The sequence below is a fragment of the Micrasema longulum genome, unplaced genomic scaffold (assembly GCF_059751315.1).
Source record: "Micrasema longulum isolate JH-2025_06_02 unplaced genomic scaffold, ASM5975131v1 h1tg000878l, whole genome shotgun sequence".
Taxonomy (NCBI): Eukaryota; Metazoa; Arthropoda; class Insecta; order Trichoptera; family Brachycentridae; genus Micrasema; species Micrasema longulum.
The window spans coordinates 186,892-258,980 of NW_028278070.1; the positions used below are offsets into that span (position 1 = coordinate 186,892).

The 72,089-nt window shown below is 31.9% G+C and overlaps 3 protein-coding genes across 3 annotated transcripts; 2 read left to right on the forward strand and 1 right to left on the reverse strand.

Moving 5' to 3' along the window:
- Positions 1 to 18,401: 18,401 nt before the first annotated feature.
- On the forward strand, positions 18,402 to 23,668 carry LOC148278463 (cytochrome P450 18a1-like). The gene is made up of 6 exons (XM_088231373.1): positions 18,402 to 18,885; positions 19,990 to 20,110; positions 20,220 to 20,444; positions 20,546 to 20,749; positions 20,856 to 21,120; positions 21,831 to 23,668. The coding sequence occupies exons 5-6, from the start codon at positions 20,900 to 20,902 to the stop codon at positions 22,243 to 22,245; spliced, it is 636 nt and encodes a 211-aa protein (XP_088087499.1). The 5' UTR covers positions 18,402 to 18,885; positions 19,990 to 20,110; positions 20,220 to 20,444; positions 20,546 to 20,749; positions 20,856 to 20,899; the 3' UTR covers positions 22,246 to 23,668.
- Positions 20,015 to 20,820, forward strand: LOC148278464 (cytochrome P450 18a1-like). The gene is made up of 4 exons (XM_088231371.1): positions 20,015 to 20,110; positions 20,220 to 20,406; positions 20,546 to 20,749; positions 20,801 to 20,820. The coding sequence occupies exons 1-4, from the start codon at positions 20,015 to 20,017 to the stop codon at positions 20,818 to 20,820; spliced, it is 507 nt and encodes a 168-aa protein (XP_088087497.1).
- On the reverse strand, positions 23,659 to 57,446 carry phtm (cytochrome P450 enzyme phantom). Its single transcript, XM_088231372.1, has 8 exons — positions 57,186 to 57,446; positions 51,453 to 51,787; positions 35,162 to 35,307; positions 29,787 to 29,992; positions 28,233 to 28,677; positions 26,925 to 27,077; positions 25,591 to 25,765; positions 23,659 to 25,124 (listed from the first exon to the last, which is right to left on the reverse strand). The coding sequence occupies exons 2-8, from the start codon at positions 51,778 to 51,780 to the stop codon at positions 24,925 to 24,927; spliced, it is 1,653 nt and encodes a 550-aa protein (XP_088087498.1). The 5' UTR covers positions 51,781 to 51,787; positions 57,186 to 57,446; the 3' UTR covers positions 23,659 to 24,924.
- Positions 57,447 to 72,089: the final 14,643 nt, after the last annotated feature.

Sequence of the window (72,089 nt, forward strand, 5' to 3'; positions counted from 1 at the left end):
ACAAATTACTAGAATATAAACACATAGTTTTTTCTACAAAACACGCTGTTTACCCTGAAGATGGTTCATGCAATGGTAGCTAAAACGTCGGAACAAATCAAACACACACAGTATCACCCAAAAAAGAAACATATTGATATAATTCTTTTTGTTTAAATATAATACATAAAATTGCACACTTTAATTTTTAAAGAACTGGGTATTCACTCAATTGACAACATAGTCTTTAAAAAATCATTTATTGTACAAACTTTCAATAATAAAAAAAAACACTTATTTACAAAAGTCAAGTCTGCTATTTACGAAGCCACTTCGGGATTCCAGAACATTCCGAATGGATAAGGTGTCGGGTATTTACCATTATGTCTCCTGGAGGCATCTGGTGATGTTCATGTCTTCATGTGCTCCATAAGAACGAATTTATATTAAATTATTATTCTGCAGTATGGAATCTTAGGTTGGGGAGGAGCGTTTATTTGTGAAGATCAAGTGCCGAAATTTAACTATTTATTATAAAACCATTTCTGTATGATACAGTGCTACCTATATATGTTCATTTAAAAATACAAATGATACCTTTTTTCCCGTATCACGTAAAATTACTCGAATATCAAAAGTAATACACAAGTTTATCTGACATCTTAATCAAAGTAAAATAATAATAATCAGAAATTTTAGGCGGGAAACCTGCGTTTAGTAATAACAAACAAAATTAAAAATAAGCGGATATATTCCTTGGTACCTACACTCTACACTACGCACACAGATGCGTTTCTACTATCATCTCCCAGGGAACAGCCAAATGTGAACCAAGTGTTTTTACAGTTATTTACTAGGAAAAAGACAATAGATCCTGTTTACTGCACACCAAAATAAAACAGGAGCGAGTTTGAGAATATCGTCTATTGTCTTGTTAACCTTAATAATAAGTTAAGGAATAGTATCTTTGTTTAGTTTTTTATATTTTACTTTTTGTGCTGTTACATGTTCACTTAATTGCCATACTTACTAGTTCTTTGCTCAATGTATTATTATTGCGTTTCTTAAAATTATTTTTATTGTTAATTTTTTAAAATCATTCTTATGTTGTTGAAATTCCATTTGTCGATGCGTTTTGAAGCTGCAAGACTTTTTGTGATGTTAGCTATCATATTATTTGTATCATATTATGTAAATGTTATCAACTATCAAATATCTAAATTTAGTAAATGGGGTCTAGAATTTCAATCGTCCATGCGCTCGGTAGCTGCAAGATTGTTGATATCTAAATTCTAATTTTATAAATTTGCTTTTTATTTCGTTTTTAAAATATCACTTAAACTCTAAACTTCATTGTCAAATAAAAAAAATGAAAATAAAAATAAAAATGTAAATAGGGGCTAGATTTCTTATTGTCCATGCGCTCTGTAGCTGCAAGACGTTCTGTTATCTAGCTCATATATATCATAATTGTAATATATCATAATAGGAGACGAGGAACTAGAATCCCAACCGTCCATGCGCTCTGTAGCAGCAAGACGTGTTGGGATATTTATTTATTATACAACGCCCTTGAGGTGATTTTCACAAAAATGGCGCTATATCAATTATCCAAACATTATTATTATTATTATTATTACAAGACAAATTTACGTACACTTTTGATTGCCCCAAAAAACCATCGCTAAAATAATATTAAAAAAGCCTCCAGCTTACCCTATAAAATATTTTTTTAATGAACTAGATATGCACTCAATTGATAACATCTTAAAAAAAGCATATATTTTACAAACTTTTCACGAAAAAAAACATTAATGAAACCCTAGATTTCTACATAATTTATTTTTATATGGATGCAATACAATTGCAGCTTTAAATCATTATTCATATGTGGGGAAAAAACTTTGATAATCTTCTAGAAATTTTAAAATTAATTGCAAAATTAAAAACATTAAAATCTATACAAAAAAAACACATCATACTCACTCTATCCTGAACTGTAGTAGAAAATTGTGTATCTTTTAGAATATATATTTTTTTTTTAGGAATCTGTTTTAGACTAGCGAACCCAAAAGACGTTGTCCTGCCCAAATATTTGCTTGCCTGTCATTAGTTGGTTCAGCAAACGTTTTTTGATTTTAGAATTTTTGATAAACTGGTTTTGCGTGAGCTTAACATTTAATTCGAAGCCTAAAGAAATGAAATTACAAATTACTGTTTGTGTCATGAAAGCGTGCAAAAACTGTTTGGGTTTGAATTAAAGAAAAAGGCCCTTTCATTGATAATTGGGTATCTAGGTACTTGTTTATGATTAATTTCTAAAACTAAAAAATACTTTTATTCAAATATTGAATTTAAGTAGGTACCTAAGTACTTGTTTATGGTTAAATTCCAAAACATATATTACATACAAACAATAATTCATTTTCAATTATCGAATTCTTATTGCAAACGTCAAACTATGCTTTTTTACCATAAAAAGGTGTACTTTGGGTGGGAATATCATTTTCAAAAATGTATTAAATATTTTAATACATCTTTTTAAAGAAATAAATGGGTAAATCATAAGGAGTGTAAGAAAAGATTCTGATTGGGATCCATAAAAAGCGAATGCTGTTTGTAAATATTCAAAAACAAACTTATTTTAAACACAAAAAAACAACATCCTTCATTTTTTTGTGCATGCATTCTCGTTAAATGCAATCCTGGTAGGTGATGGATTTTTTTTATGCTCCTTACTTTTTTTTTACATGTTAAATTGAAAATTTTAATATCTTTGAACACGCGCAGCGCAAAGATCTATATTTCGCTGAATATAGCACGTAAATCAGTTAAGCCGTTTAGGATTTCAGTGACATCACGCGTTCCGAAAAATTATGTACGTATAAAAATTATAAAAATAAAGAGTATATAAAATATAATGCAAATAAAATTGAATGTAAAACAAACTCACTCTCTAAACACGAGTTTTCACTCTATTAAAGAGGTATTAGATAGAAACGCTGTTTTTAATTATGTTTGGACAAAAAAATTGAAAGTTTATACTTATTTTGCTTACAATTTCTTCGATAAATATGTTTAAAACACAATTTTAAACATAATATTTGGATTATTCGCATTTTTATACGAAATCAATTTGCTTGATTCTAATTTAATTATCAATAATCTTCGAATTTGAAATCAAGTATTATAAAAAAAGCATTTCCTACAATATCTAGATATAAATTTTTCATTTACCACAATTTTAAAATCAGTAATGAGTTCGTTGCTCCTATTGCGTATTACATATTGTATAATGATTGTAAATCAATACAATTATTGTTGGCTTACAATTTGTACTATATCTTGAATAAGCTAGGAAATCGTTTCTCAATCTTTTTAGAGTATTCTTTATTTCCTTTTTTTTTTATTTATTGAAAAAATTGTGAACAAAATAAATATAAAATTATAAATGTTTGTTCCATACATAATTCATAATAACGTTTCTACCTCTCTAATAGAGTAAAATTTCGTGTTTAGAGATGGAGTTTGTTTACATTATTTTTTTATTTTTTTATTCGTTATTTATTTATTCATTTATTATATATTATACGGCTTAAGCCAATTACAACAGTTACACAAAGAAACATACGAGTATATGCAGAAACTGAACAAAAAGAGCATAAAACTATGTAGCAAAGACAAAAAAGGGCAATAAAATAATGGTATACAATATATTCATAAACACGATAAACATACGAGTATAAAACTTCAAGCTAAATCAATAAATATTGAGTGGATGTCTAGTTCTGTAAAAATCAAATTTGAAGGGTAAGTTCCGGGCTTTTTAAATTTTATTTTAGCTATGGTTTTTGGGCAAATCAAAAGTAGACGTAAATTTGTCTTGTAAGCTCCTCCCAAGTCTAAAATTCCATGCTGCAGAATAATAATTTAATAAACATTCGTTCTTATAGAGTACATGGAGTACATGGAGACATGAACATCACCAGATGCCTCCTGGAGGCGTAATCGTAAACACCCGACACGTCATCCGTTTGAAATGTTTCGGAATCCCGAAGTGGCTTCGTGAATTGCAGGCTTGTCAGTTGGAAATATCACCTGGGGTGGATTGATCGTAATGTAAAAAAATGGTTTGTTTCTTTTATTACTGCGTAATAATCGAAAAAAAATCATTTTTTTGCAAGACATTTATGTCGTAGCCGACATACTACCGTGAAAACTAGAATGTTTATGATGAGTGACATTGGCAGATGAAGGGATTTTTTGTGACGTTGCGAAATTGAAAATTAGTAAATAATTAAGCATCCCGTCATTATGAATATGAATAAACATGCCTTCAGGAGAGCATCTAACCTTCTCTCACGTCAATCCTGCGTCCTTTAGTTCTGTAGGATTTCGGTTGTTGAGGATCGATGGAGCTCCTACCCCAGTTAGAGATTGCCAGAAGACACGAGGCTGCTGTTTAATGCGTATTTATTACATGGTGAATAAGATACAGCACTAGGTTGAGTAGCGCAAGCGTAGCGGCGATCATTCGTTGAAGTAACTGCACTTAAACTAAATGCTGGAACTGAGTGATTGACTGACTGAACTTTACTGGATTGGACTGGGCGTCGACTGCGCTCTGTGGTCTCCTATAGGCCACGTTTCTTTGTTCTTCATATCTCCAAGGTAGTTATGATGTTAGTGTAGTGTTAGTGTTTTGTAGAATTTAATAAATTGAATTCAATAGAAAACGCTGACTTGCTTCTCGGAGTCATGACAATATTTCAGATAAAATTATTTAGCACTTGTGTGTCATCAATCATGGACTATGAACCTTACAGTTCTGCCGCACAAAGCTGAAATATTGTCATCGACGGCCTTCATGACGGCTGGAGCCCGCAAATGTCAAGACGAAGCAACTGGGTTAAGTGTGCATTTTATTCTCTGCGTGACAATTTTTAGTATTTTTGACAAATAGCGACCCCTCCTTTTCGCTTGATCGCGACCCCTATTTTGAGAAGGAATGGGCTAGGACATTCAACAAATTAATAAGATACAAATTGTGATTAAATCTAGGGTGTGGTACCGCGGTCATTGATAATGTTTCTGCGTTTGTTTATAATTAAACCAAAATAGCAGTAGCGCTTAGTGGAACTACATTAATGCGCAAAAACGAAGAAGTACAATAAAATAATTATCAAATCAATATGACCATATTTTCTGACTTTACATTGCGCAAAGTGCCAGAAGTCGAGCCATTATGTTGACCTAGGGCAAAATACATCTTTTTGCAAATATGTGGTGAACTTTTTTTTTTTAATCGGAATAACTAATTTCTGTTGATAATTTATTTTCCTCTGTTTAGGTTCCAAATCTGACCGCACCTCGGGTGCCCTTTTCGAAGAACGCCGCTGGATATTGCAATACTTTATTACGTCATAATATTTTATAATGTTCATTGAACTCGTAGTACAAACAAATTATTGTTATCAGAGAAACAATAATTTTCAGATGCTTTATTAATAAATTGCTTTCCTTCATTAACTCTTAATAAATTATATTTGGAGCTTTGAGACGTACGAGATTTTTTTAGCTAGGATTTCATGCTAGGAATTTGTTTAAATTATTTAGAAAACAGGCGGGTTTTGAGTTTATACCGTAACATCACTTCACTATCACAGTTTTGGACTTCTGCTGGGAGAGCATTCCTCGCGCCATGAAAAGCGTAAATGCGCGTTTTGGGAATTTAGAGCGCTAGTTTCATACATGTAAAATAACTTTTCCTTTCACAATAAATGTAACTGGTCGAAGCGTAAGACTTGTGTCAGCTAGTTCACCATGAATGCATAATTTTTTTGAATATTTCGAAAGAGTTTTATAGTGACTCATTCATAAGACAACAGAGTTTGTATTCCATTCTCTGTGATAAACGAAGCCAGTGTAATACCCGAAGTAGCGGAGTGATATGTCTGAACTTAGAGATTCCTCGCTTTTAATACAGACTGTAAGCGAGTCATTTAACTTATTGGTATACCAGCGTAAATACTATTACAGTGATCGACTCTAGACACTGCAGAAGCATTTATCTATTGATCATCATCAACGACCGGCATCAACCTGGGATGAATTAAGCTACAATTGATGACACTTATAATATATCCTGTAAATTATCATCCGAAAATACAGTGACTATCATATGTCATTATCACTAGCATTCAATGATTTTGAGAGGACTTTTGACCATGTGAAGATTTGGGTAGTGACGGAGCTGGGCTGGTCATATAGCCAAAAAAGAGACTCTTTCTTTCTTTTCTGTCGTTCATTATGTCTGAGTGTCGTAATTGTTTGTACTTTTTTTAGCCATTCCATCAACAATGCGTCTTCACCCTTCATGACTCACAGCTTCTACACGCTTCCTCACAGCTCTATGTAGGATCACCCGTGACATTGTTTTCACCTGGTCGATCCGTCGAGCTGTAGATCTGCTTCTGCTTCTTCGTCCTGGCACACTGTACGTGATTATTTTTTTATCCAGATTTTCTGGGTCACGTCTAGCTATATGTCCGAAGAACTGCAAAATACGTTGGCAGCATACGGCCGATTGGGGAACTTTCACGTTGAGTTCCTCCAGTATAGAGACATTTGTTCTTCTGAATGTTCATAGGATTCTCAGCATTTGACGCTAACACCACATCTTGAAGGAATCTTTTCTCTCCTGCTCACGTGCTTTAACTGTTTACGTTTTTGCATCATATGAGAATATTGGAAACAAACGTACGCATTTTGTACATTTTAGTTTCTTTCAAGATGCTCCGATCTTGCCTAAATTTGCTCAGACGAGTCATGGCGTTTTATGCAATAAGGATGTTTAATTTAATTTTTACAGACTCTAGATGGACAAAAAAGTCTCGGAACTGTGGACCCAGGACAAGCAGAAGAATGACAAGGCTTCAGGCAAGGTAGTCTGATGACATAAAACGGGTTGCAAAAAGTGGTTGGGTGCGGTTCACTCAGGATAGGGAGATGTAGAGATGTAAGGGGAAGGTTTGTGTTTACAATTGAATACAAGAGGTGATGATGATAATAGAAAACGATCGGAAGAATAGGGCTCTAGCAGTGACTTTTGTTACTACAATAAGTCATCTTTCGCTTTATCTTCCTATTATTATTTATCTAATTTGTTATCTCGTGTATTTCTGCATCAATGCGTTCGTTTGGCCTGTAAGGTCACATACTATTTCCCCAAGACGCATTTATATCACTTATCGTGATTATAATTATTACAATAAAATGACCTACATTATTTTTATTAATGATGGATTTATGAAGGTGAACGGACACAAAAAAAGCGTAGTTTAATATATTTTTACTTACATTTTGTTTGGTAAATTTTTTTGCAGCAAGGAAGTGCTTGAGGAGAATATTAGGTAAGATAGTTGGATCTCATTACCAACACTGAATTCCTAGAACGGATGAAGCAGCTTCCGATAGAGAGCGTTTCGAGGGTACGGCCGTATATCTGGCTAAGACACGAACTGCGGATGTCTAAGGAGTGCCTTAATCCAAGTTGCCTCTGCTTTATACCTGGGGGCTCTCGCCATCCAAGAAGACCAACTTCTTCGTCGGAGGAAGCAAGAGTGCTGGCTGGCGACAGGCTCTCCTGGGCCGTGATTATAAAGGCTATCTTTATCGGTACATTTTTTAAAATGTTTTTTCACCTAAGCATTCTTCTAAACAATTTTTTTAATTCCCGCCAAACTGCAAAAGCAGTTTTTTTGCAGGGATTTCTCTCTTTAAACATTTTGGTAACACAATAAAATAATGTTTACAAAAAATATTTTTTAAAAATTTTAAAAATATCCAGAAAATAAAAGTTTAAAAAAATTAAATACAAGTAAATCAAGTATTTTTTGATAACGAAATACATACCGAGACGGTATACTAAACTTCTGTACTATTTCTATATACCTCAGTTTTATAGACATGTCTTCTCGACGTCATATAATCAAATCCAACCAATGAATGACGCCAAAAATTTTGTCCGCATTCCTTACATAATAAGAATTTAAAATAGTTTTCATTTATATTTTGAATAGGCTTCTGTGATAAAAATTGATCACTTCAAAGCGATTATAAACTCATATAAATCGCAGTTCAAACAAAAAAAGCTGGCGTGAAAACGATTTTCTTATGAATTTTTCAATTACGATAACGTTATTTTACCTACCAAAGCTGGGTCCGATTAGACCCAGTAGTATTGTAAATGATTGATTATGTGAAAAGCAATCTTATACTTCATTTCCCTCACCTAAATCATGGAAAATTGAACACAAATCTTTACCACACGTCTTTTCATAACTCAGAGCATATTGTTATGAAAAAAAAAGATAAAACCCACAAATGTGCCAAAAAGAAAACGTTTGAAACTGTGTTTAATTTAATTTAACTCAGCACCGCCACGCACGCACTTTTAAGCTAGCGGGCTGTAAGAGTTAATAAGTTCCATGTAATAATATATGTAATAAATTTAGGAATATCGTTGATATTTTTAACGTAGTCACAATTAAATTACAAATCGTATAATGCCTTTAAGTTTAACAATGTTTTGCGTATGTCCAAATGCTTGCAGATTGCAGACAGAGAAACAGAGAGGAAAACCATTTTTGAGAAGCGAATAATATTTTTGTTGAATTATCTTCCTGGTAAAAGAAGAAGTGTAAAACATTGGAAAATTGTTTTCAGGCGTTGCCTAGTAGGTGCATTGGTTCAGCCGGATGAATCTCACCCACATGATAAAGTTTCAGCTCTTTCACAAAAGTCATTAGATGGAAGAGTTAGATAACATAGGCAGAACGGTGAATGATACACAGTGTGTAAAGTAGCCACTTAAACTAGCCAATGACAGGTCATACAGCCTGTAAATTCCTAGGCTCCCATATTCTCCTCTCAAAAATGTTTTCCCTGTCTGTAGCAACAAAATCTTTGGATTTACCATAATTATATTTAGACGTTTACCCCCATTTTTTCTCTTCATTTACGAGTATAATAATGTGTAATCATAAAAAAATTAAATACTACTTATGCAAGCACTATGTACTAACTCTGCGCTATTTATATTATAATTTAAATAGACACACATTGTTTTTGAACTCTTATGAATTATTTTATTCATAAAATAAATAGTAAGTGGTTAGAGACGTGTTGTTTTTTATATCATTTTCCATCTTCATTTTTATTTCTGCAAATGTATTTGATTTATAGAGTGTACAATATAAATATAATTAGTTAATTTACATCTTCTTCTTCTTCGATGGCGCTACAGCCCAAATTGAGCGTTGGCCTTCTTCATCTTTTGCCTCCAACTCCGTCTGTTCCAGCAGCCATTTTCCAGTTTGCAACTTGTAAAAACTGTGCTGAATCTTTTCTTGAGTAATCATCCCACCTCAGAATGGGTCTTTCAATCATTCTTTTATCCCCTGGATGTCGTCATGACTCTCTAAGTTATTCGCGCATCAGGCATTCTGTGTACGTGTCCAGCCCATCTCAACCTGAGCAGTTTTATGAGGGTTGAGATACTAATGGCTTAAATGGTGTACAATTCGGCATTTTGCCTAGTGCGTCACTCTTTTTCATCTTTCACGGAACCACAGATTCGGTGCAGAACTCTTCTTTCAAGTATGTCCAGCATCTCAGCGGACTTTGCTGTCAGTGTCAGTACCTCGCATCCATACGCCAATTCAGTCCTGATAATGGTCTTGTACAGGGTAATCTTCGTTTTTGCATGGACATCTCTTGACTTAAAACACTGGCAGCAATTTGAACAAAAGATTACCGTAATGGAATATACGCAAATCTCCCAAAATATCAAACTAATAAACTTCAATCTGTTTTCAATGCAGCAGCAAGGCTTATTACGGGAGTAAAAAAATGTTCTCACATCTCACAACCTCTTCGAGATTTGCACTGGTTAAAAAGCCCAGAGAGAATAAAATACAAACTTTGCTGGACAGTATTCAAATTCCTTCATGAAATGGCTCCAAAATACCTATCGGACCTTTGTATTAGGGAAAATATGTGTCAAAAAAAATCTATATCCCAACTAAAATCCCACTTCTTTAGACCATCATACCCTCAATTTTAAATCTGAAAATATAAAATGTCACTTTAGTTAGAATGTAAATTTAGGTATACAATTGTAAAGCGCTGTTGAGGTGATTTTTAACAAAAATGGCACTTTATAAATCAGCCAAAAATTATTATTATTATTATTATTACTAAGAGAAATATATTTTGTTGCCCGCCGATATTCGTTTCTTCATTTCTGTAGTTTCCTCCATTACATTCAGTAAGAAGAAGTTTATTTACATCACTTATTGTAATGCATATATTAAAACTGCATTTATACCAATGCGTGTAAGTACAGGTAAACGTCGTTTTGCGCCGGTTTGATTTACACCGATTTACAATTACGCCGGTTGGTACCGGCGTGGGATTCCCCGCGTCGGCCTTCACCAGACGACAGTAGGCGCCGCGATTCTAATAGCAGACACACTTTTACACGTTGTTTTATTATATTACCGTGTTCGCGAGTAACCTATTGTGTGCGTGAAATTATTTCTGAGTTAGTTTTCGTTTTGTTTTTAAGAAAATTAAACAATATAATTATAATTTTTATTTTATAATTATTTAAACTAAAATAATAATTAAATATTTGTAGTTTATGCTATGATTCTGCAAGAAAGGAAGCAACAACCTAAGCAAATGAAATTGGATTTTTTTTTTAAGTGTGAGAATTTAATTTAGTACCGACGAACTGGTGAGTTCGTATTTATTATAAAAAATCATTTTTTAGATCAAGATATTATTATTTATTTTTAACGAATTTAAACTTATTGGTTAAATGCATTAATAATTTATTTTGAATTTATAAAGGATATGTATTAAATAAACATGTTAGATTGTTCTTAGAATTTTGACACGAAACCTAACCTAAGGTATATCTTCCATTATATTTATGTTCATTTTACGTCGATGTCTCTCGGAACGGAACCCTGACGTAAAACGACGTTTACATGTATATTTAATTTTGTGTTACTTTGTATTGCATGTATAATAATAAAACCTTTTTTTCCTTCTGGACCCGGGACAAACATACAGTTTAGTATTGCTTATATGCAAGGGTTTTTTAAATTGGTTTAAAACATAAATAATAAAACCTAAAGTACGTTCTCAGGTAAGTACAGTATACCGTACATAGTTACAGACAATCCAAAACGGTACAGTTTTTTTAAAATCTGGTCTTAATTCGTCAGTGATCCTATTATTATTTGTGGGTATCAACCGAATCCGTTAGACACATCAGTCGAGCACTATCCAAATTGAGCATTTAATCCAAAATCCGTCAAAGATTGATTTTTGACGTTTTGGTTCAAACTTTTTACGAACTCAAGTATCTACTTTTAACACTTTCAGACACCGATGGTGACAATCGATTATTTATTAGTATTATTTTACAATTTTATTTGTGTTCGTATTTACAGAAGTTTTGTCCATTTTTCCAAATTAAGAGAACAAGAGGATATTATAATATTCCCGTTCATGCTGGCTGCTTGACAGCCCCTACCCTACAGGGAAGGAGACATTGTGTTGTACTCCGATGGCTCCAAGAAAGATGGACAAGCAGGTGCTGGGAGCGAAAATGGTCACCATTGGCCTAGAGCACTTTATCACTGTCTTCCAAACGGAATTCTTTGTCATCCATATTAATTTTACAATACGCCTAAAGCATTAAAAAAAATATTACACGTAATGTTAATGAAATTCGCAATATTTCTTAAATAGAATAAATAGTTTTTTAATTATTCAAAAATATATCAGTTACAGTCGTAACTGTTTTATGAACATGATAACTTTTGTAAATGTTTTGTGAAACTTTAAAATGGTTTTAAAAGGAAAAGATGAATTATGGTAATATTTATTAAAGCAATTTTTAGAGAATAAAACAGAACGGTGTTTATTTTATTATTTATATTAACAAAAAATAATTTAAAAAGTAAACGAAACACGTGACGTCAACATTGACAAGATAATATTATTTAGAAGACGGACAAGATGCGTTTTGGTATAGGATGATGTTTGTCAAACGTTATGCTGACTATAAAAATCTAGTTTTAGAATTTTTTGTTAAAGATTAATGTGCTTCCTTCAATAGCGTAGTCAGTTCATTTTTGATAAAAACTGGAAGACTCAATTATGGAATGGGGGATACAATTACACCTCCCAATTATTGAATTCGAATAAATTTATTTTAAAGTTCAAACGAAACGAAATACATATTAGATTTTGTAATTTTTAATCCCCACGAAAACGGTCTATTACATTGGCCACGCCCTAATACGTCACGATTCGTGTAAATTTTGAACTTTGTTTGTGACCGTTTAAATTGAAATAAAACATCGTCACGAATCTTAACGTCACAATAATCAAGACCAAACATGTCGCGTTTTTACAGGGACATACTTTTTAATGATTTCTTTTTAAAAGTTACGTATGAAAATTTTTCTCCACAATATACAAATTGATTTTAAAAATACATAATAATTTCATATATTTTATGCTTTTTTCACTATTAAAAATAATTGTCGGCCCAGGTCGGCCTCATGGTGTAGTGGTCAGTGCGTTTGCCTGCCACACAAGAGGTCTGGGGTTCGATTCCCGACATGGTGGATTTAAAAACGGTGTTTTTACACTAGAATAATTCATAGTCCCTGGACTGGAACCTGAAGCGTAAGACTGATCATATTACCTTCATGTAACGAAAATGATGAAGATACACTGCAGTTGGTGTACCAATGCAGTTCCCTATGCACCATTACGTGCAGAAAGGAACTATGAATAAACAATAAAAAATTTCAACGCTTATCAGTTCATGGTTTACCTCTTCGTTCTAATACTCAAGGCACTCTCTAAATACCCATCCACAATTCCTTTTTCTTCTCTAACTCATATAGTGTCCATGCGGCTCGACTGTGGAATCATCTCCCATCCACCATCAAAGATGTTACTACATTATCTCTCTTTAAATCACGTCTGAAGAAACATCTCCTTTCTCTTCCTTAATCTCTCCTCCTTTCCCCTTTCCCCTTTCCCCTTTTTTTTCCTTTTTTCCATTGAGTAAAAGTCTCGATTTAAGGTAATTTATAAACAAATACGTTCATTTATATTTTTATTTATCTTAAGCTTTTAATTTTTATTTTCTATTGAATATATTCTGTAACTTGAATTATAAAAATTAAACTTTTATTTTATTGGTTGGTTGGAAGAAATTGGCAATAAACCCGCCAATGTTGGACATACTTAGTGGACGCCTCGATAGTCCGGCTCTTTTGTCGGAGTTATCATTAAATGTCCCCGGCCACCGCACCCGTCACACGTCGAGCTCTCTATTTCATCTGCCAGCAGTTCGTACGAACTATGCCCAGAACTCTCCACTTATACGTTTTGTTAGTGAATATAAATTGAACTTTCCCCTTATTAATCCATTTGATTGTAAAAAAATAACATTTGAAATGCGCGTCTTAAAACATACTTTTTTGTCTTATACTTAGTTTCAATAATAAAGTCTTATTTTATCTTATTTTAATTTATTTTATTATATTTTATCTCTAATTCTTAATATTTTAAATACATTTATGTTTTCGACACTTGACACTTGTGCAATATTTACACACATGTCCACCCTCATTCCAATATAACACCCACCCTCTCACTCACTTACACTCACACAAACACACTAGTATGTATTGTACGTGTATTTAATGTATTTCTGTGGATATCTGTCATTGGTTTTATTCTCTGTATATTTTATTTGTTGTATTTTTGTTACATGTATTACTGTTGATATCCCCAATAAATTAAATAAAAAGATGTACAAATAAAATTATGTACAAAAAGCTAAATAAATAAATAAAAATAAATATTTTAATTTATTTCAACAGAGAGGGAAAACATTTTTGAGAAGGGAATATGGAAGTCTAGGCATTCCAGCTAGTCTGAGCCAGTCTGCAAGCATTTGGACATAACCAAACATTGTTGAAATAAAAATAAATAATTTATTTGACGTAAATCCCGTTACTTAAAAAAAACGCACATTTTTTGGTGTTCGGTATTGAAAGGGTTAATCTTAAAGTTAACCGATATTCCAATTGGGCCAACGTATTCTGATTTTAAATTCAAGGTAAAAAGAAAAGCGGGGTCAGTGATCGAATGACATCTATACTGGTTTGTTTGTATTTCACTGTTAAATATGTGCCCCTTCGTGGCTCCAGCGCGTGCAATAGAAAGTAGCTGCCACTTCCGAGACCCAGAGTCGGCAAGGAGAGATCACCATCGACCAAACCCATCGGAAGTAATAACTTTTTCGTCGAGGTGTGCCGTGCTGAATCAGCGTGAAAGCTTGAATGAAATGCTGGAGTCATTGAACTGTTAAGTTGAGGACGTATTGGATTTTAACTTATAATCAAAATATTCTTTAACTAAAGTTTTGTTCAAAAACATTAGTGGTCAGGCTACACATTAGTAGTAATTGAAATATTTTTCATAAAAAGTAATTTTTAAATAATTTAATTGATAGTGAAACCATTAAAAAAAAATCTTAACGATTAATTTTTTATCATTTGAGAAATTTAGTTACGTTTAATATTTACATTCTTTACGGAATTTATGAAAACATAATTTTTTAAAATGCATTTATTTATTTATAAATTTGTATAACCACTTTCACTTTTGAGTTATTCGTCGAGGTTACTTCCTCATCATCAGGACTTGAACTAACTCAGAATTAACAAATTATAACAAGGATGGAGAATACCTTAAATAAGGGAGTATGGAAGTCATTTACAGGGCTTATGACATTCACCATTTAGCCTATGTTTGAACATCCATATTTCTTCGATTCTTCCATTTGTTGATTTTAGTGAAGTTAAAGAGCTGAAACCTTTATTGTTTTAGAGAGTATCATCTGACTGAATTCTTTCACATACTAGGCAACGCCTGAAAACAATTTGGACAAACTCAAATATTGTAATTAGAGAGAATTACTCAAGTGTTTACTATTAATGGTTTATTCAAGTTTATACATTTTATTAAAAAGAATGAAATGTCTTCATATTTAAAAAAAAGTTAGTTGTTTTAATGTTAAATATAAATGACTGATTGTTTTTCTAAACTAATTTTTAGATGCATATAAAATTAAATATTGATATCCAAGTATTGCTAAAATTATTTAGTAAAAATACGATGATGTGGAAAAAAAATATTAATGGTAAATATTGTATAAGACTATGTTAATCATAGAAATAAATAAAACAAATAATAAAAATAATAATTAATATGGTTTTATAAAAACATTTACGGGCGGCCTCCATGGTGTAGGTTTAGACGTTTGACTCGCACACGGAAGCTTCTGGGTTCGATTCCCGGCGAGAACACAAAAATCAAATGTGATTTTTCTTAAGCCTGGGTGTACTGTACTGTAATTCACCACTGTAATTGGGCGTCCGTGCCTGTTATGGTGGCAATTCAAATCGGGTTGTAGTTTCATGAATTAAAGGAGAAAGGTTCGAATCCTAGTCTACCACAAATCGATTCCCATTTTTTCCAGCACAAGTTATTTACGACTTTTAAAAAACGGTATAAAATAAAAAAATATTTGGGTAAAATTTAAGAATTCAAATATTATTTTTTTTACTTACTTTAAAAATATTTATAAAAATGCGTGAGTTTTGAAAAATATTAATAATTTACATTTAGGGCATTGACGGTAGTTTCATTAGTTGGTTGTAAAATTTTCCACTCGAATAATATAGATAAATTTTTAATTAAATTTTCAAGAAACTGAGGTATATAGATCATTACAGCATATGTTTTTCTTTTCTTAAACGTCTGTCATATTGATGGAAGAAAGGTAAATTAATATTTTTTAAAATAAATCTTGTATGTTATAGTGAGGTTTTGTGAATTTTACATACGATTTTTTTATGGGAAATCATTATAGAACAGAAAATTAACGATACCTTATCAAATGTTCAAGTCACAAAGTTAAGCATAATTTAAACTGTATGTTTAATAACTAAAGCCCTTACAGGGTACTGCATATTTGCTAGAATGAACCTTTCCGAAACTTCCAGATGTAGGTTCTGCGGTGCAGATACGGAAACACCTATCCACATTCCATGTGAATGTGATGCTTTACATCATTAAAGAAGCCTAATCCTCGGATGACCACTGGTTAAACCTGAGGATGTTCAAGAGCTCGCCCCCTACCTAATAGCCTGACTTTACGGATCTAGGCTTTGACGGGGAGATTGGGCAAAATGAGAACTTTCGTCTTCCATACATCAGCCAGGCTCTTTATAGACCTGTTGATCAATCACAAATAACTATCGACGTGCTAATAAGCGACGTGATAACAATTTCTCACCATAGTTGTTTATTGTATTCGCGATCACAAAGGAACATCCGTGAACACCTAATATTAGATGTCAAAATAATTACGTTTCGCGACGTATAATCCTGTTGCGCAATCACATATTTTAATTTCACCGGTATAAATATGGAAAATATTCCAAAAGTGCGATTTTAATTTATTTATTCATTATTTATCATGATATTCATTGCATTTAGCCGGCGGTTGGTAAGCCAAATGTTAAGAAAAGCAGTTGCCATAGTAATTGTAATTTAATAATATTTTTTTGTATTAGACACCTATTCCTTACTATTTTGCAAATGCAAAATATTGTTTCATAGTAAACGCCGATTGTATTTATTTACGAGGAAAACAAAAACCAAACTGACCAGAGCGTTGACTTAGAGATTACGCACGCGTTGACTTATGACTGCAATAACTTAAGCATGTTCATTGTTGTTCATTATGATTGCTCAAATGCTTAGCATGTTTTTAAGCCCGTCGATAGTTTTTTGTGATTGAGGTACTGGGTTTGGAGCGCGAGAACTATTCACGGGGACCTGTCACAATAGATCTTTACACGTTGCAGTGACGTCAGGAGCTTCAATAGCACTGACCCCTTCCCTTAAGAATTAGAATAAGTGTGTTTAATTTAAGTTTAAGAAATTTAAATGATCAGTGTGACATAATTGAATTTTTTGAGTAAAACCGTTTTTATTTTTATATGTAAAGCTCCAACTTATCAAAATTGGTATTGTACAATTACGCACTCGATCGAGGTCCATAAAGACCAGGTACCCCACCATAGAGAGGCTCCAGGGCCTGAAATACACAAATATAATATCAGAAAACAACACTGTCACATTAAAAAGTGTAGATAAACGCAGGCCAGTCAAAAATATTACGCAATGGACTTAAAAACTTACAACAAATGTACACATATTACAAAAAAATATCCCAAACTCTATGAGGCGAAGGGTTCTGTGTTAAGTTGGGATAAAACAAAATGGAAAGTGGAAGCAAGTACATTATTAAATAATAGCAAAAATAAAATTAAAATATTATTTCATGAACACACATACGAGTACATTTCAATAAACATCTGGACAACACGCTTAATAGTATATAAATCTATGCGATATCTCGCAGCAGTCTCCTGCAATGGTCTTGTTCCTTAGAAAAAATCCAGACTTGTACACTCTTCCTGAATAATTTTATTCCAATGGATACAAATTTAAATTTAACCTAAAAAAGCACACGATGACTACAGTAACCAGACGAGACATAACATAATTAGTCCTCATAATATTTCTTATATAATCCTAACGGGGTTTGAAAAATTTAAATTACTAAAAATAACTTAAATCGTGTTTTAAATTGAGACAAAAAAGCATTTTTTTATATTTTTGATTAATATCCCTAATAAAAGTTTTTAAGTGCTTATTTGAAAAAATAAAATGAAGAAAAAACTTTTCGTCGGAATCAATTTAATTTCTCTCCCAATGAGGAAGTTCAGTGGTTTTACAAAAAAAAATATTTGTTAAAAGACAGACTATCACTGAGCAAAAAAAAAACTAAATGTTTTTATGTATCGTATTATCATGATTTTTTAAATTTTGCTATTTTGAAATTACTCCGCCTGTAACGTCTCAAGTTTTCTCAAGTGACGTCGTTCAAAGCAATTTATTTTTGATTAAAATCATTTTCGTTATTTTTTTCATACATTTTCGACAAACTTCGCGTCCAATCGAATTCTCTAATTTCCCGTTGCGCTGAACTTCCTCATTGTTCTTAATCTGAATCACACAATACATTTGTGAAAACAAGTGAAAAGCTCTTCTTGGCGGGAAACCGCGTCCGGGGGCGACCGTGAAAGCTCAGGGGAGAGGTGGGGGAGGCGGGGCGCTCCCAGGGCACGCCCCCCCCTCCGATGCCCGCCGGCTATATAAACCGCAAGGCCACAACCACCGCCACAGTCTTACTCGACCATTACAAGAGAGCGTAGCGCGGCTGTCAGATACATAAACTGCATAAGAAATATAAGAGACATTGAATAAAAAATTGTGATTATTTTATGCGTTAAGGATTTTTTTGTGTAAAATGATTTTGTGGTCGCTGATTACTTGGGCGTGCAGAGCTGGATGTGGCACATGGCTTGTGTTTGGTTTTGCCTGTGCGCGGCCCGCTGGGCATTGAAGCTCTGGAGAGACCTGAAGTCACTTCCTCCGGGGCCCTGGGGCCTCCCCATAGCGGGATACCTGGCCTTTATGGGCCTCGGGCCGAAGCACAGCGAGTACTTGAGCTTGGCTTCGAAGACGGGCCCGTGTTCTCGGCCCGGCTGGGGAACCAGCTCATGGTAGTGCTGAGCGACTATAGAATCATCAGGGACGCTTTCAGAAGAGAAGAGTTTACCAGCAGACCAGACACCCCATTGATGCAAACTCTACAGGGATTTGGTGAGTAATTTTTTAAAAGTTATATTTCTACGTAAAAATGTAAAAAAAAGTTTTTGTTATTTTTAAATACTTTTTTAAAAATATTTAAAACAGTAAATTTAAAAAAATTGCGTTCGAAAATTAAATACATGATCTTAAAAATAAATTACGTACCTACATTATTATTTCCATATATTTTTACGCGTTTTTGAGATAACACAAATTATTTTTTTTAAAAGCCATGTATTTGTTATTTTATTTTGCAATTGAATATTTTTTTTGTAGAAAATAGGCAGCCATTTTTTAACCTTTAAATAAAAACACAGTTTTTGAATTATAAATTGTTAACGAATTAAAAATATGTTTGACGAACTTAATAACTGCCTATTTAGAAATATAAATTTACGTAACGATTAAATTGACAAAAAAAGGGGTTAAAAAACGTATCACGAAAAATTTAACTTGCTGATTTATTTTAATTAAATATTTATATTTAAAACTACACTTATACAATTTAAAAAAAATGTTAAAAATAAAACAAATGGCATTTTATTTCGGTGTTAAAATTAAATAATAAATTTTTACAACAGTTAATTAAAATTATAGATTATTCAATTACAGTGAGTTATGGTATTTATTAATTAATTTAATTCAATTTATATCACTGGAAAAGAATTAAATAATGTTACCAATGGCATATTTGTATAGTATGACCTTATAGTTTCTTGCATTGCTAATCATTGTTAAGCCGGTACATGATCTGCTCGATCAACCGTCAAACCAATTAATTATTACAATGTTGGAAACGCCATAATCAACTCATTCAGCCTTCGCGCTGTAAATAATATGTGACGTTTTGAGATCATAACGTTTATTGTGGCACCTGTCAAAACGCCGAATCACGTGCGCGGGGCGGGCTTATTGAAGCCCCACCCATTTCCCCTCCACGCTGCAAATTCTGCGTGAAAGCAGCGCAGCGGCGCGTTACTGAAATAAAAGCTCGGGGCATCGAGACGCCGCTGAAGCAGCGGGCGTCGCGACGAAGTTTTTGACCAAAAAATACGATTTTAAATTCTGTTTTTGTTTTTTATCGTTAATTAATAAACGCTTTATTCTTGTTCACAGGCATAGTAAATAGCAAAGGTCCGCTATGGAAAGAACAGCGCAAATTCTTGCACGAGAAATTCCGTCATTTTGGAATGACTTTAATGGGTTCTGGGAGGCAAAAATGCAGAAGAGAATAATGGTGAGTATTTAAAATAAATTGTGGTACTTAAATAAAACATGTCATTTCTTAATTGTTTAATTGCGGCAAAAGTATATTTGATTTTCTAATGATTATTTTTTCGTTTCAGTTGGAAGTCAACGAACTGTTGACAAGTCTGCATGCAACAAAAGGAGAGCCCGTGAACATAAGTTCTCTGTTAGCGGTGTCAGTCAGCAATGTCATTTGCAACCTGATGATGTCAGTTCGTTTTTCCAATGACGACGTCCGTTTCAAAAGATTTACTGGACTTATTGAAGAGGGAATGAAACTCTTCGGTCAGCTGATCACTGCAGAGTACATCCCAACATATCAGGTGATTACCAGAAATATCAAATAAATATTTCGCAAAGTTACTACAGCTATAACGAAATGACATAATCGCAATCGTGGTTCTATTTTTTTTTTTCTTTCCAGTATTTGCCAGGAAAGTCATCCACCAAAAACAAGATCATAAAAAATCGAGAGGATATGTTCCAGTTCTATCAGGAATTATTGATGAACATAGGAGCACATTTGATCCTAATAACATCCGTGACCTCATCGACACTTATCTGTTTGAAATTCAGAAGGCGAAAGAGGAAGGACGAGATGCTCAACTCTTCGAAGGAAAAGATCACGGTAAATAATAATTTAATACTTTGTTTGCATTGAACAAATTATGAATTCCAGAGCCAGCTCATTGTGATTGATGATCATTATTTTTCATTATGACTTTCTCTTCCAGATCAGCAAATTAAACAGATTATTGGTGATCTCTTCTCCGCTGCCATGGAGACCGTCCGCAACATGCTGTTGTGGATTTTGGTGTTCATGCTGAGGAATCCAGAAGCCATGAAGAAGGTTCAAGACGAACTAGACCAAGTCGTCGGAAGAAGTCGACTTCCATCTATTGACGATCTTCAATATCTGCCAATTACGGAGACTACAATTTTGGAGTCGCTAAGGAGATCCAGTATTGTTCCTTTGGCTACGACCCACACACCCACAAAGTAAGTAACGTAGTCATGAAATATTACAGTTTTCTTTTACAATCGTCATAATCACACTGCTTGAGCACACAATACTCGAATTGATCAGCTGTTATTTTCATTTAAATTGAATCTTCACCTTTTCTTTTTCCAGTAACAATATATTATATACTATATATAATACTTTAATTTTAAAATGATCGGTTGATGATAAAATAGGTAAAGGTATTAAATCATGGGACAGTTCAAGCACCTCTGATTTTCGTAATGAGTATGAGACTCCGATGAGGTCACGCTGTACGCAATACCCCGGTAGAGCAGTAAACTGTACAATGTGAAAGGTCCAGCCATCCAGTCGGTCTTAGAACCCGTTAACGAAAGTAAGAGTAGTGTGGGCGCGGCTAACGGCCATTGTAACACCGGCTGGTCTGACGTCACAGTCGGCCGCAAGTGTCAACGGGTCATTGCCTCCTGGTCGGAAGCGGCAGTGTTCCACGTCACGTTCTGGTCGGCGCGGGTCGCGGGGAGAGATTTAGTACAGGAGTAAATCCACGGCTGTCAGTTGTCAGTTGTCAGTCGCCTATCTTTACAAATTATTCATTGAGACAAACATTCATAACCTCTAACAGCCGAGCTCGTGAATTTAAATAGATATTGTCAATTAAAGTATCACTCATTCAAAAATATGAAATACAAGCGTGTTTCTAATGACGATTTTTACTTGTTCACAGGGATGTAACGCTGTGCGGATATCGCATCCCAGCTGGATGTCAGGTCATCCCTCTCATCAACGGGGTCCACATGGATCCGACTCTCTGGGACAGACCGGAACTATTCCAACCGGAGCGGTTCATCGACGCCAGTGGCAAGATCCACAAACCGGAATACTTCATGCCCTTCGGCGTCGGGCGACGCATGTGCCTAGGAGACGTCATGGCAAGAATGGAAATGTATCTCTTCTTCTCTTCGATTCTGCACTCTTTCCATATTTCACTTCCCGAAGGAGCCCCTGTCCCGTCGTTAGAAGGAAATCCGGGCGTAACGCTGACCCCGGAGTCTTTCAAAATCAAGCTGACCCCGAGACCGATAGATTACGTTCTTCCACCTCCCTATTGCTCTCTTCTCAGAAACGTTGGAGCCCATTGATCCAGCTCCGAGGTCCGATCCCCGCGGAAGGGAAGAATACAGTTGTGTAAGCCACCAGAGTGTTCACTGCTGAGACAGGATGCCTCTCAAATCATCAGCCCGAAGACGCTCCGGTAGACTGCAGAAGAGCTTTAACTCTTTAGAGTGGTTGCAAAGCTTTTAGAAGGGTGTCTCGGAATTAAGATGATGGTGCGGGTCTGTGCCACCAAGAGCACGGTATACCCCTAATACCGTTCCTATTATTTGTAAGTTAGTATTGAGGTTTATTTATTGTTCAATCGCACACAGTTATTTGGTGCGAGACAATTTCACCGAGACGAATGGAGCGGTTCGAGAAATCGCAACTCACGTTCGGAATTGCCATAAAACCCGTGAAAATTAGTTCACTCACTGAAACGGAATGAAGTTCATTAATCTCAGGTTTTATTTATTTTTAGTAGATTTAGCGAAAATGACGTACAACTTTTTCATAAGTTAGCGTAAGATGTAAAATGTTCCCAATTTTATCGTTATTTATTGTTTTTATTCTGTGCCGTGCTAAATTATCATGTCAAAATGATACCTTATTGATGATTACCAATAAATTATTAATACATCGCTCCCAAGATGTACTCTATGCTTTTCAGCCAATCCATGACATCAAAAGTATATTTAAAAATTCACGTACAAAATAATTTATTGATTGACAGACCATGAGTTGTAATTTATATTGAGACATGGAATTTGAAGCTCTTTACCCTCGCGGCTGTGCAGGAAAGTGTTCATTATGTATAGGAGAATTTATCTTTAAGAAGTAGATTAAATTGTGGCGTAAAGAGCCATGTTAGTCAGGCAACCTAGCCACTGGTTTAAATTCTCTATCAGCTATGTATAAATTATTCAGTACTTTATTCAATGATACCCTTTATGCATTTAATTTGAACGTTTTTGCATTGACAGATTTTTTTAAAATGTGTATGAAAAAATATTTTTAAAAAAAATGTACAAATAAAATTTTTAAATTCTACCTTGAATTAATTTGGGTAAAATCAATAATTTAGAAATTATGAATAGTAAAAAAATAAAAAAATATTCAAAATACAAAACACTGAACCTCTTATGCACATATATTGAAAATGTAACATTCTTATCAGTACTTAACCTAGAATTGTTATATATCAATTTAATTGGCGCCTTTTTGTATACATGAAAATAGAAAAACCTGTTAAAAAAATTGTATCCATATAAATATTAATTGTTACTAATGTCACATATAATTATTCGCACTTATTAATTATGAATTTGCATTGTTATCAAATAAATTTAAATGCAAACGAAGATATTGATGCGTTTGTTAGTATACTGGCTGTTGTGGAGATATTAAACCAATATTTTTGTAAGCTGTTTTAAGGTATTTCTTAAATAAAAAACGAATTAAAATAAACACAATCCTTTTATTTATAACACTTCCTTTTACTTCAAAGAGTGTATTTTAATTATCAATAAAATTACAGAATAACATACAGAATAACATTACAGAAAGACATACATATAAAAATTATAAATCGAATACACTATTTATGCTTCCACAATATAAGTACATTTGAGACAACAATTATATCATAGGAATTGCTACTCAATAATTAAAATGTTTTATCAAAATTAAATAACTTGAACTATTTAAAAAACAAAAAACAAGTCATTTTATTTTAATATATAGAATAATAATGTTTTACGAATAACTTACGTGTTTCAAACATTTAAAATATTGAAGTGTAACGTTAATGTTAATAAACGACTTTGCTACGTTTGATTGAGTCGGGGAATGTCAAAAACACAGAGAACTTGGACCAGTACCTCATTGATAAAACGAAGTTAGCTATGCAATCGGATGTAATGACTTTAGAAATTACCTTCTAAAGGAACTTAAAGGTGCTCATGCCTGATAGGGAACAATGGCAGCTGGATAGTCCCCTGCCTTACAGGGAAGGAGACATTGTGTGATCGCCGATGGCTCCAAGAAATAAGATGTGGGTGAAGGGATACATGGATTTAGACCATTCAAAAGGTTTTCTATTAGCCTAGGGTCCTACCAGAAAGTCTTTCGAACGGAACTCTACGCCATCTCTGTCTGTGCGCATGAAAATTTGCGCAGACAATTTCCTCTAAGAGAGTCACGCAGTTCTAAAAACCTCGAGCTTGGTAGATATTAATTCTGAATCAACCTTAATCAAATCTACAAGTGCTTAGTTGCGTCGGTCAGTGTTACAGCAAATCATTGATTTATGCACGAAATTGCAATGACATGAATTAAAACACATGATGGTAACATGGAAAATGAGCGAGCGAATGAATTAGCAAAAAAAGCTTCCAAAATGAGAACTCTCCCTACCTATGACCATATTCCCATATCATACATAAAAACAATAGTGCAAAAAAATCATATAAAACTTGGAACAAGAGATATTTATCAAGTGATACGCGCAAAATAACAAAAAAGGATGCCAAGATATTGGATACTTTTGGGCGAACTAACGTGCTAACACAAATGCTTTCTCTCTTTCTTCTACCTAATAGACAGATATTTTTTCACTTAAGACATTTATATAAACCATCAAAGATTCAACATGGATCATGAGGTAGGTTTTATTTAATTTTTAAATGGTAAAATTTAAATGCAGACAATTTGCTGAACTAGATTTAATCATTTTTAATTAATACATCTCTTTTGATTGGAATTATTTTAAGGCGGTAAGGGGGGGGTGATAATGTCAACCCCATTATACCATCCAGGGAGGGTGCGGCTCCTTCTAACTCCAGGGTATACTTAGAGACAATGCGGGAACCAAACATGAACAGCAAGTTACGGGCAAATTCGTCACCAGGGCACATGCGTTTTCCTTAAATAACAAAAATAAACATTTGAAGATACATAATACATGAGGTTCAATTTAACTTATAATTATTTCATTTATTTATTTGAATATCAAACCGATCATAAATAAGAATATATTTTCTCGATTTACGTTATTTATTCACAATTTGGATGGAATCCCATTGCAATTACAAAACTTATATTTGCAAATAAGTTATAAATTTAAAATACTCGGTACACCTCCACTTATTTATTAGACCAGTCTGAAGATGTCCATTACAGGGTCATAAGCTCTGTTAATGTCTAGACTTCCATATCCTCTTCTCGAAAATATTTTTCCTCTCCGTTGCAACAAATTTAGATGTACATAACTTTTTTGAATTGAACCCTGGAACCTTTTGTGAGTAAGGCGAGCGTCTGAGCCATCACACCACGAGGACCACCACACATGTATTTTTTACTAAGTTAAGAATGAAAACTGTATGAATTACCCATTTGAAAAGGAATGAAGTACGGCGAGTTGATTACATCTCCATCAGGACCCAGGAACCTGGAGGGGTTGAATACATCAGGATCTTCCCAAGCTTCTCCGTCACTGTGTAGACTCCATTGTAGTGGTACCACCATCGTGCCTTTTTTGATCAAGTACTCCCCAAGAATTGCATCCTAAATATTTTTAAATAATTAAAAAAGACCAGTCAAAGACATTCATAATCACATTACTTGGATAACAAAGCATCAAAGGACCAGGAGAGCAGTGCGATTCTGAACGATCTCCACCCCCGAGGAAGTGTTCAAAGTGGCACTGCAGTACTGACAGCGATCCTTCATGACAACGGTTCATACAGTAGACACTCTTTATAAAATAAATTCTTTATACAAATTTATAAAGAAGAAAAAATAAAAGAATTTGAGATGAATAAGTCACTCAGATACCAACATAATATTCACAACACAAGACATGATCAAAATATATTTCTCTTCAAAGCTTCAAAGGTGTAAAAATTATAATAATCTTCCCAATGAACTAAAAACTATTAAAAATAATATATCAATAAAAAAATTTTAAGTATATCTAAAGATTTTTTTTGAACACGTGTTAAAACTACATTAAATTTTAATTTGTATGAATGTATTATTGTTTTATGATTTCTCTTTATATATTTTATGTTTTTTTTTTCTCATGTACTCGTATTTAAAATTATATAACCTCTTATAAATAAACAACTACAACAGTGTAAGTCACTCTCCAAGCACAAGAGTTAGTCTCTTTTTTTGGAGAGTTACAGTGATAACATTTACTAGATGTGTAAAAGTAGATATGTATAGATTTTTTTTTAAATGTATCTTTTATAAAATTTATTAATAAAAAAATCGAAAATTTAAAAAAATATTTCGGTAATTAAATTAATTGTGTCGTTTATCAATCAGAATTTTATCGGTGGAATCGTATATTTTATGGGGATTATGAATTGCTTGGACTTTATTGCAAGAGAATACGAGGATCCGTTAGTCTATAATGACGTAACATAATTATTATATTCACAAATCCAAAAGCCTGCTACAAAACCAAAACAAAGCAAACTAAACTAACCATAGATAAAACAAGCCAGTCATAGAAATTTAAAGAATTAATTTCATTTTGATTCTTTTTGATGTCCCATCTTACCGCCATACTCAAAACCGACAATTTCGGACTTGGGCTCAGGTGTGAAGTGATTAGATGTCAATAGCCTGCCGAGTTAAAAATCTTTTGTTGCATTTTGCGTTTTCAAATAATAAGAGATAACTTTTATTTTCGATATTAAAGAATTCAGTTAATTACCTGCAAACATCCATGAGGTATTCCAACAGGAACCACTGGTCTAAGTCGTTGTGTTTCGCAAATAGTGGCTCGCATATAAGGAAGCTGAGGAAGATCGTCCAAGGATGGACAACGATCCCCACAAACTGACAAAATCTCTTCCCGTGCTTGCTCCTTTTAAAAATAATTACTCAAGTTGTTAAATCATAAATAATAAAAGTAAAAATTCAACTAAAACATTTTTATACAGCCAAAAATTCAAAACTAAATTAATATTCTTTTTAAAATATTGTCTAAATTTTTTTTTAGTACCCAAAGCAAAAAAAGAGAATTATGATAATATTTTTGTGTTGTAAATTTAAAAAAATATCCCATCAGTTAATGATAAGGGTATTTTTTACAAATAATATCAATAAGTATGCCACTTGTTTCTCTTGGTATCACTTCGACTGCGTTTAAGACAAAAAACTACTATTTCGGCGAAAGTTGTTTTTTTATTTTTTATGTGTTTAACTAACTACGAGGGTCTTATACACATTCTGGTAAAATAGCGCACCTATAGGTGTTTGCGGTTTAAATTATTTTGCTAGAATAATATGTAAAAGACACACGGAATTGTTCAAAAACACGCTAAAATAATGAAACCGTTTTTTTGTTTGTTTTATAATTGTGGTTTTTTAAAATAAAAGCGTTAATATTAAAATGAGAAAGTTCAATGGTTTTTCTTTTTTTTTTTATTTGTTGATAGGCTAAACTAAGCGAAACAATTTATTTTTTTTATGTATCATATTATCATGGCTATGATTTTTAAAAGTTTTATATTTCTGAAATTACTCCGCGTGTGACGTCTCAAGTTCTCTTCCGCTTCTCGGTCAGTTCTCCCGAATGGTCCGTTAAAGGTAAGTAATTCGGAAATCTTCCACAACTCTCTTATTATTGGTTAATTCATATGAACCAGTGACGTCGTTCAAAGTAGCTAGTTTTTATTCAAATATTATTTTCGTACATTTTCAAGAAACTTTTGAGTATAATTGAATGCTCTAATTTTTGACACGCGTAAGAAAACATTGTTTGTGTTCGATTTCTCGTAGGGCTGAAGTTCCTCATTTCAATGTTGGTTATTGAATTTATAAAGTCTTCTATATTTTACGGTTTTTCATTGGTTTTAACATTGCAGATTATCTAAATGATACATTCAATCATTAAAAAAATCATTTAACACGTACAAAAAGTCATAGGTAACGTGCATTTATTTATTTTTAACACTATTGGTAGATGTCTCGAGGTACATATAATTAAAATAAAAAAATAAGTCATGGAAGTGCTTACTTGGAATTTCGTGAAGATAGCCATATAGAGACAAAACCAGAGCATTGTACAGTGCGTTGTATCAAGACCAGCTCCAAACAGATCTGCCAAAAAGAAAATTAATTGCTTGTCTGACAATCTCAGACTCGATTCATCTCTCGGATTATTATGTTGCCTTTTTTCTTGTTCATCTAAATAGTAATCCAAAATGCAGTCATCCTTCGAAATAATTAGATCCTTTGGACTAAAGTAATGGAACTTTGTAGAGTTGTCATTGATAATTCCATAGTGCACGCATTTAATTTTTTCTCCGGGGTTTTCAGCGTCCTGATCCATTTTGTTTTCTTCCAAAGCTACTTTCCTTATTCTTCGGCGGGTTTCTATTATACTTCTGTATATGGAATGCGTTTGTGCTTGTCCAGAAACAATGCATTTGATCGTTTTGCGAATTGATTTCATGAAGAACCTAAAAATAATCAACAGTAAAAATAGTATAACACTACAGAAATTTATTTTCTTTCGATATAATTAGCATTTTATTTACTTATTTAAAAATTCATAAAAAATAGTTACGAAAGGCGTGTTAAATAAAAAATGTCTTCTTATTTTTGCAAAAATAACATTTTGTTCCTGAGCGATAATAATGGCTCAAATCTAAAATTGACATTTTTGAGTTACGTATGCAGAAATGTTCCTGAATATATAAGTTAATATCCGCATGATTGACGCGATGAATATTTAAAAACAAAAATGTCAATCTAATACCGTGGTATTTTATTCAAATTTAAGAAATGAAAGTAGCACTATAATCAATCTTCTTCTTCACGTGTCACGTCGGGTTCCCCGACTTTGACGATCACTTGGGAGAAAGCTTCCCTATCCCGAGCAGTGCAAAACAGCTCCTATACAGTTCTAATCCTGGTCCATGCTCGAATATTTCGAACTATAATCACTAAGCCATTATTATTTCTGAAAACATAAAAACTAGATGGTACAAGTAAGTAAACTTAAAGTGGTCCTTTTGTTTTGCGAATCTGATTTTGGTGTGTATGAAACTGCTCTCCTGTAAAAATGTTTTTTTTATAAAAACGCCACTATTATTTCTGGGGTGGGATTAATTAGTTAAAATCTAAACTAATAGCAATTTTATTTTTCAATTAGTTAAATTTTTTAAAGTTAGTTTTATTACACAAAATACTACAAAATGTAATGTGCTGTTGTTAGCTATGAAATACAAGATAAAAATTTATGAAAAGCATAAAAAAAAAACAGTTGTAAAACTGAAATATTTTAAAGAATTCTTAAAAATAACAGACAGCGAAGTTAAAGAAATATGACAGTTAAAACTGATATATTTATTTAATGTTAAGCGTATTTTCAGCAACAGTTTTATAGGTTTTTTTTTGGTGTTCCTTAATTGTTATACGTTTCGACCATATTTATATATTATTTAATCTTTATAATTTTATGATTGGATGTAATTATATAATTTTATGCGTTCTAATAATAAAAAAACAAGTGTTTGAAGTCTGAATTTTTAAATTCTTCTTTTTCTTGGGGGCTTTTTTCCCTTACCGTAGATAAGGCATGAAATTAACGATGGCTGCAACTCCCATGGCTCGAGTTCCTTCTTCCTGGATGTGCATCAGCCACTTCCACGTCTCATCATTCTCACGGAAAGAAACACCAAATACGACCTCATTCACCAAATTCCCCACAAAATCTGCGAAAACTGTATCGCTGTCCATTGCCACGTTGGGATCTGGACGAGCTGAAAGTTTCTGAAATTAAAAATAAATAAAATTTATTGATGGTATTTTTTTCCAATCCCCAATAATGTTTTTTCCCAGTGTCAAGTTTCAATTGTTCTGTTTTTTTTAACTAACTTGCCTTGATACTTTCCAAATAAATATAAATAAATGTTCGTTTACATTCTACATTTCGGAGATAAATATAGCTGTTTTTGGGTTTTGAGTAGAAACAGGGGTTGACATTTATTTGGGTATGTATATATGTATATTTACATAAGTATGTATTTTTTATTCATATTTATGTTCAATGGCTATGTCTATAGAAATTTATGCCGTTTATTTTAAAAATAAATAGATCTGACGCGAATCACAAAAAACCATCTTCTGAAAAATTGAGTTTAAAATTCGAATGTTGAGTTAAAAAAAAAACGGTACTCTATTGCTAAATGTTGCTTAGTGACTTTTACTAACCAGCGTCGATATATAAATTATATTAAATGTAAATATGTGCTATATTCTGTTTCTCTTTGGGCTTTTCTCATAAACTCGGCGTAAAGCTACGCCTGTAGGATTTTGGCAGTTAAGGATTGGTTGGAGCTCCTACCCCAGTTAGAGATTGACAGAGAAGACACGAGGTTGCTGTTTAATGCGTATTTATTACATGGCGAATAAGAAACAGCACTGTGTAGCACGAGCGTAGCGGCGATGATGGGTTGAAGAGATTGCACTTGAACTACATGCTGGAACTGAGTGAGCTGGTTTGACTGACTGAACTGAACTTGTCGGGCTGACAGACTGGCGTTGCGTCCTGTGGTTTCTTTATAGACCACGTTCCTTTATAGTTCATTTCTTCATGGTACGGACGATGTGAATGTCCTGCAGAACGATGCTCCCGATTTATGTGCAATACTGTTAGAGTTGCATTATAATGTTGTATTGAATTCTATAGAAAACTATGACATTGCTTTCTTCGGTCATCACGCTATTCCAAGCGAAACGTTTTATCACGTGTGTCATCAAAAATGGAATATGAACCCTACACGCCCAAATATAGTGGTATAATTCGGATGGGAATACCACACTTATTCTTCCACTATAATAAGGATGGTATTCCCATCCGAATTATAATGGTAAAATAAGGATTGTATTTTCATCCAAATTATACCACTATACCTTAATGTAACTTTATGCCAAGTTTATGACTAAGGCCCAATATTAACTTACACCAAATTATTTAATTTTTATTTAAATAATGCAATTATACATTTTTACAATTTAAAAAAAAATTCAGATGTTATATTTTTACTAAAACTAAAATCCCACCAAGTCACTTTCTGTAGCTTGTTGGTGGAGGTTATATTTATACTAACTTATGTAATATTATTTACATTTATAAAAATAATGAATAACAGATATAAATTAACGGCCGAAAAGATCAAAATATAAATGTATATACAAATCAACAATATTTTGAGTTTGTCCAAATTTTTGTAGACAAGGACTGGATTCAACTCCCTGGGGAGCTGTTTATATTAACATTTTACAACAGAGATGAAGAACATTTAATAGAAGGTAATATAGAAGTCTAGGCATAAATTACCTGGTCCATGAAGAAGTGTAGAAATTGAAAAAATAATATTTTCAGGCGTTGCCTAGTATGTAGGTGAAATAATTCAATTAGATGAATCTCACCCGCATAATAAAAGTTTCGGCTCTTTAACTTCACAAACATCAACAGATGAAAGAATTGAAGGAATATAGATGTTCAAATATAGGCAGAATGATGAATTTTACACAGTGTGTAAAGTGGCCATTTAAACCAGCCATTGACAGATCATAAGCCCTGTAGATGCCTAGACTTCTATATTACCTTCTCTTAAATGTTCTTCATCTCTGTTGTAAAATGTTAGTATATCCAAATAAAAATTTATAAAATTATTTTTTAAATACAAGAAAATATATGAAAAATTTAAATATTTACACATAAGCTACCATTCATATTTAAACTTTTGATCGGGTAGCCACTCTCTTATTTTGCTCTTGTTACAATGTGAGTTAAATTTAAGTTCTTTCGGCAATAAATTAAAAATGCTAGGTACTAAATATTTGAAAGTTCTATTACCACACTTATTACATTCTTTTGGTTCTACCAAACCATCATTAGACGTGAAGCTTGTGTTATGGTTATGTTTGAGAGGAAACTTGAATGTATTACTATTAAATTATTCTAAAATGATGCAAAGCCACAGAAATCCTCGAACAGGCAGAGTTTTGATTGTTTCGTAAAAAAAATTTAGAGTGATTTTAAGCAAAATAAAAGATAACTTATAAAAAGTAGTACAAGAGTCCGCAATCGATTACAAAGTTTAAATATATGACGATCCCATTTAAAATTAAAATCTATAAAAATACCCAAATACTTGTACGCCTCCACAAATTTTATGAGTTCACAATTACATGATCTAGAAAACCATTTTAATTCATTATAATTCTAACTGCAGACATGAAATAAAATGGCCGATTTGTTACTTCAGTCATTCATACATTAAAATTCAGTCAATGACATTATAGCAAATCAATTTTGTGAGGAGGTTATCGTCATTTTCGGCATCGTATTTTTTTTATGGAGGTTATATTATATGTTAATATTTAGTTAGTTCCATCGATAACATACAATCTAAGAGTCAACGTACGTTAAAGGTTAAAAGAATGAATGTCATATGACATTGTATAACATGTTGTGTCATTTGTGTGACATTTATCACAGTTAAGTTAAGATTATTGCATTTAAAATGTACGCATTCATATTCCTACTTTTAGTGCAATTGATAGCACAAACATACTCGTATAACACAATCATTCATCATCAATTAAGGATATCGTAACCACTCGAGGAAAACTGACCAGATTACAATTTTTGTTTGTTGGCGAATCAAGATTGAAGTTTTTGCTTTATCACAAACTAATAGTTTTGCTACTTAGTACACTTTTGATTTGAAGTTTCTTTTGCTTTACACCGACGAAGCATTTATTTATTTGTTTCACAGTTTAATAATACACAGAGGTTCTTTATTTCAGGTCCCGACTAGCTATATAAATATATAAATTTTTGTGTTTAGGCAAGAGACCTTCTTTGTGACATGTATCTTTTTCTGTAACATGAAGGTACGGTGATTATTCTTACGCTTCAGGGCCGCGATAACAAACGCTAAGATTTATTGATTCACATCGAGACGGTATAAAGTAAAATCGATATTTCTGTACGAAAATGTGTATATTTGTATTAAAATTTAAAATATCTTCGCCAGACACCTGCAATTGAACATGTTTAGAAAAAAAATGCATGCATATTCTGTTTTTCATAGCGAAAACGTAGTTTTACTTTGTAGATAAAATAAAATATTAATATTAATTTCCTATTAATATATGGACCCAGGGGCCAGTCTAGGAACGATGAAGCCGTGTAAAACCTTCTTTTAAAAGTCCACATTCATGTCTGAATTCTCAGGAATCGATCACAGGGTCTTGATGCTTTCAACAATAGTTGGCGAATGTACCAACCACTACACAACGAGACGGACTTATCTTCACTCGATTTCTTTATTTAGAAATTTTACCTGATAGGAAAACACCCGTCTAGGGTTCTGGTTCTATTTCACATACATAACTGTTTTATTCATCAGCCTGGACGTAGAGAAATTAATTATTAAAATCAAATAATATTTTTGAATATTTGATTTAAATAATCATGAACTCCCAAGTTTTAACTGCTTTTTTGTTTCTCAAATTAATGTATTTTTTTATCCCTTTTTTCTTTCCTTGGTTCTTCTTTCTCTTTTCTTCCAAACCCATTATCTGATCCCACATTCCTCATCATTTAATATTTATAACATAATGTGCTTTTTATTTTAATTAATTTTATTTTATTTTTTATTTTATAAATCACATAACACAGCGTATTTTACGGGTATAATACATTGAATTACATTTCCAGGAATTGCAACAACTCAATTCGGGACATAAATAATATTAACGTTTAAAAAAAAACCAAGCAAGTTTAGCACCTTTGTAACTAAATATAGCACAATATATACGCCAAAAACCATTTCTTACACAAGCAGAATAAATATATCAAAAAACGCTTTTAAAAATGAAGAAAGAGGTGAATTTTCTAAGGGAAATAAGGTCGTTAACATCACATGCCACGTCGACGATGCAGCCATAGTGATGATGAGAACATATTTGAATCGGGTTGTGATCCCGTGGCTAGTGTTGCAGACTCACGGGCCAGAGGTCCCCAACTTGATTTCCATTTTCCAATAGTGAGTTATTTACAACTCGTTGAAAATGGCCACCAAAGCTAAAGTATTTGGGTAAATTATAAGAACGCCAGTATTTATATATTTAAAAAAAATAAAAATAATAAAAAATTTCCATCTCAGTTAGTAAACATCTGGATGCCTAAGAAATGTCGTATGGTACGATGAACAAATAATTACTGGAAACATGATTCGGATTTACAAAACGTGTATCACACCAATCATGGTGTATACAATAGAGGTGAGGATAGACAGAGAAAAAAGAAAAATACGAAAAACCAAGTAGAAAAAATAAATACAAAAACTAAGTAACTGCTCAGAACGTCAGAGATGAAACTACTAAGGGCAATCGAAGGGAAAACCCAAAGAGGCAGAATCCGGAGTCAAGAAGTTAAATGCGATACCCAAGGCATAGTAAATAGATTATGGAGATATTACCTCAATAATTATATTAATGTTAATATGTGCAAGTCTTATCTCCCTATTAAAAAAAAACTGTTATTTTTAATTAATTAGGTTTTTTTATTTTAACATATCGTCTGACTAACTTGCAAGACTCTAATCTCCAAAAAAAAAATACATGAGGGTGAAAAAACCGTATAATTTGTTGAACTTTTGAAAAAAAATTGTTTTGATGTATTATATTTATGTTTTTGTAGTACAAAATTTTGACCAGTTTCTTCTTTTGACTAGTCTGTTTTTTGGTTGGCTGGAAGATATTGCTTCTAATAGAAGTCCGCCGAAGTACATATTCTTTGTATTTGAAGTTTTAAATAAATATTTTTGGTTCATTTTCGATTTATAAGTACGAGTACTCAGAGAAATAATTTAAAAAAAAACATTTTCTGGGATATGAAATATATGATTATTTTAAACGTACCTTATCAAGAGCATCTAAAGATTTAGAAATTCGCCGCTCAAAATGTTGTCTTCTTGGAGAAACTTTTGTTGCCCCAAGTGAACGTAGCCATGAAGATAAAAGATGACGATGATCTTTCCACATATCTCCTTCAGCACAAATCAATCCTAAAAAAATGAATCCTTAGAAAATACATGTTGTAAAAAAGTCGAAAATGTACGATGTTATCTAATCTTGCGTGTTAACAAAATACAGCAGGGGTGGATAATACCTTTAAAAGGGGAATATGGAAATCTAGGCATTTACAGGGCTTATGACCTGTAATATAAAAGTTTTGGTACTGTTATTATTATTTTCGATTTTAAACTATTACTAATGCTTAAATAAAAAAATATAAATGTGGCTTTCTACCCTTTTTCTTATTGTCAGATCGAAGATTTCGATTGCTTTAAACCTTTCCGAGACAAGGCTGATTATTTTGCAAGCGGCGCGTCAATCGGTCCAGTAGTAAATTAATGATACTTAAAAACACATATTTTAAAATTTAAAATGAAATAAAAACATTCACTAGGTGCGCAATTAATTTTCCGGGCATTTTATAAATAAAAAATTCTAATTTTCAAAGAAATACAAAAAAATGTTTATTCAATGTATCGCCCCTTACTAGCTATACGTTTGTGCCATTTCTCTGGCAATACATGAAATACCTTGACGATAAAATGATGCGTCTTTGGACCGAACCCATTTATCCAACCAATTTGACACTTCTTCGAAATTAAAAGTATCCTAGCTAAGCTATGAGCCATCGACCGGAACAAGTGATAATCAGAAAGGGCCAGATTTGGCGAATACGGTCGGTGCAGTAGCAGATCCCGTTTCAGTGTGTTGATGGTGTTCTGGACGATGGAAGTGCGATGGCACGGAGAGTTGTCGTGGTGCAATATCACTAGTTCGTGTCTCGTGTCCCATTCTGACAGTTTTTTGAGCAATGCATGTTTCAAATTGATTAGTTGTTGTCGGTATTGACCGCTTTGACAGTTTCATCCATTTTCAGCAGCTCATAATTCACGATTCGTTTCTGGTTCCACCAAACGCAGAGCATTGTCTTCTTCCCAAAGTGATTTGGCCGTGCCGTCAATGGTGATGGTTTTCCAGGTGAAAACCATGATTTTTTTACATTTAGGATTCTCGAAATATATATATTTTTCATCACAAGTAATAATTCTCGTAGGAAACTCTTTCTTACATGCCGCAAAAGCAAAATTTCAGAGGTGGCTCTTCGATTTTTCATGTATCTCTTAGTCAACTCATGCAGTTTGTTTGAATTTTTACACATAGATTTTGATGGTGCATGTTTGCCGCAAGCTTCTTCAAGCAAACGACGTACGTCAGCTGAACTTTTTTTTAAGTTTTCGACATCTTCGCCATAAAAATAAATATTTTTGCGTTGCTATGTGTGTTGGTATTACGACTGATTATTGTTGACAGCTATTTAGCCTATAAAACAAATACAATTTCTGACATGTATGTTCACTACACTTGCCGCTAGTGCCATCTATGTGTGAAACCCGTATACTTAGTTGCTCATCTAGTAAAATGAGAAAATGTGGTATAGTGCCATCTCCACTGTCCTCTCCTCTCCATCGCTGTTTCCATGTGCATATATATTTTTATAACTTACATTTCATACCTAACAATTCATTAAATACAAGTAATTGGTATGTGTTAAAGTAAAGTAGAAGATAAATTAGAAATATCTTTAGCAGACCTGATAAAACTATAATATTTACAGTGTAATATGTCGATTATCACTATTATTTTATTACCGTAATTGGAATGATAAATTTGCATCGAAAAAATTAACATTGGTTATTCCTTGAGTACGTAGATAAGAAATGTTTTATTTTAAGATGCACAATTAATTTTTTATCGAAGTTGCGTAGGTAGATAAAAATGCGTAACAAATAATACGCAAAATATCTGAAATATTGCAAGGTTTTTTAGATAAATCATTAAATACATGAAATCAAATTGGAAAGCAATCAGAACGAGCAAATGCATATCTTGAGGGGAAATTTCAGTTCTCGTAAAATGCAACCCTGATTTTTCTTTATGTATCAGTCCTTACTAGAGACAAGGAAAAATCAAACCCAAATTTATAAAAAGACAATGCCTAAAATTTTATACAAAACGGTAAAAAAAAGTCATTGGAAAAATATATTCCTACCCAAAAATAAAACAGAGAGTTAAATCATTATCATCACTACTACTACTACTACTACTACCATCACGCCATTTCCCCGTAGGGGTAGGCAGAGAGAATGGACCGCCACACACGTCTATCCTGGCATACACTCCTAGCCTCTTCCACATTCATACATCTTGTCATACATGCCCTTCGGTTCTGTCGGCTTTTGACATGACCAGACTTAAGATTTTGGTTTATCTGATCATGCCACGTCTTCCTTGGTCGTCCTCGTCTAACGTTGCCGTACATTTTTGCCATATATACTTGTTTTACCATTCTCTCGTCGTCCATTCGTTCTACGTGATCAAACCATCTCAGAGACCCTTTCTTAATCTTATCATCACCATGTCTCTAAACTCACCAGGTGGTATCTAGGGCAATAAATTCGAACACCAAATGTTGCTTACATGACATGGATCGTCTGTTACATGACGGTGAGGTGACCATTTTACGCTTCAAGTAGTGAGGGAAAAATGGAATATTGCGTTGTAAATTAACCTTTTGTATCAATATTTTATGTCGATTTTCCCGGGAATCGAACCCGGGACCTCAAGTAAAGTAGTAATCAGAAAGGTGACTGAAATTCTCAGCTTCATTCTTTTTAAGCGGGCAAGGGTTGCGAAGAATGTTATTAAGAAGTAAGAGAGATTTAAAGTTTGTACGAGAATGAAATAAATGTCTCTCATATAATAAATTTTTAAGTTATTAAGTAAAAAAAAAGGATATGAAAAATTAAATTAGATGATTTGTTATAACTTAATCAGAGTAAGCAGCGGTATAATTTTGAATATATAATAAATAAATCTTAACGTATTCAAGATTATGATGTTATTACTTTAAAAGTACGTCTTCCTGATATAAAGGTGCATATTAATGTCAAGTTCAATGCGTGAGGAGGCCGATTTAAGATAAAAATAATTACGCAGTTGAAAAAAGTCACATAATATTTACAGCATCAACATGATTTATTTATCATCAAAACCTCTACTGATCATATACGCATGGAATTAATTACTGGACTGAACTGGGACTCACTGGCTGACTGACTGGCGGACTGACGTCGACTGAACTGGCTGAACTTTACTGGACTGGGTGTTGACTGCGCCCCCCTGTGGTATCTTTACCATGTTCCTTTGTTCTTCATACTTCCATGGTAAGAACGATGTTAATGACTGTGGAATCATCTCCCATCCACCATCAAAGATGTTACTACATTATCTCTGTTTAAATCACGTGTGAAGAAACATCTCCTTTCTCTTTCTTAATTTCTCCTCTTTTCCTTTTTCCTCTTTTTTCCTTTTTCCCATTGAGTAATAGTTTCGATTTAAGGTAATTTATAAACAAATACGTATATTTCTATTTTTATATATCTTTAGCTTTTTAATATTTTTTTTCGATTGAATATGTTCTGTAACTTGAATAATAAAAATGAAACCTTTATTTTATTTTATTGGTTGGTTAGAAAAAAATTGCCATTTGGCAATAAGCCCGCCAATGTACAGCTTGCTCACCACATACCGCACACCGCATCTGAGGACATAAGTCTCCTTGGCGGTGCCCACATACACGGAAAATTTGCTCGTTGTCAAACGAGAAGAGCTGCCCGAAAGAGCTCTCTGAAATCTGGTAGCCTTAGCATCTTTGTGCTGAAAGAAAGTAATCCAGAAATACATAATATGCACTTCATTGGATTGAGAAGAAAAGCCCGCCAATGTACAAATAAAATTATGAACAAAAAGTTAAATAAGAAAAAATATATAAAATATCCATACAGCTCTCATTTTTTGGTTGGTTCATATAAACCAATGACGTCGTTCAAAGAATTGCGTTTTTATTAAAATATTTTTTTTAATGTTTTCTTATATTTTCAAGGAACTTTGCAGTAAAATTTAATGTTTTAGTTTTTACAGCGCGCAAAAAACATTTTTTGTATCCAATTACCGTAGCTCTGAAGTTCCTCATAGTTTACTATTTATTGTACATATTTTTTTCTTGAATATAACATGACATCGACGATGACGTCAAAAACTTTTTTACAAGAATATGAATTGTTTTTTAAATGTTTGTCGAACTTTTTTGAAGTCATTGCTTTCCTTTTTGTCATTTAAAGTTCATTGATTATAATGTTTAGTAAAAATTGCATATTTTGATTTGTATTCGCACACGAATCATTATATAAACATGAGCAAAACGTTATCTGCTTTGATAAAACTTGTTTTTCGAAATGAAGAATATTTTATACATTTCGTTTTATTAGCTCATTTCTTTGAATATTAAAGTTCATGGCTAAATAAACTGAAAAAAACAATTAGAATAAAATGCATTTGTGATAAGAATCTAATGTTTATCGCAATCATACCCATATCCGATGGTCGTCGGTCACTAAACAGGGTGTTTTTTAAACCCTGACACATCCGAAACCACAATGATCAGTATAGACAAGAAGACATATTTAAACAAATATTTAGAACAAAGAAAATTTAAAAAATAAAATTTAAAAAAAAACTAATGGTCGCTTACTTCTGCAGGGGAGAAGTGAGGGGAGCGTGGCGCAGTACCAGACTCCCTTCTCCCCCTCCTTGTTTCTCCCCTGTAGAAGTAAGTAACCATTTGCTTTTTTGATTTTTGATTTTTTAAAATTTTAAACATTATAAAAAAATATTTTAATGTGCCAATATGTCTTCTTGCTCATGGTGATGATCGTGGTTTTGGATGTGACAGGGTTTAATGAACACCCTGTATAAACAACGATTAAAAAGTAAAACTTTTTAATCTGATACGATATTTTTATAATTTTTTTTGTTTATTTTTCCCTACATATATTTACATAGAAATATTATAACATCAGAAAAATAAATCTTAAAATTAAGCTTTAAAATAAATTGGAAAAAATGCCCACAAAGACATCAGCGTCTGAGCGTGGGCCATTCCGTTTTTAATTATTAATAAGTTTATACATACTAGCGGACCCGACAGACGTTGTCCTACCCGAAAGTTGGTTTGCCTGCTTTAACCTTAGAAAATACATTCATTCATTGATAAGTTTGTACCTGGTACTTGTTTTTTTTTTTTCATTATTAGGGCCTACTACCAAAACTTGATAACATCGGCCAAAAACAAGTTACATTTATAAACATAAGAAAAACATAAACAGACAGGAATAACAATATGGATACAAACAAAAGACAAGAAAAATATAATTACAAGAATAACAACAAAATAACAATTGTAATAATAAACACATATCGAAACCAATAAAAATTTCAACATAAATTGAAATTGAAATAGGCACTAACAGAAAAACCCACCAAAACCTGATAGTGCCTATTTAACAGAAAATAGAAACTTACAGTAAAATTAGAAGGAAGATAGAAGTACTTGTTTATGGTTGAATTCTAAAACATAAAGAATGATTTTTTTTCAAATATGGCATTCTTTTTGCAAACGTCAAACTCCGGTCTTCTCACCAACATAGAAACGTAGGAATACGATTTTTAAAAATGTATTGAATTTAATGTTATTTTGGTTTAGCCAAAAATCCAGTACAAAGAAATAAATGGGTAGAAATTATAAAGAGTTTAAGGAAATAATCTGATTAAGATCCACAAAAAATGAATCCTGGTTGTATAGATTCAAAAACAAACTTTTTTTAGACACTAAAAAACTACATCCTTCAATTTTTTTGTAAATGCATTCTCCTCGAATGAGACCTTAGTAGATCGACGAATAAAACATTTATGCTCAATACTTCTTTTTTACATATAAGATTGAAGATTTTAATATCTACGAACACGCACAGCGCAACAATCTATATTTCTCTGAAAACCGCACGTAAATCGGTTCAGACGTTTAGGAGGAGTTCAGTGACATCACTCGTACAGAGGAATTATAAATATAAATATGGTATGACATAAACGGTCAAACTAAAATTCAAGTGTTTCATGGTATAACAAGAAAATATGTAGGTCTAATAAATGTGTATCTAATAAACAGTTTATTTTTCTATGGATCGAATTACATTTTGCTTTATATATATACATGTATATTATTGATGTAAAATACTACATACATGTAACTAGGTACATAAAAGCTACACAAGTTTTTTAATCAAGGTATACTTAACTTATGAATCTTATCCTATTTTATTTTAAAAGTGATTACTAAATATTATCGGATAAATATAAATTTAATTAAATTGATGTGATGATTGCGATTCAATTTACATTGGAAAAACTAGAGAAGACTTTAATATTACAGTTAAAAAACCCTTAAATGCCAACATAATGTTTATTTTCTGAATTCGCTAGCCATCTGATAGAAATTAATCATAATTTTTATAAAGACACTGGATTAAAAGTTTTTTATGTTGAAAATAAAATATTGAAATAAGACAACTTGGAAATCATTGAAATGAAAAAAAGCGATTAATTAAAAAAAAAAAAACCGAAAAAACAATATTTTATTTAGTCCACTCCTGCCTAGTTTTAAAGATTGTATCGATCTGACTTTACAAATCCCATCATTACTCAAACTAAATGACAAAAAGACCTGGCCTCTTAGCTCCATATGTTCGATGTCACATTTTGTTATCATTGTTAAAATAAAATATTAAAGAATTCATGACTTAATTATAGAAGGTAAAGAAGCTTGTGTAACTTTGAAACCGGTCGGTAAAATAAATAAAAAATAAGTGGTTAAAAAACAAAGTTAATTGAAATTTATTCTATTAAATTAAATAACCACAAAGTTAGAGTTTCAAATATAAATTGTATACCTTTGATTATTTGTTTTTTTTTATTTGTGTTTTTTTGCATACTATAACAATGCTTTATTTCTGAAATTATTTTTGTATGTATTTTGTTAACTAATTAAGGTATAACTAGGTGTTTAAAATTTATTTGTAAAACTGTCTAAAATAAATACATTTGTTAAAAAATATCATATTCAGTTTTTTTTAATTTTCTCAATTAAATCATTCAACCTTGTAAAACTAAAGCTTGAATCAAATTATGTACAACCGTAATAATAAATATATAATAAAAAGCGCATCTAACCGGTCATTGCTTAAATTCCCGCGTTACAGAATCCAGTAAAGCATTTTGAACCAACGTTACCCTAGGTCGTTGAGTCAACGTTCGACAAAAACCGACCTGTGGCCACAGCCTTTCACAATTTTTAATGCAGTCGACAAACGGGAAAGATGACAACAGCGTGTCGGAGATCGCGACGGAAACGCAAAAAAAGCTCTTAAAAGCCGTGGAGCTTTTGACGAGAGCCGTTCAAATAAACTGATATTTTCGTCAATTAATTTTTTATTCATTAATTTTTACTCTCAATGTGCTTTTACATTTATTAGTAATACATTCAAGTGCAACAGTGTAACATTAGTATATACATTATGTTAAAAGTAAGAATAACGCAAGAAAAATTCAAAGAAACAATAATAAGTAAAAATAAAAAATCTACTCTCATAAGTATAGGGGTATACAAAAGATATTTAATACATTTACATACATAAATACACCCTCATATATGCACATATTGCACATGCATATGCACACATACACACACACACACAATGTACACATACATATATATATATATATACATACATACACATACAGATAAATATATGTTTTATTACAGAGAAACTTAAAAATTTAGATTAATTTAAAATTTAGTAAATAAAGAACAATATTAAGAAATGTTATAACTATTCATTTATAACCTTTAGAATACTTAACGTATAAATATATAAAACAGACAAACTATATCAACTTCATCATATTCGTTACCTAGCCGGTGTAGTCTAGGTATTGGTGAATTTTAATAATAATTATGACAGCCAGGAGATTAACAAAATAATGTTAACTGATAATTTAGTTAATTCCGGGACGTCCAACACACCATTTGCTATTTTATATAAATTTAATACATTACTTATGATTTTTCTTTTGTAAAGAGTTGATATATTTAGTGTACACAATAAATAATCGTATTCAATATTTTCAGTGGTTATATATTATTAGGTTTGTAATTGATGAATCTAAAGAATTTACATTGTACTCTTTCTGACTTTCTAATATGAACATTGTAATAAGGTGACCAAATTGTTGAATTAAATTCTAAATTTCTTCTAACTAAGGCAGTAAATAGAACATTGAAGGTAGTTTAGAATAAAAATCTTTTACAGTTTGCTGCAAATACCCGAGACCTTTCATCGCCTTGTTAGTGATGGTATCAATGTAAGGAATAAACGATATTATTTTCATATTTGATCATGGATATAGCGCTGTTTATGTTAAACCAGGGCAGCGATTAAAATAGGAAGTTAAGGACTTCATACCTTTACCGTGACGGTATTGTTGAAGATAAATTCTCCCAAATGGCAATGAAGGTACATTACCGACACTAATATAAAGTCAACTTTGAAAAAAACATCAGTAATTTCAGATAAGTTATGCGAATACGTACTATTTTTTTTTAAATTTCATTGATAAACCCTTACGGGTTAAATACATTTAACAAAATATTTTTATTTTTGAAATTCATATTCTACTGTTAGTGAAAATATTTTTTAAGTCTTTTGTAAAAGTTGTCTGAGTTTATTGTATTTTTTCTGTCCATGGTTTATTAGACTCGACTGTCCTTGTCTCGTTTTAGAAGGTTGAATATGATATTTTTCTGATATTCTCGTATTGTGTCCATGTTTACTACAATTTTGTTTAAGTTCTTTGTCTACAATTACATCAGTGGCTAAATTATGAATACATTTTAAGAATTCTAGTTTTAAGAGTTCAGTTACATTTAATTGCTTGGTTTGTTTAAAAAGTTCTTTAATTGCTGTCAGATAGGGTAGGTTACTAACTTTAATATTTTATTTTGCTGTCTTTGTAGTCTGTTTATGTTTTTTTTGATCTCTTGTTCCCTATACCAGTTACATTTAACATATTTTAGTTTTTACATAGGAATTATAATGTTTTCCGTTTTTGGAACATTGTTTTCGATTTTTAAAAAAAGACTCGATAATGTCACCACTTTGCTAATTAAATTGTTGTTATGAATTGTCCATGTCAATTGTCTGTCTATTGTTAGCCCTAAGTATTTAACAGATTCAATTTCAGTTAGTCGTTAATTTTTTATGTAAGCATCTACTTTTTGACATTTTTTACTAGATGTATCATATTGCATTTTTTTTCATTAAGTGTAAGTAAGTTTGTATTTGTCTATTTAGTCAACATAGTTAGGTCTTCGTTTATGTCTATTGTCTATTGTTTGTCAATACATCTGTTTGATTTTTATAGAATAGTCCAATGTATACATAATATTTTTTCCTTTAAAATTGTACAGTGATAAGTCATTAATATACAAAACATATAATAGTGGACCCAAAACAGATCCTTGTGGTACTCTAAAATTAACTGTTAGTATTTTACTTTTATTTCATTTACAAAGGTATACTGCTTCCGATTTGTTAAGTTTGATTTTAGAAGTTTACTTTCTATTCTATTATTCTCTTATTAAAACAAAAAACATTATTTTACATTAAAAGTTCTTTACACATTGAAATTATCTCATTTGGTTCAAAAGTTATGATGTTCCGGAAATCGCCCAATCACAAAATCTTATTTCCTGAACATTTCGTTCAATGTCACATCCGTTATTTTATCCTTTAAGGTACGGATATGTTTATACCCAATAAACACAAAGCAGCTTCTGTGGTGTGGCTAAAACGCTTGACTTATGCACGGATGGCTCCGGGTTCAATTCCCGACGACAACACAAAAATAAAAATGTACCCCTCGGTACGCATATCTACACATCAAAAATGATCAAAAAATAGTTCTAATGTGCGTTTTTTTTATTACGATTTATTTAATTTTTTAATCGTTCTAGGTTAGTACTTTTTTTCTTAAAAGTCAATTAAAAATATGAGAAAAAAATAAACGAATTTTGAAGTCGAATTGAATTCTAAAATTTCTGTCATTTTTGAAAACTAATGCCTAGATGTACAGATAATGTGGCTAGACTCTGCACTATTAACATACAAGGTGTTCTTTAAACCCTGTCATATCCAAAACCACAATGATCGGTATGGGCAAGAAGACATATTAGCATATTAAAAAAAATATTTAGAACAAAAAATTTTTTTAAAAGTAAAATATTTCAAAAACAAATGGTTGCTCACATCTGCAGGGGAGAAGTGAATAGAGCATGGCGCAGTATCAGATTCCCCCCCCCCGCCTCATTTCTTCCCTGTAGTATTAAGAAACCATTTGCTTTTTTCGATATTTTAAAAAAAAAAAAATATTCGTTCTAAAAAAATATTTTTATGTGCCAATATGTCTTCTTGTTCATACTGATCATTGTGGTTCCGGATGTGACGGGGTTTAAAAAACACCCTGTATAAGAGCATCTAGGCGTAAATATTATTCCTGGCGTTGCTACTATTAAAAATAAACTTGTTTTACTATAAATATCTTCGTGAGTGTACGTATAGAGACATTAAAAGAGCCAGCATTGTAATCGTTAGGTAGATAAATACAGACGAAAATTAAGCATACGTTCTTCGTGATTGTCAAAAGTTATATAAAATCATGTTTAAGCAAGCATATTTTGCTTGAATCGGGATTCACTAGAGTTTATAATGGCTTTAAAGTGGCCACTTTTTATCAGAGAAGCCTATTTAAAATATAAATTGGAACTATTTCAAATTTTAATTAAGTAAGGAACCCGGACTAAATTTTCGGGGTCTTTCATTGGTTAGATTCAATCACATGACGTTAAGCTGACAAGTCAGTAAAATATACCGAGGTAGATAGAGATAGTACAGAAGTTAAGTATACCGTCTCGGTATTTATCGATGTAGTAGCCTTTATAATCGCGGCCCTGAACCCCAGACGAGGGTTTTTGATTCGATGGCTACTCCCGCCGACCGCCTTGTTGGGCATTGGTAGTGCAAAATGATTCAAGTTCCTTGTTCGATTCCTGAAAAAGCCGATGTTTTTATTTTTTTAACGAAATACTTGAGTTCTTTCTCAATTTACTCAAATAATTGAATTTTCAGACTATTTCCTTTAAGTCGTAAATAAATTGTGCTAGAAAAATGGAAATCAAGTTGTGGTAAAGTGGGATTTGCGCCTCGGACCTTCGGTCCGTGAGTTCACAATACTACCACAGGACCACAACTCGGTTCGATTCGATATAAAATATTGTTTAAAAAATTGAAATCAACCTACAATATTTCATTGTCCTTGGACTGGAACCTGAAGCAGAAGACTGATCACCTTACCTTTGTGTAACAAATGGTTAAGATACGCTGCATTTGGTGTACCAATGCAGCGCCCTATGCACCACTGCGTTCTGTGGCTACGTATTTCAACAATATTTTGATTGTGTTCAAATATTTGTACCCTTAGATTTAGCCCTACGATTAATTACGTATTATAAGGAAATGTGTTTGCCATTGTTGAATGGACTGAATAAGTCCGTTTATAAATAAAAATAAGTAATTACATATTAATTTGTCAATCTCGTGGTGTAGTGGTCAGCAAAAATTATTGAGAAGAAAATAAATCAGCCATTCAAAATATTTTGTTTGCTTTTATACTACATTGATTACAAGCCTTCAAAATGGAATGCCAAGTAGATGAATGTGATCATTTTTGACACCTCTTTCTGTTCGCGTTAAATCGAGGGAATAAAGCCGCCGGACCAGTTCGCTATACTTGCGTAGTGTACGGTGAATACGATATGAATTATTGAATAATTTGTGGTAAAATAATAAAGGAGAATGCATTATTGACTAATTTGTTGCATTTTTCTGCTGTGTCCTCGCTTTTTCTTCATTTGGAAAAAAAAACGGATACAATTAATACGTAGATAGAAATAAAGTCATGACTAAACACCAAAAAATTTTTTCAACGAAAAAAAAAATCCGTAAAATAAAACAATTATTTTATAAATATACACACATTTTATGTTAATTTTCAGCAGAATGCAAAATAAAAACATAACGTTGATTAAAAAGAGAAAAACTGCATTCTATAAACCATGTTAGGTAGCTTTATAAGAAGATCCAAAAAAAATACCCACACATCGTCAAGTAAGAGTAACAGTGATCTACGTCCTTTTTTTACATTTCTTTACTTATCATTAAATAAATGTAACAGTTCAAACATAAGACATACATTTTAGCCAAAATGAAAATGCAGAAAAAAACTCTTAATAATAATTTCAAATTAACATGTATGTACTTTTTCTCATAATATATTTTTTAAGCTTTAGAGGAGTTTTTTGGAGTCGGAATCAATGCCTAGTAGCTTAATTCTTTTACGCCAGCCAAAATATTTCAATTTAAAAAATAATGTTATCACTTTTTTCAACACAGTGGTCGGAATATAGAATCTGGCTAGGCATTTATAAATTTAAAAAAATATTTTAAATGCATAGTAATCATATTACGAAACGTATTCGAAAGATCCGACATTCAGAAAATTATTTTTAATGTTACTTGGAAAATCCGAAGGGTAGGGAATGCGCAGGAATGTCCAATCACAGAAGTGAATATCAGGCTTGAAAAATCTTAGTTTAAAAAAAAAAAAAGTGTCTACAGGGTGGATGCATTCACCCCATTTCGAGCGATGGCTGCAGATACTGAGACAGCCACAAGAACATAATATAAGAGAGTTTATTTTATTTTATCTCATTTATTCAAAAAATTATTCAATTATGTATATTATTTATTTTTTCCATATGAATTTATTGTTTTTGTTTTGTATTTTAGTTTTAATTTTCCTAAAAGTTTGATAATACATTTTACATGTCACGTCAGTTATTTCTACATAATTATATGAAAATGAAATATGTTTTTGTTTTATATAGTAGAATCAGCTTTACACTATTTAGCCATTTTACTGGAATAAAAATTATTATTTATCATATTTTTTGTTAAATTAAATAATAAAATAAATAAAGTTCTTGTATGATTTCTCCTCTTAAAACGGTTTCGAAAATATGACCATAATAAATCGCGATTTTTAACATTTTTAGCACACTTTAAACATTTTTAAAGTGTCATAAGCTTCAAAGATCATCATGTCAATAAAACAGTTTCTTATTTATTTCATTTTATTTAAACCAACGGACAGGTTATTAAATAAACGGTTATAGATTGGTATTTAAGCAATAAATTATTAAATATATTCAAAATATGCTCAAAAGAACATTAAACAAACAGTAAACCACAAATGATAATAATTTTTTTAGAAAGGCAAGAAATTGCCTTGTCGGTGAGATTCGTTTGTCGAAAATTGAGCTAAATCTTGTCCGTGATATATCTTTAAATAATTTTAAAAAACTATAATATTTTCGAAATGTGTTTTTCGTTAACGCTATATTTCATTAAATTTTTTTCCTATAATGCTGAGGTCTGTACACATTTTTTGTGAATATCTCACAACAAAGTAAGATGGACAATATTAATTTTGGAATTGAGCGAATCAAATATTGCGAAAGAGTTTTTGGACGTAGGTCATCTTAACCCAACGTGGCGAAATATAATCAAAGATATTAATGGCTGTCATTAATTTCAGTATCACGTGAATACAGGATGGTGTTTGAAAATAATTAAGGATATTCTAGGTAATCAATTTTTTTAGCCATACAAAGAACCGCAAACGAAAAATATGTTGTGACTTAAAACACGTCAGAGAAGGGTTTGATTAATAAGGTATGGAAAATTCCAAGATTTTAATATTTTTACTGAGCGAGTGTTGTGTAGGTCAGACGCAACAAATAACGAACAATTCTTTTATAATCTGCCTTAACCTTGTTCCGCAAAACGAAAAAATCGGCCATGCCAGGTATAATTCTTTTCAATGATGACCATTGAATTAATATCGTGTCGCAATCAGAACTACATAAAATACATTTAAATTAGGGTTTTTTGAACGGTATATTTAGTTTTAGGCTTAAACATATATAAATCATTAAGGGACATTAAAAAAATAGGGCATAATTATTTTATTTATTTTTTATTTTGAATCTTAAAATAGGGCCCAAATAAACATATTTTTATGTGTGCTCTATTAATAGCGATGTACACATTTTTCATTTATTAGTTGTTTAACACCAATTTCTTAACCTTCTGCTTGAATTCATTTAAAAAAAAAAAAAAAAAATGTTTTTTTCCATATATTTTTTTTCAGCCTGTGTTCTTTAAACCCCATAACATCCGAAACCACGATGATCAGTTTGAGCAAGAAGACATATTTGAACATTAAAATATTTTTTTAAAACGAATAAAATTTACATAGATAAAATATATTTAAAAAAAGGTTGCTTACATCTGTAGGGGAGAAACGCGGAGTGAGGGAGAGGGAGGAGGGAGTCTAATATAGCGTCAACCGATCGGCGGCGCCCCCTCGCTTCTCCTCTGCAGAAGTAAGCAACCATTTGTTTTTTTAAATATTTTACTTTTAAAAAAGTTATTTGTTCTAAATATTTTTTTAAATATGCTAATATGTCTTCTTGTCCATAATGGTCATCGTAGTTTCGAATGTTACAGGGTTTAAAGAATACCCGGTATAAAATTGAATTTTGTGACTTCGCCTTTTTTCTAAATGGAAGTATGATTTTTAACTTTTCTCTGGTATTGTGATCATGTTCACGTTGGCTTTATTATTATTATTATTATTATTATGGATAACTTTTACAGCGCCATTTTTGTAATATTATACATTAAGGCCGCTTTACAAAGTGATTCTGTAGAAGACTAACTAACTAACTAACCATCACGCCATTTCCCCGGAGGGGTAGGCAGAGAGGATAGAACGCCACACCACTCTGTCCTGGCACACTTCCTTTGCTTCCTTCACATTCATACATCTTCTCATGCACGCACGTCGATTATTCCGACTTTTCACATGACCACTTTCAAGAATTTGTTGTACTTGATCATGCCATGTCTTTTTCGGCCTTCCTCGACTTCTACAACCAGACACATTCGCATCATAAATCTTTTTAGCCGTTCTTTCATCATTCATTCGCTCCACATGACCGAACCATCGCAAAAGACCTTTCTTAATTTTGTCAATAATGCTTAACTCAGCCTTGCATTCTGCTCTAATTTCGACATTAGGGCACCTACCATGCATTGTTTTTCCGCACATTCGCCTGAGAGATCGGATTCTGTAGAAGAATAAATTTAATGAAGTTAGTTTTCACCCTTCAAACCTAGGACTTTGCAGCTAAGCAGAGGGCCAGAGTAACAGGCTATTAGGCAGGGGGCGAGTGTTCTCACGCCCTTAGGTTTAACCAAAGGTCGACCGAAGTAGCGACCTTTTTTACGATATAATGCATCACATTCACATAGAACGTGTATATGTGTTTCATCATCTGCACTAAAGAACCTGCATCTAGAATTAATATTATTTGACTGATTTATAAAGCGCCATTTTTGTGAAAAATCACCTCAAGGGCGCTTTAAAATTGTATACCTAAACTTACATTCTAACTAAACTAAGGTGACATATTATATTTTCAGATTTAAAATTGAGGGTATATTGAGGACAGTCTAAAGAAGTGGGATTTTAGATGGAATCTGAACTGACAGGAACTGTCGATGATTCGTAAGTTTGAAGGCAATCGGTTCCAGGCAGAGGGGCCGGCAACGGCAAAAGCACGATCTCCAAATTTAGTGTTGGGGGAGTGCCGGATTTCGACAAGTTTTCCTCTGCCTGAATCAAATGCTGACCTAAGAGTAGATTTTTTTTTGACATGTATTTTCTCTAATACAAAGATCCGATGGGTATTTTGGAGCCATTTCATGAAGGGATTTTAATACTGTTTAGAAAAGCTTGTATTTTATTCTCTCTGGGCTTTTTAACCAGTGCAAATCTCGAAGATGTTGTGAGATGTGAGAATATTTTTTTACTATCGTTATAAGCCTTGCTGCTGCTTTAAAAACAGATTGAAGTTTATTAGTTTGATATTTCAGGAGATTCTTGTATAAAAAGAACTCAACAACGTTAGTAAATCAATATCAATAATTATTTTTTTTACCATATCCTTCCATGATTCCATGCGTCAAATAAAGGGGGGCTCGTCCTGAAAAAACATCCTTCGCAAACGCCTCTCTGATCAATTTCGGGTCGGTGAGGAGTACCGTCCTCAAAGACCCCAGGAAGAGTTCGCAGGCTCCTTTGGATCCGTATTTCTTGGCGATACCGGCCAAGGACTTGTGAGGAGAAGTGGCATCCAGAGAGTGCAGAGACCCCAGAAGCGGCAGCCCCAGAGGGCCTGGGGGACCCAGGGGACGACGTCGGGAGAAAAACCAGGATATTGTCATGGTCAGAAAGGTCAGAAATAATATCCCGAGTGATTCAATCATTGTGAATCTGTAAAGAAAAACATTTATTTATTTATTCATATTTTACTCTTACAAACTATAAACAATAATAAAAATAATGTGACCTCACTGGGGTTACCCGTGCCGAGGACACTTAACAATAAACTTTTTTAAATATTTTTACATTTAAGAATAAACAAAGAAGACTAACTTAATAAACAGAGATAGTTAACAAAATAATCAGACTGTTTTAATAACTAGGTATATTTGTACATCTATATTATTTATATTACAAAACGCACAATGAAAATAACAAAAACCGAACATGAGCTATTCACTTGTGGAGCAGTTGATTCAATATTGGTATGGGCGAATGAGACAATCCATTTTACGTCTACCTAGCTCCACTATCTATTTTTTTATAGCCTTTTTAAACATTTTCTCGTTACTAATAGTTTTTATAGATAGTGGAAGTAGGTTAAAGATTTTGATTGAATAATACTCAAAATCCCTTTGTCCGAAAGTGGAATTAGTTTGTATTTGTTTAAGTTGTCTTTGAGTTGAGGATCTAGTGACTATATTATTTGTATGTGATGTATTATAGGGGTTATGTCTTTAATTGAATTAATTGCACGGGACGATTTCACGTATATTTTTTTACACTACCCACATAATTCCAAAACATGATTAAATTTTTTATTGTGTTTAATTTTAATTGAATTTCAAGTTTTTTTTCAATGTATTAATACCTTCTTATTGAAAATCAATAAAAAAACAACACAAAGAGATAGTCAAGTTTGAATAATTACACATAAAAAAATTATTCATGATAATAAATACATGAACAAACACAATTAAAAATTGGATTAATAAAATTACATCGTCAGTTCCATACCCTGTTTCTTGCATGTCGTCATTTGATTCATAATAAGCCTTTTTCTGAAGTACTCCTTTTATGTGAGCTTTGAATTTATTATTAGTCATATTTAGGACATTGTCGGGTAATCTGTTGTAGAAACGTACACACCGTGCTCCACAAACAATGTGCTAACCTTACTTATTTTTAATAGGGAAATATCACTTTTTTTTTCTTTTTAAAGTAATAAAGGCCTATGAAATACCGTCCAGTAAAAAAAAAATGCTAATTATTAGTAGCATCAAAAATATTTTTAAATTTGAAATTTTGATTTTGAATTTCCGCAAAAATGGCTATTCCATTGACCACGCCCTTAATACGTAACGACTTATGTTTATTTGTTCCTGCCCATTCAAATTTGTTAAGAACATAATCACGAATCTTGACGTCACAACTGCCAAGGCAATGTATTTTTATTAAATTTCTTTTTTTTATGTATGAAAACATTTTTCCACAATATCCATATTGATTTTGAAATTCTATATCCATTTCATATATTTAATCGGTATTTGTTGGATGTGATATTTTTCTATTGTATAAATACTTATTTATCTTTATTTCTAGTATTATAACTATGTGTATCGCTGTTTTTGGGAAAGAGATATATATTTTTACGCACATACATAATGTTGTCATAAATATATTGATTACACACTGTCACAATGTTTATTTCTTTAGAAAGTTTTGTATTAGTAAGTTTTAAAAGTAACAAATTGAATAAATAGAACACATAAACTTTAAATTGGCAGTTAAAACTTTTTTACGCCACGTAAATTTGTACCTTCAAGGGGCTGTTTACATGTGAACAATATAATATTGTTTTGTCCCAGGACTTGACCCTTCTCCACGTGTAAACAGCAATTTGCATTTGAAGGATTAAACATTGCCCCAAGACATCGCCGCTGAGACAGACGGGCAGGCTTTCTCCGCGAAACAATTTTTACCACCACCATCGCCCGCAGCCAACGTGTCGCTCCCAAAAAAAATTCTGCCCAAAATGGCCGCAGAAAACCATCCTTGATATTTATTTTATTTTTCAACAATCGCAATACATCTTGGGATAAAATGAATAATACATTTCGCGAATTCGCTAGTAATAAACGCCGTCGTGTATTCATTTTCGCAGCGCTCAAATGTAAACTGCGGCAGTAATTTTCGTATTCTTCTGTCCTGTGCGGTCGAGGCTTTTAACGGAGCTGTGACATGACAATATTGTCATCTCTTTTGTATTGTCCACATGTAAATGGTCTTTAGAGGATAAACCATGGGCGTCATATTGAACGAAATATCTGCGCTGGGCGCGTAATACCTGTAATGTGACAAAATGGAAATTACACCGGAGAGTGAAAAAACTGATTTATAAGCAAGGAAATGAAGGAAAACTGCCAATTTTTTTGAATAAATGTATGGCTAATAACGTATTTTTGTAAACAATATTTTTTTGTATTTGAATAGATACATTTAGAAATACATATTTATAATTTAAAATGTTACATTGAAGGTATTGTTCATTCTTAAAAATGACACATTATGAGTTTTTGCATTGACAACTAATCGTATTGAATTAATTTACCATCTTCTCTGTTTATTTAATAAGGAAAATAAAAGGTGACTTTAATTTTGTTAAAGCCTTAATTACAAGTTACGTGAATTGTGTAAATAAAAACCGTTTTGACAGTTATATAGGTATATTTGGAGATGCAAAGAAAATTTCTTACACAAAATCTTATAAAGTACTAAATAAAACTACTACCAAATAATTAATATTGAATGTTTTTTTTTGTCTTGGTGGGGTAAGGCATCGAAGAAAGGGTGGTGGTCTTTTTCCATAGCCGATTTCATATCTTGTAGATGCTTGAATTTTTCTTCTGATATTAGAAGCTAGACTTTATATAAATTCTCGGAGTAAATAATCATGTTTTGACTATCGCGGCGACTCGGTAATATCTCCAAATCGGAAGAATAATTCAATTAAAAATACACATAACTATCCGGCGAATATTTAAATTGTCTTATCATATTTTAATTTATTTATTTGGATAACCAACAGCTATAATTACCTTATATATAACACAACAAATAACAAATTAGCCAATTACAGGTTTTCACAAGTAGCATCACAATAAGTTAAAAAGATTCTCGAACATAAAATGAATAATAATTTAATGTAAATTCAAAAGAAAAGTAAAAATACTACGAATTATTTCGAAAGCAAACGCCGTACGTCATTAAGATTATTTGCAAATAAATATATGTTAAATGATTTATTTATTACATTAAAATTATTAAAAGTTCGCCATAAATACGAATTTTGCCTATAATTAGATGAAACAAGAGGTATGTGAAGAATAAGGTTATTTCTCAAAACTTTGGAAGGAACATTGATTTGAAAGTTTGCATGTAGTTCCGGACAGTCGATTGAACCAGAGGCAATTTTTAGTAAATAAATTATATCCGCTATTTCACGACGTTTTTGCAGAGGCAATATGTGATGTTTATCAAATATACGAATATACTGATGGGATTTAAACTCAAGTTTCAACCAGAAACACATGAACTTTACGATTTTTTTAATAATATTTTCAATGCGTGATATCTGCATATTGTACATAGGATTCCATATTTGTGATGCATATTCTAAGTTGCTTCGCACTAATGTACAGGAAAGGATTTTAAGTGTCTTTGCCATAGTAAACGACGTAGAGCTACGCATAACAAAGCCAAGCGCACGCGATGACTTTTTTATGATGTTGTCAACATGGGCGTCGAAAAGTAATTCACTATCATGGAAGACACCTAGATCCGTTACACATAATGAGCGTTGGAGGTTTTGACCCTTAAGCACAAAGTTAGTGGGTAAAAATTTTACTTTGCGACTAAATGTAATAACCGAACACTTAGAAGGATTAAGGTCCAAGCAGTTGGAGTTGCATATGTCGACAACTACAGGATCCCCGGCCCAATTGATGTATTTTTTAAAACTTATATCAAAATACCTCCAATCTGAAGAGCCATGTGGTCGAAGGAACTTACAGTTGTTAATATAAAGGCTCCAATGTGACGATTGTGCACTTTGGATTTTGGAAAAATCGTCACATATGTGATCGTTCTATTTCAAAAACATCGAAACTTTCGAACTAAATTATTTAATTTCAGTTTATAAAGAACTTTCAATGAAAAACAATTATTATTTTTATAATAAAAATACATATTAAAATAGCATATCTGGAACTATTTATTTTTTTGCGGCTAAACAAAGTGGACTCCAGATTTTTATTTCAACTTAAAAAGCGTTTTTATGACAAAGGTGGACTTCAGTGGGTGTTTTATTTACGTTTTAAATAATTTAAATAATTTCTGCATTTTTAACTTCGAAATGGCAAAAAGTGGACTCCCATGGTTTATCCTCTAAGGTATAAAAATACATATTACGTAGGCACACTTTTCTTCTTACACTTTTCCGTAAAACATTTCGCGAAAAAGAATACATTAGTTAAACAATTGCAGTGAGTATCATTATTAAATGTATAAACTAATTTATATAACACCATTAAGATGACCAGAGAAATCGGCAAAATAATTGTTTAATACCAAAAACATTACAGCAGAAGTAAATGAGGAACGGGAAAGCGCTAAAATTATTTTTTCTAAATTATGTAACGTCGTTTTATAAATGGTTATTAATAGAAAAGGTCGGCATAAAAATTTTAATGGACAAAAATAAAATACGTGGGTCTTATTATTGTATTAATTAGGTCCCGTGTGTGTGTGTCCCATTGCATAATAAACCGGGTTGTGGTCCTGTGGTAGTATTGTGGACTCACGGACCATAGGTCCCAGGTTCAAATCTCACTCTACTACAACTTGATTTCAATTTTTCCAGCACAAGTTATTTACGACATTTAAGAAAAAGTCTGAAAATTTAAATATTTTTGCAAATAATAAAGACTAGTATTTCTCTTTTCCTTTCAAATTTTTTTTAAATATAATGTGTCCGGGCGAATGAAACAGAACCAGAACCCTGAACGAATGTTTTTAACTCGATGGCTACTCTAAAAGCCTTGAAAGGGAAATCAAGTGAAGGTAAGTCCATTTTGCAGTGTAGTGGTTGACGCGTTCGCATACCATGCCTGGGGTTTTAAGGGTCAATTCCTGCAGGGAGGACGCGACATTTGTTTTTTAAAGGCGGTTCTAAACTGCAAAATTTAATTTTTCCTAGACTCGCACCTGAAGTGTAAGACTGATCACCTTACATTCCAAGTAAAAAAATTAAATGTCTCGTGTAATTTTAGTACCAATACAGTGCCCTATGCGCCTATGTGAGCGGATAGGGAAATGATGATGATGATAACCATAATTATTATCTGTGGACAATTTTATTAAGATCTTTATTTATGTAGCAAGTATGTATATATGTAGGTACTAAATACATTATTAAAAAAAAAACAAAATGAAAAAGTATTGTCCTTGGCACTGCATTTTTTAAACACTGGTAACACAAAATGGCCGTGTTTCTATGGTCAACACTTACCTATTATATTGTTGCCGACTTCAGTCTGATCCGCCCGTAACCTCAAACGTCAAAAATAACAAATGATCTGTCTGGTTTTACATTAACAAATAGTTGATCGAATGAAAATCAAGATTTAAACGTCGTGAATCGTTAATTTTAAATGTTTCGTATCGTGTAGTGATGTTTTTAATTGTTTTTGTCTATTTTTCTTTACAGTTATACTTAACTCGGATAAAAACAGTGGAGCGGGCTTGCGCCTGCGCGTACGGAACTGAACAGAAATCGCATAGAAACCAAGCCATACGGAATTTTTATCTGGAATGGGTCGTTTATTTTAGAATATGTAATTAATATATTCCTGCGATTTAATGTGGATACGTGATTTAAAATTAGGGTTGCTTCTCAAAGACGTTTCTCAATCAAATAATAACTAAATTTGGAGAAATAAAACTTACTTAAAGCAAAAATGTAAAGTGAGTGTATCAAAAAAACAAAGTATGAGTTTTATTTCTCCAAATTTAATCAAAAATGATACACAAAGTGTATGTGTATGCGCATGGGTGTATGTACGTGTCTGTGTATGTACATGTGTATATATGTGTATATATATATGTGTGTATATATGTGTATGTCTGTATGTATATGAATCAAAATGTGTATCCGAATAAGTTTATATTTTGTTTGTCTGTGCTCTATATTAATTTGTTAACTATTATAATATATTAAAATGTAATTGCCTAGCTTGGAACGGTGTTTGTACCCTTGTTAGCTGGGCAAAGTGAACATGGAATTATATTATGATAAAAAGTGTGAATAAATAAATTTAAAAAAAAAAAAAAAGTTTTTGCAGAAAATATTAAAAATAAAATAATAACTACTTCATTTGAAAATTTAGTATTCGAGTTCATCGTATGGTTTGTTAATCTTTTTTAAACAATTAAATTATGATCATCTCACGACTTATCTTTGTCGCAAACCATTGAACGTTTTTTTCTTTATCTCGTTTTATTTTTACAAATTATTGATAACTTTAAACAAACAAGACATTATCTATAATAACTTTTATTTGAAGAATTCACCGACGTATGGGAGCGAAGTATGGACTTGGAAAAACAGGGATGAAAGTAGGCTGAATGCTGTCGAAATGCGATCTCTCGGGCGAATGTGTGGTAGAACTATGTACGATAGATGCACAAATGTTGAGATCCGTACATTATTCAAAGCTGAGATAAGCATTATCGACAACATCAAAAATGGAGCTCTGCGTTGGTTTGGACATGTAGAGCGAATGGACAAAGAAAGAACGGCTAAAAGTATTTACGATGCAAATGTCGATGGATTCAGAAATAGAAGAAGACCGAAAAAGACATGGCATGACCAAATCCAACAAATACTTGAAGATGGACATGTCAAAAGTCGGAATAATCGGCGCGCGTCCATGAGATGATGTATGAATGTAGAGGAAGCGAGATATGTATGCAAAGATAGAGTGATGTGTCGTTCTATCCTCTCTGCCTACCCTTACGGGGAAACAGCGTGATGATTTGTTGTTGTAAAGAAATCACTAAGAATATTTTAAAAAAAACACCGTAATAATTATTATAACTAGCTTACATTGGAAGAAATAATACCAATTTTATATGAAATCTTCACAGTTTATTGTTAACTGTCCTCCGTACGGGTAACCCCAGTGAGGGCACATTGTTTTTATTATTGTTTATATTGTGAAAAAAATTACCAAAAATTGAACTTTTAATACGTGCTATTCGTGTACTGCAGCAACATTAGATGGGTCTGCATTTCTTGCATTTTAGATAAATAATAATAAATATATTACACTACACCTTTTTGACACCTATCTACCTCACGCGATCATTTTTTATGTACGTGGAAAGCTCTGCCTATAGGTTAGATGGTGATTTCAAAAATATGTTAAGCCCCACCGACCTCAAAGATAATTATTGTTTAACATCAGTGACATTTTTCAAAAATACGATTATATTTTTTTATAAACAAGGGTCATCCGGAGAGTAGTGCCCGTTTGGAAATATAAAAAAATCTAGTATTCTAGCTCATGTCATATGTAATATATTATTTTTCTCTTTACTGTGTAACATGTTCTCTCATTATATTTGTGAAAAACTTTAACTGGATGTACGTCCTATTTTTTATATTTTGTGTTCTTATATAACAACTGTGGTTTTTCCTTAATAAATAAAAAAAATAAAAATTATAAACAAATCGTGGTTATACAAGTAAAAGTGACTATTTGCAAAAATGACGAAGTTGATATTATTGACTTTTTGACATGGTATTAGCATAATGCTTCACTGGTAAAAATGCCAAGTTGATCCGACATTCTAAAAAGAATTTTAATTTGTAAAATAAGTGACTATTTAATAGAAGCTCACAGATTTTTTTGACAAGTAAAACTGACCAACACATAGTCACTTTTATTAGTAAATTTAAGATCCAAAGAATTGACCAAGTAACAGTTTGTCAATTTTACTTGTAGGTGACGTCACTAGTGAAGAGTTAGTTAGAGTTAGTAGTTCGTAAGTTAGTATACGTTTTGTATTTGACAGATACGGTTTTTTTAAGAAAAAGTTCATTAATAAAATTTATTCTTTAGATTATTACGTAACACTTCTTAATTATTTGTTCATTGTTATTTATTTAGTATTTCTGTGTTTATTTAACCTTTGTAAATTAAAAAAAATGGATTACTGAAATAAAAAATTCCAAAAACATAATTTATAGTTATAAAATAAAATACTACCTCCCTCAATGAACAAAACAAAAATGATTATCTGCCAAATTGCAAGACAAATTTTACAGATACATTGACTAAGTTTTTCAATTGATTTTTTTTACGTAAAAGTGATCATGTTTTTTGTATATGTTTACACTTGACATTCAAATTGAAAGTACCGTACATATAAAGTAAAATTACCAACCACCTACTTGAAAAATATGATCTTTGAGAAGCAATTGAACTCTAGAAAAGCGCTAAAATGGCTCCCCTGAACATGATTGATTTTGTCACTTGGTCAATTTCTCTTGAATGCTCACAAAATATGAATGTTTTATTTGTAAAGAACGTGCCTTAAACTACTTCTTTACATAGTCACCTACCAAATTGAAGCATTTGTCGTAACGTGTGACGAGTTTTTGAATCCCAGCGTCATATTCTTCCACCGCCAGTGTATTGAGATACGTGGTCACAGCTGCTTTCAGCTCTTTATCACTTTTTTTTTTTCCTCGTCGTTATTTTGTTTTCATTTTTATTAGATATGAACTGAACTCGGCAAAGCTTTGCTATTGCTAGATTTGAGTACATACTCGTTTATAGATTAAATGAACGCAATCGAAAGTTTGATATCAATTATTGTATTTACTCCAAATAAGATATGTACGTATATATTATTATTTTTGTGTTTCGGCTTACATTAATTGCAAGGACGGAGAATTTAGATAAATAGGTATTCGAACATTGTTTTCCTGTCACTGTCTTGCAGATGCCTCCCAGATACTGTGCGAAAAAGACAACTGCATGTCAGACCTTTTGTAAGAATCGACCAAATCAATAATTAATTTTCAAATACAGAATTCTTTTTGAAAATGTCAAACTCTGCTCTACTTACCAACAGTGGCGCATTTTGTGTAAGATTCTTAGAGTATATGTTTACTCGTACACTCTAAGGTAAGAATCCGTTTTTCAAAGATGTACCAAATGTCAGTTAATTGTTTTTAAGCATAACTAAAAATGCATTAAAAGTAAGTTGATATGTAGAAATTAAGAAATTGTAAGGAAATAATCAATTTAGTATCCATTGAAAATAAATAATGTTTGTAAACGTCAAAATACAAACTTTTTAATAAACACAAAAAAAATCATTCTCCGAATTTTCCATTATATGCATTTTCATCATCATCATCAATCCCTTCGCACCGAATGGTGCATAAGGCACTGCATTGGTATACCAATCGTTGCGTATCTTGATAAAAAAAATACATAGAGGTAAAATGATCAGTCTTACGCTTGTGTTACCAGTCAATGGACTATGAAATATTCTAGTGTGAAAACACCTTTTTAAATAAATATTTCAAATCAATCATATCGGAAATTTAACCCGAAACCTCTTGCATGGTAGACAAACGCGCTAACCATTACACCACGAGGCCGACATTTTAGTCGAATGCAACTCTGGAAAATCTATGAAAAACACATATATGCTTCTTACTTTTTTTCAACTCAACATATTTAATATGTAATTAACCTTGAAGACGTAAATTATATATATATTTTTTAAAACCGCATGTAAATCTGTCAAGCCGTTTTCGGGTTTTTGCGCGACTAATAACAGCGATTTATTTTTACATTTAAAAATTGTCTTACGAATACAGCCATTAAAAGAGACTTATACATTTATGTAGTTATGCTAAATAATTCCCGTATATCTTTTTTTTTTACCTAAACAGATTTTGAATAAATTTAGTTTTACTAAGAATTAAACGTTTTTAGGGTTCAATGGTAGTAACTATTATTTGTTAAGGAATACGTTTTCAATTATAATATGTTGGTGAACAACAGACGTGAAAAATTTAATGAAGCCTAAAAACCACGTGTTAACATAACGTCTCATCACCATTACCTTTTCCGCACCCAGTGATGCAAAAGGCACTGCATTTGTAAACCAAATGCAGCGCATTTACATTTTCTGTTACATGAAGGCAAGGAATCCAGTTCTATGCTTCAGGTGCCAGTCCAAGAAAAAATAATTATTAAAGCTAAAACAATCATCAAAATATTTTTTTTTCCTTCACCCAGCCAGGAATTGAGGTGAACTTATCTCCTCTCGATTTCCCGATTCATGATTTTTACCCGAGAGCAGCTATTGAGTCGAAAGCACTCGTCTAAGGTTCTGGTTCTATTTCACACACATAACTGTATTCTTTATCCGCCTGTACGCAAAGAACATGACGAGTAAATGTACAATGTATATGTTTATTCATATGAACGTATTTTTTAAATTAGTATATTTTTACTATATTTATGTGTGTACAAAATATTTATAAATGCAATTTAAGTGCATAAGTCACTCCTGATCATATCATTATAAGTTTTATGTCTGCCACTCTAACTTGTTGCAGAAACTTGGTCGACTGGAAATACGTGATGAACTCTGAAAATGGTTAATTAGTTACTTATATAGTAGAAAAATAGCAGTTATAATAAATTCCCATATCTCCTATAGTTTTTTAGCAACAAGCGGCGTACCCCAAGGATCGCACTTAGGACCTATTTTATTTTTAATCTATATAAATGATATTGTTAAAATTTTTGGCTAATTAAAATATTTACTTTTTGCTGATGACCTCAAACAGAGTTGTAAATAATACTGATGATTGCAATACCCTGCAGATGAATCTCAACAGAATTCACGAGTGATACAATAAAAATAATCTGTTTCTCAATATGGATAAATACCAGGTTGTTTTCTTTTCTAAAAGTAAGAAACCTTTCATTTTTAACCACGCAACAGTTGAAAGAGTTGATTTCATTAGGGATCTTAGCGTAATTTTTGATGATAAACTTACATTTATCAAACATATTGACAAAATTTCAAATGAAGCGCTAAGTATGTTAGTTTTTATTTGTAGGGTTACTAGTGAACTTTAAAATATCACACCAATCAAGTAAGTTGATATGTAGAAATTAAGAAATTGTAAGGAAATAATCAATTTAGTATCCATTGAAAATAAATAATGTTTGTAAACGTCAAAATACAAACTTTTTAATAAACACAAAAAAAATCATTCTCCGAATTTTCCATTATATGCATTTTCATCATCATCATCAATCCCTTCGAACCGAATGGTGCATAAGGCACTGCATTGGTATACCAATCGTTGCGTATCTTGATAAAAAAAATACATAGAGGTAAAATGATCAGTCTTACGCTTCTGTTACCAGTCAATGGACTATGAAATATTCTAGCGTGAAAACACCTTTTCAAATAAATATTTCAAATCAATCATATCGGGAATTAAACCCGAAACCTCTTGCATGGTAGACAAACGCGCTAACCATTACACCACGAGGCCGACATTTTAGTCAAATGCAACTCTGGAAAATCTATGAAAAACACATATATGCTTCTTACTTTTTTTCAACTCAACATATTTAATATGTAATTAACCTTGAAGATGTAAATTATATTTTTTAAAAAAAAAAACCGCATGTAAATCTGTCAAGCCATTTTCGGGTTTTTGCGAGACTAATAACAGCGATTTATTTTTATATTTAAAAATTGTCTTACGAATACAGCCCTCACAGGAGACTTATACATTTATGTAGTTATGCTAAATAATTCCCGTAAATCTTTTTTTTTACCTAAACAGATTTTGAATAAATTTAGTTTTACTAAGAATTGAACGTTTTTAGGGTTCAATGGTAGTAACTATTATTTGTTAAGGAATACGTTTTTAATTTTAATATGTTGGTGAACAACAGACGTGAAAAATTTAATGAAGCCTAAAAACCACGTGTTAACATAACGTCTCATCACCATTACCTTTTCCGCACCCAGTGATGCAAAAGGCACTGCATTTGTAAACCAATTGCAGCGCATTTACATTTTCTGTTACATGAAGGCAAGGAATCCAGTTCTATCCTTCAGGTGCCAGTCCAAGAAAAAATAATTATTAAAGCTAAAACAATCATCAAAATATTTTTTTTTCCTTCACCCAGCCAGGAATTGAGGTGAACTTATCTCCTCTCGATTTCCCGATTCATGATTTTTACCTGAGAGCAGCTATTGAGTCGAAAGCACTCGTCTAAGGTTCTGGTTCTATTTCACACACATAACTGTATTCTTTATCCGCCTGTACGCAAAGAACATGACGAGTAAATGTACAATGTATATGTTTATTCATATGAACGTATTTTTTAAATTAGTATATTTTTACTATATTTATGTGTGTACAAAATATTTATAAATGCAATTTAAGTGCATAAGTCACTCCTGATCATGTCATTATAAGTTTTATGTCTGCCACTCTAACTTGTTGCAGAAACTTGGTCGACTGGAAATACGTGATGAACTCTGAAAATGGTTAATTAGTTACTTATATAGTAGAAAAATAGCAGTTATAATAAATTCCCATATCTCCTATAGTTTTTTAGCAACAAGCGGCGTACCCCAAGGATCGCACTTAGGACCTATTTTATTTTTAATCTATATAAATGATATTGTTAAAATTTTTGGCAAATTAAAATATTTACTTTTTGCTGATGACCTCAAACAGAGCTGTAAATAAATAATACTGATGATTGCAATACCCTGCAGATGAATCTCAACAGAATTCACGAGTGATACAATAAAAATAATCTGTTTCTCAATATGGATAAATACCAGGTTATTTCTTTTTCTAAAAGTAAGAAACCTTTCATTTTTAACCACGCAACAGTTGAAAGAGTTGATTTCATTGGGGATCTTAGCGTAATTTTTGATGATAAACTTACATTTATCAAACATATTGACAAAATTTCAAATGAAGCGCTAAGTATGTTGGGATTTATTTGTAGGGTTACTAGTGAACTTTAAAATATCACACCAATCAAGTCACTTTATTGCTCCCTGGTTAGAAGTCGTTTAGAATATATTTCTCCAGTCTGGTCGTCCTATTATACTCGTAGTGTACATTTTGATTCACTCGAGCGCATCTAGAATAAATATCTAAACTATATTAATTGTTAACTTCATATTTCAGCTGCTTAATTTAATTATAATCAATTGTTATCCTCGGAAAATCTTTTGAAACTTTCCAATAGAAAAATCTTAACTGACCTAATATTACTTTATAAAATGATCAATTTATTCATTGACTGTCCAGATTTGCTGGAGTTGGTGTGTTTCCGTGTACCTGGTCGACATACCCGCCACAGTTCTCCTTTTTGTCCTGCAAGTTTTGGACCCAACCACTTGCACTCGCGTATCCCTAGGCTCCACAGATATGGTTATCAGTATGAGGACAAGGTTGATATATTTATTTCTGGAATTGAAACTCATAAAACGAGTCTGATTTCTTTTTTTCTCTCGCAATATTATTCTTAAACTTTTCTTTAAATTTAAAAATGTTTTCTTTTTTTGCTTTTTCATATTTATGTATTTATTTCGTTGATATTTTTGGTTGCTTATGTGTTATCTACTTGTTACTAATGTTATAGTTATGCAATTTTATCATTTTTTGTTATGTATTTATGTATGCTTTTTTTTTCAAATTTATGTTCAATATGTGTGTGAAAGGCAATTTATGCCGTTTATGTAAAAAAAAAAAGAAAAATAATTAATTGTATTCTCTGTTTTTTTTTAGGAATATCCCGCTAACTCTCTTCTTAAGAAGCTTGGTCAGCAGATAGGAAAGGAAGGATATGAAAGGAAGTTATGAATAATACTCCACAACACCCAGACCAATTGAGAAAAATCTTTGTTGGTTTTGTTTCTTGCAACTGGCGGAAATCAAACCCGCAACGCCAGTTTCACAGTTGGCCGTTTAACCAACTGCACCACGGTGTCTGTCTGTTTTTTGTTTTACGTTAATTTGTGAACTGTTTCAATAAAAACAGTTTCAAAGTAATGTGTCCTCACCGGGGTAGAGCTATGGTTTCCTAGGAACGCGGTGGCATTATCTATCGGTCGTATAACGCCGTAATGCGATGGGCGTAATAGGATTAACGGTGTCAAGATCTGGTATTCTGAACGGAATTGCGCACAAAGAGATCTCTCTGATTGCGTGTATTTAGTAAGTAAATAGCATTAAAAACTTGTTTTCTGCGCGCGCTTTTGTGTTGACAGTCGAAGATTTGCGCTGAAAAAAGCGCCCACAATCTGTCATAATTTTCAGTAATCATAATGTAGAAATAATATCATTATAATAAATGTCTTGAAATAAAACAATATTATAATAGATGAGAAACTTTTTTCTTGTAGCAAACAAAAATGTCTTAATGTTAATATAATTTGTTGGTTTGTTAATTACATCATACTACGTATTTGATATATCAAGTGTTATCCCTTTATTTTTCTACTAATGTTGTTTTAACTGGGCTTTTTCGTGGTCTTTGCTCTTCAAGTTATTGTATATTGAGCTTCATGAATTTTTACAACATTTCGTCAATTTTACTGGTCCGCATCACGTTTACACTCACTTTAACAACTTTGACAACCAAAAATGTTCACCGCTACACGAAAAAAACCGTTTGAAGACTGTTATGACGGCCGTTCTGAAAATGATGTCAACAGCCGCCACATGACGGCCGCTAGATGACAGCACCGATCTCTTAGGAAACCATACCTTAAGCCGCTAACGACAGTACAATATTTTTTTAATATTTCTCTTATGAGAGTGCCGACAGAAAACTTTACAAATTACATTTATTGATTTTGTAAATGTACAAAATATCAAAACATCGTACTTATTGTTTTAAAATTGTACAATATATATGTATATTTGTTTTTTTCCTCCTCAACCTAATGATGAAGTTCTGTTTTTTTAGTTTGTTTTATTTGTTAATATGCAATCAAACTAAACAAAACAAAATATATACATTTATGTGAATCGCATTATCGTCGGTCTATCGCAAGAGGCTAAATTAGCAGTTCATAATGGAGTTCTGGTACCAACCCTAATGTGTGGAAGCGAAGCATGGAGTTGGAAAAAAAGGGACGAAAGAATGCTGTTGAAATGCGATCCCTCAGGCGAATGTGCGGAAAAACAATGTATGATAGGTGCCCTAATGTCGAAATTCGAGCAGAATGCAAGGCTGAGTTAAGCATTATCGACAAAATTAAGAAAGGTCTTTTGCGATGGTTCGGTCATGTGGAGCGAATGAATGATGAAAGAACGGCTAAAAAGATTTATGATGCGAATGTGTCTGGTTGTAGAAGTCGAGGAAGGCCGAGAAAGACATGGCATGATCAAGTACAACAAATTCTTGAAAGTGGTCATGTGAAAAGTCGGAATAATCGACGTGCGTGCATGAGAAGATGTATGAATGTGTGACGAGTGGTGTGGCGTTCTATCCTCTCTGCCTACCCCTCTGGGGAAATGGCGTGATGGTTAGTTAGTTAGTTAGTTAGCATTATCGTCGCAATGATTTTTAAAAGTTTTTAAAATGGTCAAAATTCAATAAAAGTTAAATAAAATTGCTACCCGATAACCAGAAATCTATCACAACTTATAACAACGCTTTAATTGATTTGTCGATCACAAGAATTTGTGACGTTCAATTTGAGTAGTTCGTTTTTATTAACTTTTTCATACATTTTCGAGAAACTTCGCTCCACAATTAAATGTTCTAATTTTTACCGCGTTTCAGAAGACAATTTTAATTATCAATTACGTACCCGTAGCATACTTTTTCATTTCTTATATGGATTGCAAAAAAAATTAGAAAATAAATTTATAAAAAAATGTATTCACAATGTTTTGTGAATTTTCTAGTCTTTATTAAGGAGATAAAAAAATACTTGTAAAGAAAAAACGGTCTCAAAATTCATTTTACAAAGGTTTAAAATTGTACAATAAGTTTCTTGAATAAAAAACAGAAATGGAAGGCCTAAAATATTTCAAAACATTATAAAAAAATCATGTTCTTGAATAACTTGAACATATTATACCTTTTAATATTTCACCGTTTTTGCTTGTATATGTAATTTTTAATACTATTTAAATGTTATTTGTGTTTTTTTCTTTTCATATACTTTTTTTGGCTTGTATACATAATTTCAATTTTTTCAACGTTTTTGATAAAAAAAATTAACCTGTATTGGGTGTGCGCATATTTTGTTAATTAAAAAAGTGTTTTTATTTTGTACTAGTTCAGTATGTATATATACATCCATGTAATTTTTAAACTTTTTCAATTTTCTTTCCCAGATTGCATAATGTAAACATTATTTTGAATTTATTTCCATGCCTAGTATTCTGTTTATTCTGTTATTTTCAAGTATTTTTCATACCCTTTTTAATTTGTAGTATATCATAATTTTAATTTTTCTGCTTTTGTTAAATAATATTATAGTTTAAAATTTATAAACGTCTCTAAAAAATTATTATCTGTATGTCCCTAAATGAGTTTTTAAAAAAAAAACTCCTTGGGAATATTGTATATAATTATGTATAATATGTTTTCAATATAATAAAAATAAAAAAAAAGTAAAAAAAAACTTCGATGTTCATGTGATATAAATGAAATATTTATATTAATTCTTAAGATTTAATGAACTAGTTGTAAAGCATAAATACATAATTCGTTTTTTTTACCGCTTACTTTAAAGTTTTCGGACAGGCATCTGTTTAAACTCACAAGAAGAACTGTATTAATTTTTTATAACACGTAAATCGATTTTGTAAAAATACTATACAGTGGACTTACACACTAAAATGACACAACTGACTATTTTAAAAACTAATTGTAGAATTATTTAAAATGAACATTAAAAAGTACATGGGAACTTTACTAACCCAACGAGACAAAACAAACTTGACTTGAATTTGTAATTTGATTATATTATGTAACCATAACGGGTTTTTAAAATTGTAAATGAATAATCTAAGAAAAACGATCAAAAAAAATTTTTGCCTGCTTTATAAATTATTTATGGAATTATGGAAATCCTTTATTGGGGTCATTGTGTTTTGTAGGTCCCAATAAGGTACGCTCTATATTACGGCGGAGGTCGCTGGCCCTTTGCCAGTTATATATTGGTAAAGTTGGTGACCCCCCCGAGGGTAATGGCTCGTCCCCCGCCCTCGCCCGGCGCTGACCCGGCCACTGACTTTACTGCCCAAGATGGCGGATCGTAGAAAGGGAAAAGGCGGGAAAATAACACAATCGTAAATTTGCCGGACGGAGTAAAATAAAGTCCAGTTTTTGCAATTGGTTGATGTGCGAGTACACTATTGTCATGGTGATGTATTTTTTAAATATATGCGTAAGAAAAAACGTAAGAATTTAATAAGAGATTGAAAATTTATTTGACTATCATATCAAACATAATTTTACGTAATATTAACACGGAGTATTAAAGAAAAAAACTCGTTCCGGGACAAGTACATCAAAAAACATTTATTAAAAGACGTATTTACACTCAAACTTTTTACAATTGAGGACCATACTTTAAAAACTTAAAATGTCACAAACCAAATTTTTTTCAGGAGAGCGTTTAAACTGAATACCATGTTTTCATGATTGTTTTTATGTCTTAAAACAAAATAAAATAATATATGCACACTATAAGTGCACTGTATAGAAATTGAAAATTGTATAAATATTGAATGTATATTTAAAAATTCAATAAAATCGACGGTCCCTACGTATACTATCGAATCTGCATTTTGAGGTTAACAGGAGAGCAAAAATAAACCTTGGTTTGAATTGCCAAACATGTATCTATCATATTTTAATAGACACCGTCGGGCCGTCAAAATGGAGTGACATTTGCTGTTTTAGAGAATATTTGGACCTTTGTGGTTTTTTATGCAAACTTGACAAAACTGAACAAAAAATAGTACGAATAAAAAAAAAATAGTGGTTTTTCAAAAACATGTATAGTAGTTGAACTATTCATATTTAGATTTGTAAAGATATTCCGTAACCACTGCTAGAAACCTATATAAATATCTAGAACAAATTTAAACAGTGAGTGATAGTGGCGCTATACCGTGGTACAAATACTATTTTTTTTGGTTCATTTATACAAATTGATATGAACAATTGCTGTTTTAACAAAAACACCGTATTTCTAACAGTAAATTTAAGTTAACTACGAAATATTTGTAAAAAAACTATTGGTTGGACGCATTGACAGAGAATAATAAAGCCCAACAATTTCGGTTTGGAAAATTTTGGATATTTAATGTTTGTAGAACGAGGTCTTCAATTATTTACAAAAACTTAAATTATGTATTTCCTTCTTTACGCCCATAGGAATTTAAATATTTAAAATTTTATTTTATTTTATTTATTTTGTGTACAGCCTAAGACAATTACAATAGTAATATTAAGAAACATACAAGTAAATACAAGAAATTGAACAAAAATAACATAAAACTATGTACATAGCGAAGACAAACAAAGATTCTGTAAAATATTTTTATCTGTGTGTCAAAAATGCCTGTAATTTTTTTTAAGATGATACGTAACATAAATAAAATTGAAATAAAAGGTGTTTTGTTTTTACAAAATGACAGAAATAATAATGATAAATGGGCAGAAAATGTAATATTTTTTTTTTTATATTTAAAATATTCTATCTAAAAGGGTGTTTGTTGGGTGTTATTTTACAATATGACATACATGTATACATTTATAAACAAACAATTTTAAATTCATGATATCATTTTTTTTTTAAATATAAAAAAGAAACGAAAATGGTATGAATAAAACACACCTAATTAATTAAGAGTATAGCGTTCATTTAAACCCAAATTTGTTGCAACTGAGAGGGAAAACATTTTCGAGAGGGGAATATGGAAGTCTAGGCATTTACGAGGCTTATGATCTGTCATTGGATGGTAGCCACTTGACACACTGTGTAGCATTTACCATTGTGTCCATGTTTTAACATTAACCTTTTCTTCAACTCTTCCATTTGTTGACTTTTGTGAAGTAAAAGAGCTACAAAAATAGTCAAATGAAAAAAAAATAACCGATAAAATATCTTTCAAATACTTTATAGTTCCTGTGAATAAATAAATTCTTAGAAAATAAATAAAATAATTTGAATAAACCTGTCATAAAAAATATATAAATGTGTCCCTTAAAAAATACTTTGTGGTATGACGTTTCACACTGATTTATTTATAAATTTGTATAAACCACATTAACTTTTGATTTATACATCGACCGGTTTCAAGGTTACTTTCTCATCTTTATCAGTTCAAGTCCTGAAATACCGATCGACGTATAACTCAAAAGTTAAAGTGTTTTATATAAATTTGTAAATAAATAAGCGTTGTGTTTCATAAAAAAATTGTTAAATAGAATTAAATAGGATGGAAAACGAGGAAGACCGAGAAAGGCATGGCATGATAAAGTCCATCAAATACTTGAAGATGGACATGTCAAAAGTAGGAATAATCGGTGTGCGTGCATGAGAAGATGTATGAATGTAGAGGAAGCGAGGTATGTATGCAAAGATGGAGTGATATGGCGTTATATCCTATCTGCCTATCCCTACGGGGAAACGACGTGATGGTTTGCTTGTTTGTGTTTGTTTAATTTAATTAGTTAAAAAATATAAAGTATTTATTTTTGTTAAGGATGTTGTTGAAATGGAAAATTCTTGGTTTTGATTGTCAGACATATTATTTTGTAGATATTTTTTTTTATTCACACCGCTTACATACATATTGTTCTTACATGCATACATACTTTTATTTGCTTTTTAAATATCTCGTTATTTTTTCACTACGTATTTTTCTATTATTTTATTTAGTACTTACTGTTATTTGGCATATTATTTATTAATCTTATTTCTTACTACAGTATAGAGTGATAGAAAACATATCTTAATTATCATTTCAAACGTGATTTTTTTTTCTATTGATTTCAATGATACTATTATTTTGTATAATTGATTATGTATGAATCTAAATTTGTATAATTTGTATTTTAATATTTATATCTGGTTTTCTTTTCATTGTCTTCTTTGTAATTTTATTATAAATTATTTATACTTTGTTATTCTGGATTGTTATTCCATTGCATTACATGTCATTATAGTATAATTAAATTAATTTTAGTGCGTACTTTTTACTGTTCATTATTACGGATTGACACGGTCACAGCCTAATAATCCTTAATAAGTTCATTCATATTTGAACGAGTGTAATTTTGAATGGATAAATAAA

Excerpts from the sequence above, each read along its gene's own strand:
- LOC148278464 (XM_088231371.1), top strand. The coding sequence starts at position 20,015 with ATGGAAAGAACAGCGCAAATTCTTGCACGAGAAATTCCGTCATTTTGG. Across the intron at positions 20,407-20,545 it reads AGAGGGAATGAAACTCTTCG|TATTTGCCAGGAAAGTCATC; the intron begins GTCAGCTGATCA and ends TTTTCTTTCCAG. Across the intron at positions 20,750-20,800 it reads CTTCGAAGGAAAAGATCACG|AGCCAGCTCATTGTGATTGA; the intron begins GTAAATAATAAT and ends TATGAATTCCAG.
- LOC148278463 (XM_088231373.1), top strand. The coding sequence starts at position 20,900 with ATGGAGACCGTCCGCAACATGCTGTTGTGGATTTTGGTGTTCATGCTG. Across the intron at positions 21,121-21,830 it reads ACGACCCACACACCCACAAA|GGATGTAACGCTGTGCGGAT; the intron begins GTAAGTAACGTA and ends ACTTGTTCACAG.
- phtm (XM_088231372.1), bottom strand. The coding sequence starts at position 51,780 with ATGATTGAATCACTCGGGATATTATTTCTGACCTTTCTGACCATGACA. Across the intron at positions 29,993-35,161 it reads CTTTAGATGCTCTTGATAAG|AAACTTTCAGCTCGTCCAGA; the intron begins GTACGTTTAAAA and ends TTTTAATTTCAG. Across the intron at positions 27,078-28,232 it reads CTATCTTCACGAAATTCCAA|GAGCAAGCACGGGAAGAGAT; the intron begins GTAAGCACTTCC and ends TATTTTTAAAAG.